This window comes from Adiantum capillus-veneris, chromosome 19 (genome assembly GCF_014529385.1).
Source record: "Adiantum capillus-veneris isolate H3 chromosome 19, ASM1452938v2, whole genome shotgun sequence".
Lineage (NCBI taxonomy): Eukaryota > Viridiplantae > Streptophyta > Polypodiopsida > Polypodiales > Pteridaceae > Adiantum > Adiantum capillus-veneris.
Window position 1 is genome coordinate 116634578 of NC_140949.1, and position 72089 is coordinate 116706666.

Sequence of the window (72089 nt, forward strand, 5' to 3'; positions counted from 1 at the left end):
GACACACCCCACAGGACTAAAGAACACGAGGTCTTCATTAGACCTCGTCATGGGATCGACTGCAAAGGTGACACGCGTGCATCTCGAAGGCGATCGACGACGAACAAAAATGTGGGATCAACACCCGACCGGCAACTCGAACCCAAGCGTCTTTTCACTCTGTATCATGACCATATCTAGTGAATAAGTTTGCCAAAGTGTCTCATTAAGGGGAATCTACAGAGATCCTTTGGCCTTAGCATAAAAGGGCACACTTTGCATTTTTAACATTTAATCTTTCGAGAGTAAACAAGTTTTTAATCAGTTGAGATGTTTACGCTGGTGTTTTGGGATTTTTGGAAAATTTGAAGGGCATTTTGGGAATTTTTTACAAAATATGAGAGATATTTTGGGAATTTTTGAAATGTGAGGGTATTTTGGGAATTTCCAATCTTTATTCCTTTTTTGACAATTGAGATCCGTTTTTGCATGCTTAGCATGTAATTTGTTGCAAATTAGATCCGTTTTTGCGCGCTTAGCATGTAATTTGTTGCAAATTACCTCGCAAAAAAGGCTAAGCCTAGATTTAGCATCTTGTATTGATAGACAATCAGTCTTCTTACGAAAAGCTATTTTTTTGTGGAGAAATTTAATCTCATAACAAAGGGTATTTTGGGAATTTTGGAAAATTTGTGTCTGAAATCTGAGCATGGGAAGGGAGAGAGATATTTTGTAGAGGGGGCACCTGGAGGAGACAGACAGAGAGAGAGAAGGGAGAGAGAGAGAGAGATGCCGGATGTATTAGTGAAGGCACTGAAAGTAGATGCGGAGAGAGAGAGAGAGAGAGAGAGAGAGAGAGAGAGAGAGAGAGCAAGCATCGTGACATCTATCATGAGTTGGGTCAGTGAGGGCGATCGAGGTATTGGCAAACATTGTTCAAGAGAGGAAAAGGGAAGGATGGCTGCCAGCTATGTTTGTGAAGGCAGACGCTAGCAGAGAGAGAGAGAGATCTCGTGAGCAGAAGCAAGAAGAATGGGGTTTTAGATCATGCTGCCAGAAGGAACTAGGGTGGCTCTCTCTCTCTCTCTATCTCTCACTCTCTCTCTCTCTCTCTCTCTCTCTCTCTCTCTCTCTCACACACACACACACACACACACACACACACACACACACACACACACGTTCTCTCGTTTGCTTGTCTGCATGGATCAAATCCGTCCGAGATGTGGTCTCTCTCCCTCTCTCTTTGCGTCTCTCTCTCTCTATCTCTCATTCGTTTGTCTGCAGGTTAGGTAGGAGGATCTGTTTGAGATTTGAGGGTGGTGGAAGAATGTGGCGATGAGCTATGAAGGTTAGGAGTTGAACCAAGGAAGCCTGGAGAGGGCAAAGTCCTCCTGAAAAGAAACAGTTGTACCCGCACACTGGGCAGTGGCAAAAGGGGTGTGTGCGCAAGAACAAGCGTCTCAGGAGAGTGCGTGGGAATGCAATGTACGAGAAAGAGTAGAGAGCGCATCTTCTAAGATTCGCCTTTATAAGTGTGGGTAGAGCCAATAGGTCATTGATAATTTTGCATATTATCACTTATTATTTACTGTCCTAAATGTTCACAAATGCTATTTAGCACCCATATTAATTAATTAATTAACGGTAAAGATTCCCTCCCTCCTCCCAAAGTCAAATGGAAAGTGCCCCATCACCGTTGTTCCCACCTAAGGCCTTCCCCCCTTTTCGCCCTGCATCCGCCCACCACCATCCCCTCGCAGCACCTAGTCGACCACACCTCCGCCCTTTCCCCCTTTTCCCCCTGCCTGCGATCCACCAAATTGAAACAGCCCTCAGCTCTGAGATGCGCTCTACCTCCCACCACCATCCCCTCGCAGCACCCAGTCGACCACCCCTCCGCCCTTTCCCCCTTTTCCCCCTGCCTGCGATCCACAAAATTGAAACGGTCCGGCTCTTTCCTGCATGGCCCAACTCTCGGCTCTCTGCACTCCTTCAAACTCGCTCCTGCACATCCGCGGTTGCGAATTGACTGAGAGAGAGAGAGAGAGAGAGAGAGAGAGAGAGAGAGAGAGAGAGAGAGAGAGAGAGAGAGAGAGAGAGACACTGCCCCGTCAATGTCCCACGCACCATCCCCTGGCCTCTTGCCTTCATAAAATTATATCTCTCTCTCTCTCTCTCTCTCTCTCTCTCTCTCTCCTTCTCTCTGACACGTACCATGTCAATCCCTTTTGCCCTCAAAAGATTCAGAGCACCTTCCAAGATACGCCAAAATTTGACCTGCTTCGAGGATCGTAGCAACATGCTGTCTACATATACTGCTAGTTAAAAGCCATAATCTTCTAGAGCAGTATTTTCCTTGTAAGGTATATTGTGCTCAATTGTATCTATTATTTCAATTGAACATGGTAAAGAATATGAAACTAACCACCACTTTTTTTCCCTAATTACAACTAGAGGACCTATAACAATAGACTCCAAGCATGAACAAATCACAAAAAACATATAAAGATCTTTAAAAGTAAGCTTAATTGAAAATAAAGCTCTTTACATTAAAGAATGGAAGCCAAAGCATTAAATGCTAGCTCAAAATTTTGATTTATGTTAAAAAATTCTATTCATTTAGAACTCAACTACGTTTTCTTTTTTTTTCTTTGCTTTCAAATGTGATCTATAGCTTGAATACAATGTGTTATACAATTTTCACCACGTGTAGCCAGGAGTAGTTAATTTTTTATTCATGGCCAAGAGTGGCCTTGAGTCTCTCAACCATAAATTACAAGCAAATTTGTAGCTCCAAAAGTCAAAATGTGCATCAAAAGACCTTAAAATTCAAAATTTTAAAAAAACTTTTGAAACATCATTTTTTACTCTTCAAGGTGCCCCCAAAACTATTTCATATCTAAAAAGTGATTTTCTCTTTCTAGGACCCTTTTTTCAAGCCCTCCTTGATTGCAACCATCACAATCACCCTCTACTCCAACATTATTTCTCTACTACCATCTCCATTGTAACATGAAGGAATCTCCTCTCTCCGTCCCTCCCGCCTCCCATTGTCAAGGGTCATCCACCTTCTCCTACCTCCATTGCAGCATCAACCAGACTCCTTCCCGTCCCTACCACTACTATACTACCTCCCATTGGCACACCAAGCAAACTCATTCCCTTCCTCCCACATGCATTGTAGCAACAAGCAAGGTCCTCCTCCTCCTCCTGATTTCCTTTATTCACCCATGGCAAGATCTACTCCGCAAAGGCAGCGAAAGGATGAGGTCATAGAAATTCCATGTTGCAACACAAGAGGTATAGATGGTGAGTGGGTACTAGAAGAGTTCACCAAAGGTGCTTGGGTATACATGCAACCATCTGTCATTGGCCCTCACCGTGTTTGAAACTGTGGATTATCATTGGAAATGAAAGCTCCTTGGATTCAAGAATTGCAAGGACAAGGGGACCGTACCCATTGTGCAACATGTTTTCTCAATGTCAAGCATGAAGTTGCAACAACCAACTCAATTGCCAACACATTGTAAGTACATTTGTTGAGAATACGAGGCTAGGTGTGAAGTCTCAATGGAATGTTTTTATGGCTTCATAATTATGATTTGGCTTGATTTTTGTTGAGGGCATACACCCTCAACAGGGAAAAACACAGAGAACGACTCTCAAAACTGCATGCGTAAAGATTGAGTGAGAGCAAGAAGAGAGAGAGAGAGAGAGAGAGAGAGAGAGAGAGAGAGGACTCGTGAAACTGATTGTGTATAGAGGTGTTCATAAAACTGCTCAACACCATTACAATTTGTAGCTTTAACCTACGGCCTAACAAAATCTAACTAAGCAAGATCTGATTGACCAACATCTGGCTAACCAATATCTGACTCGGCAAAAATCTGGCTCAACAGAAATCCGACTCAGTAAAAATCCGACTCAGTAACATCCGACTCAACATAATTCTGACTAAGCAACATCTAACTGAGCACAAATCTGATCAGTACAACTATGTGACTAAGCATTATTTTGACTATAGATTTAGCACATATCTGACTCAGCAGTATATCCAGTCAACACATGGCACGTCTCGGTGGTGGATTTTGTAAAACTCCGACACGGATTCACATATCCCTTGATCAAAGTCAAATGCCTTATCACATGGCATATGATTACAAAGATTTGAAAATGAAACATGTTGGAAAAAACAAATGATTTCATGTGGCATTGGCTCACCAAAAGAGTATTCATTAGATTGTCCAAGTTTGTGCTTCTTGTAGGCTCCGTGTCTCTAGGTAGTACATCCGATCTTCTCTTTGCCGGTATGCCCCCTTTGGATCACTTTGTCCTTGCCAAGAGTCATCATCTTGAAACCGCTTCAAAAATACACTATCTAATGTCCATGCTTTTTGTCTACATGTTGATGTAATTTTCCTTCTTGATGTCAACTGTAGTGTGCTTGAAATACCAATTTAAATTTCAATTTTCCCAGCAAATGAGATCAGAGATTGCATCAAGGTTGATGTTGTTCGCTTGCACCATGTCTTCCAAATTATTTTCCTTCATGAAAATCTGCAGGTACAAAGTTGGGCTTCTTGGCTGAAAGCTTGTTCTTCAGATTAGGCTAATTGATGTAGAGAAAACTATGGAGAACGAGATCAGAGATAGCACTACACTAATGGAAATTAGAGAACAGAAATGGAAATCAGAAATCAAAAATCAAAAATTGGGAATCTGCAAGAGAGAATGAAGAAAAATTTGCTTGCGAGATGATTGCTGTAAAGAACATGCGTAGGAAGAATCAAATGATGCAGGTGCAATTGATTTATCAAAATACCACCAAAGATTTTTGTTTGTTTGTGTGTGTGTGTGCGCGCGCGCCACTAAACCACATCTCAACAGTATAGGAAATGGTGAGTCTTCATCACTAAAACACCGTGATTGCCAAAGTGTTGAGGGCATACACCCTCAACAAGGAAAAACACAGAGAACGACTCTCAAAATTGCATGCATAAAGATTGAGTGAGAGCAAGGGGAGAGAGAGAGAGAGAGAGAGAGAGAGAGAGAGAGAGAGAGAGAGAGAGAGAGAGAGAGAGAACTCGTAAAACTGATTTGTGTATAGAGTCGTTCATAAAACTTCTCAACAACATTACAATTTATAGCTTTAACCTACGGCCTAACAAAATATGACTAAGCAAGATCTAATTGACCAACATCCGACTAACCAACATCCAACCTAGCAGAAATCCGACTCGGCAAAAATCTGGCTCAACAAAAATCCGACTCAACAGAAATCCAACTCAGTAACATCCGACTTAACATAATTCTTACTAAGCAACATCTGACTGAGCACAAATCTGATCAGTGCAACTATCTAACTAAGCATAATTTTGACTATAGGTTTAACACATATCTACTCAGCAGTATATCCAGTCAACAATTTTGCAGTCATATTTCCTTCTATGTTGGTGGAGGAGCAGCCACTTCATAGCCTCTCTCGCAAGTTCAATGCTATACATGCGGATATTGGAGTAACAATTTTTGCACACCAATTTGGCCATCCAAATTGGTTCAAATAAGAATTTTCTTCTATTATCACTCCTATATTGTATCGACTTCACACAATGTTATGGGAAGCTTGAACACATCAAATTATCATCCTTATTAAGTATGGAGTGGCCATAGCCAGATTTAGATCGGTAGAATCTTTCAAGCAAAAGACAGTGACCTCAAGCACCTTAGTCAGAAAGCATGACAAGCACCTTAGTCAACAAGCACGACAAGCACCTCAAGCTTGGGCCCGGTTCCCACCTCAAGCACAACCCTAACTTGCCTAAGGTCAAAGGACTTTTAGCACTAACCTTTGGAGGTATTTAATTAAGCTAACCCTAAGGTCTGTAAGCTCCATTAACTAGCCTTGCTCTTTGACATACCATGTTTCATTTGGACCCCTTGACCATTGGCCCCGTGTTGAGATAGATTTGTAAGCACATGTCTATATTCTAACACTTGTTCCCATTTATTCTCCCACGTTAAATGATCAGTTTAATATGAGAAAATCATTTGATTTGGTTAGATATTAGATTTTACGACACCCCCACATGTAGGGATCTGGGTGCCGTGCAATCTTCTCCACTATATCCACAAACGAGATTTCCCATTCTCTAAAAAGTTGAGACGATTCCAAGAAATTGGCATCGATGTAGGCCATTTCTTGGACGAGCAGGCCCCAAGGGTGCTAGCACTAAAGAAACGCAAATTGGGGGTGGAATACCTATCTCACTTGGTGACTTTCATCTTCCTTGTCAGCGAGAAACCCGATTTGGAGGAGGTGTAACTGCCACAGTTCCTTCAGGTTGGCTCCTTTGTCAAAGATTCCAAGGAGCAGTAGGGTGTCCCCATGAACCCTTTGGCCGAAGGCCAGGTAATTCAGCTTGAGTAGCCTAGGGGGCTTGAGGAAGTGGTTGAAAAGCCCATCATTGTGGCTATCACTAGTGTCACTCTAGGGGATGCTCCATCAACAAAGGAGGCAATCCAAGAAGTAGAGATCAACCGCTTATCATTGGTGATGGATGGGGAGAAGGGATTTCATTAATGTGATCACAAATATGTGAACACGTTAATAACGTTGAGTGATCACATTTCAAAATATGTGATCATGTTAAATATTCAGGTGACTGCCCCTTAACGTATAAAAATCGTCCAATTTGGTAAGCTTGCTTGGAGTTTTTCATTTCTTGGTAGGCCCAGTTTAGGGTTCACATAGTTCCCCAGTAAGCCCGTCAAGGAAAACACATACCCTGGCGAGGTTTTGGTGGATTTCCAAGTCGACACTTATTCACTTTTTTGTATCATGTTAATTGTGATTATGTTAATGTGACAATAAACATTGTGATCACAAGAAATTTCACGTGATCACGTGAATATTAAATCCCGGACGTGGAGTTCCTTTTTTTGAATGACTTGGAGAAAGAATTCGGCCTACGCATGGACGACTTCCTGAGTGTGCTATGCACCAGTGCTCAGTTCCCCCTAGACTCCATGCTAGATGCCCTTGAAAGAAAACTACTACCACTTGGTGACTCTGCCACTGACACTATCATACTTGTGTGTGCGGAGGTTCTGACAACAGAGTAGTTGGATGTGGCAGAGGAATATTTCCTTGCCATGGAAGCCAAGGTTGTTGCTACAAGGATGCATATTCCAGTGCAAAATCCCTCCTCTGATGAGCCAAAGTAAGTGGATGCGGCTAAGTCGTGCATTGACTTGGATGCCAAGGGCAATAGAGAGAACGAGGACAAGGAGCAAGAGCAAAATTCTATCTTACTTTCAAAGTTGTTTATTCTCACCTTAATTTTCTTTTTCTGACTCTTGATTGGTTTATGGCAGGATGTCTTGCAGTTTGATGAGTTTGCAGCACGGACATGCAGCAGACGGATGGCCTTCGGACCACAGTCCTCCCTTGCTTATTACATAGGAAAACTTTCCCCTGGTGATGTTTCCATTGTACACAACAAGTACACTCCCCAATGGCATTTCATGACGTGGTCTTTGAAAGCCTTGAACAAAGTGTTGTGCTTGAGCACCATTGCCTAAATTGCTCATCTTCTCTTCCTAGTGCAAAGATCCCTAGCATGCAATGCATTTTGCTTTGGCTTTCGTGTGGCAATGTGTTTGCCCAGATTGGGATACAAGCCTCTATTGGCTCAACTGACCCTGAGGCAATAGCACGTTCCCTAGGCGATGCCAAGAAATAGCCAAGAAAATTATAGGCTAAAAGAATTTATGTAACATCCTTCTTTCAAAGTTATAATGAAACATATGCTGCTGTCTCTCTAAAGTTACAACATTCTTTTCATTTACGTTTCAAAGTTTTTTTTAAAATCCGAACTTGTGTTGTCAATTGGTAATGGATGTCTTTTTTCCCTGTGTTGCACTCAAGGGAGAGGGGGTGAATGGATGCATGGACACCTAAATTTCACCTGGAAGAGCTAGATTTTTAGTGTCCACTAGACTATGCTTGGAGGCACTTGTTTTACATGGATTCCTCCTATAGACTAGAATCTTAACTCAAACTTTCCCCTTGGTTTTCATCTTAGCTTGTTCATCATAGTAGTACACATAATGCATATAGCTTATGGTAGCTTTTGCTTTGCTGACTTAGTCTCTATGTCTTAGGAGGATTACTTAGAATCACATGCCTACAATAAGTGTTTACAACAACCCCTTGATAAGGCTTTCTCACCATTGAAGTCATTCTTTCTAGTAGTATGAATCTACATTGACCATCCTAGTATTATGTAATATCTATACTTTTCCACCTTCATGACATTCATGAAGTCTTATTCTATCTTAATCACTATTCAAAAATTAAGGTTTCATAACTAATTATTGATGAATAATTATGAGGATTATAGGAGAGTAACATTTTAATAATTTGATCCGACAATATAATTTTTGTAACATTTAATGGCCTAGTAACTTGTGTGTAGTGGAAAATAGCATAAGCATAGTGAGCATTTCATTGGAATAGATTCCTAATGAACATATCAAGAGTGTCTGGATGGAGAGAGAGAAACAAAAAAACATAACACCTAGTTAGATAGGCATGAAAAATACTTCAAAAGAGAGAGAAATTAAGCTATTGTCAACAGTTGAGGACCGGATTTTCATGGAGCCGGTCCCCCCCCAAAAGGCTTTGTATTATAGGTTTCCCCCATCAAGGGAGACATATTACAATACAATACTTTGTGTTCCTTCAATTAGTTGTTGGTGCAATGAAGATGGAAGCTTTAAACACCATGCCGCACACTTATCAACACAACATCAATTCCCTCACAGTCTTAGACCGAAGAGCTCACACAACTTCGAAGATGGTGAGAGCTAGCGGGGTATGAGAGTAGATTGAGACGAAGAAGAAATATTCTTACAAGAAAGAAGTATATATCCTCACATAATCACTCATAAATGCTTAGAATAGCTTAGTAATTAGCATGGGAGAGGAAACGAGCATGCATTGGAGCTTGGCTTTTGGTTGGGTTTGCATCACAAAGTCAAGAGTTGTTAGTGTAGGTCTCCCTTCTCACAAGATTGGAGTAGATGATGAGCCTTCCATTAAAGCTTGAGAAGGAGAGAGAGTCTTCTTCGTTTCACACATGAGATTGTTGTTGAGATGTCGAGCTCTACATCTTGAGCTGGCATCCACTACGGGTCTTGGCCGCTTATGACATTTACTCACTGGCGCATTAGGTGACCGACACGGAGGATCTCTGCCAGTGATTCTACAGTTGGACTACACTTATAGTGCCAGCCTAGTACGCTTCTAGCGAGTTCACACTTAGTGACCGCATGTACATATGTGCTACTTTTCAGTTTTAGCACTTAGTCATTTTGTACTCTCTTTTCCGTGAGTAGAAGAAGAAGCTTTCCATCTCTGTGTGCTTTGTGCTTGTCTTGTGTAGCTCTCTTGCATCCTCTTTCTTTACATGGTATCAGAGCCTGGTGCAGGCAAGAGAGGCTAAGAGAGCAAGAGCATCACAATCCCTTCATTCGTTCGTACAAGTTTCTGAACAGGTCTCCAAAGTGCAGTACACAGAGATTTACTGTACAAGTACAGTGGTTGTATGTACGCTTGATTGTGGACACTCGTTGAGTGTAGAAAGCGTTATAGGTACCACGATAGCAGGTTCAGCAGATTTGTAGGTTTTTGCAGATTGCAACTATTTTGTCTTAGTGCTTCAAGATGTCTGACGGTTTCAGTCAGATTGTTACGAGAAGCTTGAGAAAAATAACTACCTTGCATGGAAGTTCAGAATAAAAAATTTCCTAAAAGGAAAAGGTTATTGGGACTATGTAGAAGGAGACAATGAAAAGGAACCAAAGATTCCCGAGGCAAATGCTACAACAGAACAAAGGAAATCTTTGAGGGACTAGCAACAAGGCCAGAGCAAAGTGATGTATTGGCTTTCTATGAACATCACAGATGGCATGATGGGCTATCTACAGGATGCTGAAACCCCCGCCATTGCATGGAAAAACTTAGGCAGAGTGTTCGAGGTGAACACCAAGGCCAGGAAGCTTCAACTAAAGTCGGAGCTAAATCAGGTTAAGTGGAACAACCTCTCCATCAATGATTATGCTTTAAAGATCAAGAGTATCATTGAGGCTCTTGGATCTATTAAAGTCTCAGTGGAAGACGATGACATTGTCTGTGCATGCTTGGATGTTCTAGGAGATGAGTATGTACGTTTCAGGTCTTCCATGAATACAAGAGACGACATCCCCGTGTTCCAAGATTTGATTTCTATGCTTATTCTTGAGGAGAAGAACCTTGGTCTTGACACATCTACTTCTCGTGGCAGAAATAGGTCTGAGCAGGCCTTCTATTCTAACTCCAACAGAGGTAGAGGTAGAGGCAGTGGTCGAGGCCCAAGTGGTTGCAGGGGCCAATTTCAAGAAGGTCAATCAAATCAAAACAATATAGGTGGCATGGGAAACCAGTCTCGAGGTAGGGGGAGTCAAAGAGGTCGTGGTGCAGGATCAAGTAGGCAGCAACATACTGCAGATAGCAGAGAATGTTGGACTTGTGGTGAAAGAGGTCACATGTCACGTGACTGTCCAAAGGGAAAAGCAAGTGGAAAGAGAGAACATGGCAACTATGCATCTACTAGCAGAGATGCAGATGACAGCAAAACCGAGCGCATGTTTGTTATGCAGCATGTAGTGAATACAGTGACTGCAGAGAATTCCACCCAAGATGATGTTTGGTATGTGGATTCAGGTGCCTCTAATCACATGACGTCTCGTGGAGAGTGGTTTAGAGATATGTGCAAACCAGATGTGTCAGGCTATGTGCAGACAGGAGATGACACAGCTCACCCCATTGCTCATGTAGGGGACATACCTCTAAATACGAAGAGTGGGAAATCAAAGTACTTAGCAGATGTACTTCATGTCCCAAACATTACAAAGAATCTTGTTTCTATTGGACAAATGGTTGAGCAGGGTTTACAGTTTCGCTTCAATCCAAATGGCTGTTATGCCTCTTCATGCAAACCTTTTAGAATGGCTGGAATTTCCTCGATAGTTGGTACTCTTCTGCACACTTGATCCTTCCCTTTTTGATAGAGGGAGCATTCTAGGAAGAGATAGAAACTTGCCTTCTTCATGAGTCTCCTCTTCTGAGCCTTCGTGAAGTCTTGTGGAAACTCACCCTCCAAAATGTAGCCAATAATGGAAGCTAATGACTCCAATCCCTGGTATCTCGGTTGCTTGACAGCTGCTGCCACCATGATGACCTGCACTTCTCTCTCAACACATGTAAGTGCTTGTTGTGCAAGTAAATCAGCATCTTCATTTTGTTTCCTCGGAATATGATATAGTTGCATTTCTTCAAACTGATTAAACATCCTACGAATGGCATGAACTTTTGTCCTTAAGCTTTCATTCTTGCATGCCCAAATGCCTAAAATCTGTTTAACAATGAGAAGTGCATCTCCCTTTACCATGAGACGTTTTATCCCTTGGCCAATGCACATCTTCAAACCATGAAGTAGTGTGTCGTATTCTGCTTCATTGTTGCTAGTTGAACCTAGTAGATTGACCTTCTCTTTCATGACCACCTCTCCACTTGGGTTGAGCAACACTAGCCCTCCCCCTGCTTTCCCTGTGGCTCTTTGAAAAGCTCCATCAAAGAACAAGGTAAAAGCATTGGGAATACTTTTTGGTGGTGGCAATGGTAGGGTCTTTACTTGAGGCACCTTAATTTCCTTCTCATGTACCCTATAAGTGAGAATCCCTGCCAATTGTGCACGCACACTATCTTCTACCTTGAAAGAGTATTGGAACTCTTGCAACTCCATAATCCACTTTGAGATCCTAGTACTAAGATTCATTTGAGATGACACCCAAGGGAACAAATTTTCTGCAGTGAGAATTACAAAAGGTTTTGGTAGCAAGTAGGATCTAAACTTTCTCACCGCAAACATGAGAGAAAGCATCATGAGTTCTGCTTCTGTGTAGTCTCTCTCCAAAGCATTCATGACCCTACTAGCAAAGTAGATGGGTCGCATCCTTGTACTGTGGGGATCTTGTTGTAGCAACACAGCACCAATTGTTTCCCTTCCAACACTAGAGCTAACAAAGAATGTGTACTCCCAACAAGGAGGCATGAGTGTTGGTAACTCTGACAAAATGACTTTAATGTTACAAAAATACTCTTCAAGCTCATCAGACCATGCAAATTCTACTTGTTGTGTCAACTTTTGCAAAGGATGAAGCAACTCCAAGGCTAAGTGAATGAAGCGTGACATATACTTCACCTTCTGAATGAAAGAGATGACCTCCTTAAGACTCTTCGGTGATGGGAGCTCAATAAGAGCCTTTGCCTTTGAAGGATCCACCTCAATGCCTTTATAGGAAACCTTGTGACCGAGCAAGATCACTTCATCCTCACCTATGTGGCACTTGTCGGGGTTGAGTTGACCTCCCATGTCGTAGAGCTTCTTTAAACCTTCTTCTACCCTTTGTAGATGCAATGATTTTGAGCTATAAATGCAGAAATCATCAATGAACACCCTAATTGACTTTCCAAAGAATGCTTGAAACACCATGTTCATGAAACGTTGGAATGTTGCAGGAGCATTTGTCAGACCAAATGGCATGACTCTAAAAGCATAACAACCCCAAGGAGTGATAGAGGTTGTTTTCAATTGATCTTCCAATGTGATACCTATTTGAAAGTAGCCTGAGTAGCCATCACACACAATTTACTTCTCATGACCAGCTACCTCATTTAGTATCTCATCCTGAAATGGGAGGGGAAAGTGATCTCTTTTTGTTGCCTCATTGAGTGGACGGTAATCCACACACACCCTCCACTTTCCGTTTTTCTTAGGAGTGACAACAACGGGGGAGACCCACTCTGAATTCTCCACTGGATAAATGAAACCTGCTGCTAGAAGCTTTCTTACCTCCTTGAGTAAAGCCTGCTCCTTGATGACTCCTAGCCTTCGTAGCTTCTGAGCCTTAGGTGTGGCCTCTGGCTTCAACTCAATTTTGTGTTGAACAGCATCTACTCCACGCACATCGGTGTAGTCTTTAGCAAAAAGCCTAGGAAATTTCCTTAGCACACATTTGAACTCCTCTCTTTCATCCTTTGTAAGTGTTGTAGATAGCATACATTCTAGCATTCTTTCATCTTCCACTTTTTGGTTCTCTTGGGAACCTACCTCCTCCAAACCTTGACAAGAGGTCTCTTGGTTGGTTGGCTTAAACCTTACCCCCATGACTTCGATGGAAGACTCCTCTTCAGTAATGATGCCGCTACTTTCTTCTTCTGAAGTGTTATCGGTCCAACTTTCTTCCGTCTCACTTTGAGATGATTCTTCATGGAGCTCCTCTTGGCGTTGCTCCTTCATGTCAAAGACAACCTTCTTATGATTGTCGTTCCTGCAAATTAGCTTTCCACTCTCCCAATCCTGCAAAGCTCGCATTTTCATTAGCCATGGTCTCCCTAGGATAAATGGGTAACCATTTCCTTTGGTAGACATGACGTAGAAATCCACTGCCTTCTTAATGCCAAAGGCCTCCAAAAAAACATGTTTACAAATGCCTACGCACCTAGCCTTGCTATTGTTTGCCATCTTGACCTTAATTTCAGGTGTCTCATGGATGTGCATGCCTAGTTTTTGCATGAGTCCCTCTGTCATGATGCAAATTTGTGCACCCCCATCCACTAGACCTTTCCTAACCAATCTCCCTTTTATGTAACAATCTATCACAGGTGTAATGTCCTCATTCATTTCAGCTTGTGCAACAGGCACACTCTCTTTTACCTTTCTCCTAGTGCTAACTGCCCTTGTTAAATCCCTCCTAACTTGTGGACATAATGCAAGAAATTGAGGCCATGAGATATCAGGACCCTTACGTCTCATGTCTTCCAACAGGTTGTATGGAGCCATTCCATGTCCAAGAGGAAAGTCTTGGAGGTTGATACGACGTCGAGTCCTCTTAGCTTCCTTGGTCTCCTTTGCCTTCTTTTCTCGTCCATGGTCACTTTGTGATGTAACTCCTTCTTTCTCCTTACCTTTCCCTCGGCCACGCTTAATGCCATTTGCTTCCATGTCAACCTCTCTTGAATTTGTCACCTCTACCACATGCACGTTTGGGTCTGGCAAAGGTGGAACTCCTTCCACTCCTTGTGGAGGTGGTCTTGCTCCATTTGGCCTTTGTATAAGCCGTGGTTGCTGACTAGTTCCTTCACCTGCATTCATCACTGGGTAATTCAAGTTAGGTCTCCCTGGCTCCCCACGGGGCCAAGGACAATTATACATCCCATGTCTAGACTCACCGCAATTCCAACATTGCAAGACTCTCCTAGGTCGTGGGTCTCGCTCTTCAGACTTCTTTGCTTGTCCCTTTGGACCTACAACTTGTGCAAGGTGAATTGACAAGCTGCTTAAAGATTCATTTAACTTCTCAATCACTTCCGCCGTTACCTCAGGAAGCTCCTTACATGTTGATGCTTGTGACTTACCTTTGGGTCTAAGACCTTCTATTGGAACCTCCCCCCTTAAGCACTTGAGTTTCCTATATTTCTTAGTAGCCCTAGTTTCAGCTGCATCAAAGGTAGCAGGTGTACCCGCCTCAACTTTTACCTTAAGGTCAGGAAAGAGTCCGGCTATGAACCTCTCCTTCTTTAGAAATTCTGCACCGTCACCAGGGTTAACAACATTTTGTATCCATAGAGCCCAAAGACATAGGAACTCTTGCTTGTACAAGTAGTAGTCATCTAAGTCTTTTTGCTTATGAGAAACAATGTCTTGCCATAATTTCTGAGTGTTTTGGGGATCAAAGAAGTATTTCTTGAAACGATTCAAAACTTCCGTGTAATTCCCTTTAACTTCCTCAGGCAAAGAGTCAAACCAAGTGCTAGCATCTTTCCTAAGGACCACCTCAAACATTTCTACACGTTCTTGATCAGTTACTATCCTCTTGATACGGCAAGACATCTTGAAATTTGCTAGAAATAATTCTGCATCCTCTCCAGGTTCTCCAAAGAAAAGAGGATATCCAGACATTTGGCGTTGGCTCTCCATTGAATTGATTTCAAAGTGACGCGTTTTTGTTTTTTCTTTCTTTAAAAGATTTACGCAATAATATTTTCTAAATTGCAATCTATTCTACAACAAAATAAAAATATTCACATCAAATGACCTATGATAATCAATAAGAGGTAGAATGACAGGGTTTGGTGACGCGAGAATTTCTCCTACTCTTTGGGCACCAAACATGAATACCATACGTTGTTGAAAATGGAATTTTCTACTAATTGCAATGTTTACTCTAATGTGTGGAGTGAAATGAAAGGGAAAAACCTGTATTCCTGGGCCATTATCCATGGTCTATGCATGACCTAATTCTTAAAACAAAACAAAAATATAGACGTCCAAACTAAGGTCGTACCTAATGAGAGGCAAAATAAAAGGATTTACTGATGCGTTTATCTCTACCAACCTAAGAGGACCTAAAATTCTACGAATTACTCGCTGAAATTGCAACTTAGTACTAACAATTATGTGTACCTTTTGCCTTGCAATGGGAATGAAGGGATCATACAAATTCTTGTGATTCATGCAAGCTACTTGATTATGCTAAAGGTTGAGCATTCACAAAACATACACAAGCCTGTTCCTCCGTGGGGACACCAAAATTGAGGCGGTCCGGGGTGGGCAACAAGAAGAGCAACCTCTAGACACCCTTCAAGGCTCCCGTGCTGCTCAATGGGGCTGGGGCAAAACACAACACAAACCAAAACAACAAACCCACAACTAAGTCCCAACTACACAAGGGGCACCACCTAGTTTAAGAGCAAACTAGGACGCAAAAGAGGAGAATCGTTAGAGCAACCCACAAACAAGCAAGGAATTTACACTAACCCTAACACCAATGGAACACTCTCACACACTAAAACACGAGAGAGAGAGAGAGAGAGAGAGAGAGAGAGAGAGAGAGAGAGAGAGAGAGAGAGAGAGAGAGAGAGATGGTGTATAACTTAGCTTCAACTTTATATTTTGCACAAAAAGAAACTTAGAGCTTGCGGAATCAAGTGACAAGATTTGGTTATAGCATCACTAGCACATTGTCTTAGGGTTATGGGAGACCTCTCACCATCCACCCTCTTACAATGGTAGCCAAACAATAGCCAATGAATCACAAGCAACAAAACAACAACCTTCAATGAAACAAGTCACCTTATGAAGCTGAATGAGTTTGCCAAGCCAAATTGGAGGAGAAGCATGAGCCTTTGGACATGAATTGCACGCAAAACTACCAATTCATTGATGTTGGGGTAGATACAACAATGGTAGGAAGAATATCTTCTACTCGCACTCACTCAAACTAGCTCAAGCTTTTCTATGCACCAAAGTGAAGGTGTATAGAAAGCTTACTCTCTCTTTACAACCAAGATAGAACTGGCGTGTGCTACGCTCAATCTAGTGAGAAATGGTATAGTGATGTCTTTTACAAGGAGGAATGGGTTCTATTTATAGGTTTTAGAAGCCTTGATTAGGATTAAGCCTAATCAATTTTATTAGGAAAGATCAAGGATTATGAATTTTTATGAATTTCAAATGAGAATGGGGTCTCTCTTTTCTCTTGAGTCACATGGATGTGGGCTCAAGTAAGAGAATTATTGATGTGGTGAAAGGAGAGAAACTTCATGGGAGTGAGTGAATTTGTTTTACTTGTGCGGTTGCCTACTCCATATGTTGATAGTGTGGGTGCATTTTTACAAGAGAAGTTAGTTGTTAGTGGTAATAATCACTAGAATTGTTAGTGATACATTTACAATGGGTAGGATGAGTTGATTTGATGAAGGAAGAGGGGTGAATTAACACAGAATCATTGAGATGGTGAAGCTTTGAAGAAGCTTGAACTCACCCTTGTGTAGATTGTGGAAAAAATGACCGCTGGTCTTCTTCTTCTTCTTCGCTTCTTTACGCCGCCGCCACGGTTGACCACCACGATGAAAAGAGGATTTGTTGATGAAAAATTCTCAATTTGCAGAAGTTATCATGGTTAAGATGCTGAATTTTAGATATTTTTAGGAGAGGTAAATGAAATTGCAACATAGAAGCAATAGAGAGAGACATAGAGAGGGTGTATGTATGTAGAGGTTCATAAAAGAACTATAGGGATGAGAGAGAAGGGTAATGGTGAAGAGGGTGGGAGAAGCCATGGAAATTGCAGGTTTGAGTGAGGGAAGGAGAGGGAGGGATGTGTAAGAGTGAGTAGGTGTGTGGAAGGGTGAGAGAAGACTAAGGGCTACTTGTGGGAAAAGTGGGCAGACTGGGGTCCACTCAAAAAATCATATCTCACCGATGGTAGCTCCAAAAATCATGAAAAAATTTGAGGTGATTATTCAGAGCGTGGGCTACATTTTCTCTTATGACCACCGCTCCAATTGTTGAATTTGTACAATGCATCCAAGAGTGAGCCCCTCCTTTGTCATATTATAATACAAAGCATCCAAGTTGCCCTTGACCCATGCATGGAGGAGGATTATTGGTGAATAAAGAAATATATACATGGTGGGACTAGTATATGGACTATTCATGGACTTTAGCTCAATGAGCACATGGTGTTAGAATAATGAGTAAAAATAATAATAAAAATATGGAGGAGTTATGGATATGGAAAGATATTGGAATCATATGATATGGTCCCTCCTTGAATTATTTTGGGTGAAAGAGGAAAAGGTATGCAAGTAAATAATATAATAAACGTAACCAATGAGTAGAAATCAATTTTTTGTTTTCACGAGGGTGAGGGTGAAAATGTGGGAGTGATTTGTATAAAGGAAAAATATGAGGTTAGAGTATGTACATATTGAAAAAACATATAATTATGGTGTAAGAGGATGAAAGAAGGTGTACATAGGTTTAATAAAACACACACCTAAGTAGAAATATTTAAATAAAATACCAAAATAATTATAAAAAATCCTATATTTAGGCCATATATACAATGAAATATTTACACACAAAGAGGCCATAATATACTTTTATTTTTTTATTATTTTTTATTTTTTTGGCTCAACTAGTTCAGTGACTAGCTAGCTGAGGGTTTTTAAGAAGATATGGGAAAAGCCCCCTAACTCACACACGCCTATTTTTTTTATTATTATTATTTTTTTGGCTCAACTAGCCCAGTGACTAGCTAGCTGAGGGTTTTTAAGAAGATATGGGAAAAGCCCCCTAACTCACACACGCCTATGTACAGTGAAATGGTAGGGATAGCCATAGCGTTTGGGTGAATTTGGTAGGGTGGAGTAACTTACTATGGCAATTATGGAGAGCTGAAAAACGGCTATCAGTATATTCTTCCCTCAAGCATTGTGTAATTTTGTGCTTGTCTAACGTCTTCCACCGTGTTTTTGTCGTTAAGATTCATTCCATATGTCAGCAACGGAATAATTTTCTCTGACCTTTTCGGTACCATCACTATATTAAATAGGTATGCGTCTGGGAGATCATCATCTACCCTAGTAGCTTTTTCGCCATGTAGGAATTAAGAAAGGTGGTCTGCTCTTTGATGAGTTTTTCCTTTCTTAACTACTACCGTAAAATCAAACTCCAGCAACACAATGAACCATCTTACAATTCGTCCCGTGTTACAAGGTTTGTTTACTAAGTACAAGAGTGCCTGATGATCCACAAAGAATGTGAATTTGTTCACGAGTAAGTAATGCCGAAATTTCTTTACCGCATATATCATACCCAATCCTTCTCTTTCAGTGGTAGTATAATTCTTTTCTGCACTGTTGAGTTGTCTACTAGCATAACTAACTGGAAAGTCCGTATTAACCTCCCCTGGTTGTGCTAATATACAGCCTATTGCAAATGCCGAAGCATCTACATGTACATGGAAGATTTTTGACCAATCTAGTGCTTTTAGAATTAGTGCAGATACCAATGCATCTTTTAGTTTCTGGAATGACTCCTCACATTCATTGGTCCAAATGAAGAGCGTGATTAGACTATACAAGGGTTTTGCTATTACAGCGTACATGTAGATAAAACGTCGGTAGTATCCACAATGTCCCATAAATGATTGTACCTCTCGTACAGTGTTTGGTCTTGGCAGTTCTATGATCACCTTTACCTTGTCTTCATCAGTGGTAATTTCATTAGCCGATACTATGTGGCCTAAGATTTTACCTTGTCGTACCATGAATACACACTTTTCTGGGTTGAGGCAAATCCTATACGTTCTGCATTTTTCGAATACCTTTCTAAGATGATCTATATGGTCTTGTCTCAATAGAGAATAGACACACAAGTCATCCATGTAAATATCCAAGAATATTCGCAAGTATTCTTTAAAAGCATGTGTCATTAATCTCTGAAATGTGGTTGGAGCATTGGTCAAGCCAAATGGCATTATCCTAAACGCATATATGCCCCATTCTGTTGCAAACGCTGTTTTGTATTGATCTTCTAGTTTGACCCCCAATTGGTTATAACCATAGAATCCATCCATAAAGCTATAGGCTTGCTTGCCTGCTACTCGTTCCAAGACGTGTTCAGTGATAGGAAGAGGGTAGTTGTCCCTTATTGTTGCTACGTTTACCTTCTTGAGATTCACACACACTCGTAATTTCCCATTTTTCTTGGGTACCACCACTATCGGGGACACCCAGTCCGTGTGCTCTATCTCATAAACAAATTTAGCCTCTATAAGTTTGTCTATCTCTTCTTTTATCCTTTTGGCGAATGTCTCATTATACGTGTATGGACGTTGTTTTCTTGGCTTTGCATCAGACTTCAGAGGGATTGAATGTTCACAAATGTTAGGATCCACCCCCTTCAAATCTTTGTACGACCATGCAAATATATCTCAAAATTCCTTAAGTGTTTTGATCAGTAAGTCCTCTTCTTCCCGACCTAGATCTATGGCAATGTAAGCAGGTCGAGGACTTTCTTCTGGCTTTGCTAAGTCTATTTTCTTGGCGTTCTCTGGCCCATCGTAGGACTCGTTTGATTTAGGCTCCCTCATTGGTTGTTGAACCACCAATCTTCTTTCTTGAATGGTGTACTTACAATAGTGAGGAGGTACATCTATTTTTTTACTCCCATCACTAGCATTCGTTCCATCGCTACTTTCCATTTCAGTCTGCCCACACATTTGCCCTCTGTGATCAGCTTACAGCCATTCTGGAAATCTTCTACATAACAGCCATTTGGATTGAAGCGAACCTGCAAACCCTGCTCAACCATTTGTCCTTTGTAATGTTTGGGACATGAAGTACATCTGCTAAGTACTTTGATTTCCCACTCTTCGTATTTAGAGGTATGTCCCCTACATGAGCAATGGGGTGAGCTGTGTCATCTCCTCTTTGCACATAGCCTGACACATCTGGTTTGCGCATATCTCTAAACCACTCTCCACGAGACGTCATGTGATTAGAGGCACCTGAATCCACATACCAAACATCATCTTGGGTGGAATTCTCTGCAGTCATTGTATTCATTACATGCTGCATAACAAACATGCGCTCGTTTTTGCTGTCATCTACATCTCTGCTAGTAGATGCATAGTTGCCCTGTTCTCTCTTTCCACTTGCTTTTCCCTTTGGACAGTCACGTGACATGTGACCTCTTTCACCACAAGTCCAACATTCTCTGCTATCTGGAGTATGTTGCTACCTGCTTGATCCTGCACCACGACCTCTTTGACTCCCCCTGCCTTGAGACTAGTTTCCCCTGCCACCTGTATTGTTTTGATTTGATTGACCTTCCAGAAATTGGCCCCTGCAACCTCTTGGGCCTCGACCACGACCTCTACCTCTACCTCTGTTCGAGTTAGAATAGAAGGCCTGTTCAGAATTATTTCTGCCATGAGAAGAAGATGTGTCAAGGTTCTTCTCCTCAAGAATAAGCATAGAAATCAAATCTTGGAACACGGGGATGTCGTCTCTTGTATTCATGGAAGACCTAAAATGTACATACTCATCTCCTAGACCATCCAAGCATGCATGGACAATGTCATCATCTTCCACTGAGACTTTAATAGATCCAAGAGCCTCAATGATACTCTTGATCTTCAAGGCATAATCATTGATTGAGAGGTTGTTCCTCTTAACCTAATTTAGCTCCGACTTTAGTTGAAGCTTCCTGGCCTTGGTGTTCACCTCGAACACTCTGCCTAAGTTTCTCCATGCAATGGTGGGGGTTTCAGCATCCTGTAGATAGCCCATCATGTCATCTATGATGCTCATAGAAAGCCAATTCATCACTTTGCTCTGGCCTTGTTGCCAGTCCCTCAAAGCTTTCCTTTGTTCTGTTGTAGCATTTGCCTCGGGAATCTCTGGTTCCTTTTCATTGTCTCCTTCTACATAGTCCCAATAACCTTTTCCTTTTAGGAAATTTGTTATTCTGAACTTCCATGCAGGGTAGTTATTTTTCTCAAGCTTCTCAGTAACAATCTGACTGAAACCGCCAGACATCTTGAAGCACTAAGACAAAATAGCTGCAATCTGTAAAAACCTGCAAATCTGCTGAACCTGCTATCGTGGTACCTGTAACGCTTTCTACACTCAACGAGTGTCCACAATCAAGCGTACATACATCCACTGTACTTGTACAGTAAATCTCTGTATACTGCACTTTGGAGACCTGTTTAGAAACTTGTGCGAACGAAGGGATTGTGATGCTCTTGCTCTCTTAGCCTCTCTTGCCTGCACCAGGCTCTGATACCATGTAAAGAATGAGGATGCAAGAGAGCTACACAAGACAAGCACAAAGCACACAGAGATGGAAAGCTTCTTCTTCTTCTTTACAGAAAAGAGAGTACAAAATGACTAAGTGCTAAAGCCGAAAAGTAGCACATATGTACATGCGGTCACTAAGTGTGAACTCGCTAGAAGCGTACTAGGCTGGCACTATAAGTGTAGTCCAGCTGTAGAATCACTGGCAGAGATCCTCCGTGTCGGTCACCTAACGCGTCAGTGAGTAAATGCCGTAAGCGGCCAAGACCCGTAGTGGATGCCAGCTCAAGGTGTAGAGCTCGACATCTCAACATTCTCGTCATAATTGGACCACCAGAGACATTCAGTTTTTCTGTTGCAACTCTTTTTTTTGCTTTGCTGGTTTTCTTAGGTTTCAACAGTCTGGACTTAAATCCTGAGTCTTCAACAACCTTAAGAAATCTTCCTGACACTTTATCCTTAGCACAATCAACAGCATGAATGTTCATAAGGAAATGTGTCTTACCCCTAAACTCCGGCATGGGTCTCAGCCTGGTTGGTAGACTGATATGGTGTCGTTTACTCTTGTATCTTTTTTGGTGTCTCTCACTTTGGTTTGGGAAATTGTAGAAGACGTCATTGTTTTGATCTTGATTGTCATCTCCCTTCGTATTTTCCGACTTCTCGTCATCCACATTATCCTTGTTTTCACTTTGATCAGAAGAATCATAAAATTCTTCTCCCTCCCACTTGATTTCTTTAGTGGGGATGTCCACATAGCCCACTATCTTAATCTCAAGTTTTGTTTCTGTTTTATTGATCCTCATATTCTCAGTATCTCCATCGTTCTCGTCCTCCTCCACAATTTTGTTCAACATGTAGTATGGTATGATATCGTAGCCATTCTCATCACAACATTTGGTGGGAGTGACTTCATTGACGCATACATCCAATGTAGCCAAAATTTGAGACCATTCTAGGGGTTCGAGCTTCTCTTCAGGAAAAGGTTCTCGTATATATGCATCGTCTTCCAAGACCCTCTCTAGTGTCCTTTCATTGTGGTCAAATTCACTACATTGAGATGCCCCGCACATCCATATCTCCTTTTTCTTACAGAGTCATGCTAGGACTTCTGATCCACTAATAGTGGCTGAGTCAAATTCTTCCACAGGGGTTCTCGTGACATCATGGTGGCTATGATTTTTCATGTTTACTCGTGTAGTAGTTTCAACATGTCTTAGATACAAATAATCATACCCCCAGTCCTGCACCATTTTGAGTTGCCTCATGAACGGCCTACCAAGGATAATTTCATAGTTGTTCTTCTTGCCGAAATCTACTATGGCAAAGGTATGTTCGTACTCTATGACACAGGAAGATACCACAATTGCCTCAAGCAATCCTATAGGCCTTTCTATGTGCCCATCCACCACTTGCAATTTCATTCTAGTTGTTCGTATTGCTGGTTTTCCCCATTTTTCCCATAGCATTTTGGTCGCAATGGCAATTCCAGCTCCGCTATCAAGTATTGCCTTAGTCTCTATGCTGTTATACTCAACTGGTAGGGTTGTGTTGCCGTCTTCACCCTCACAATACTCAATTCCAGCTCCGCTATCAAGTATTGCCTTAGTCTCTATGCCGTTATACTCAACTGGTAGGGTTGTGTTGCCGTCTTCACCCTCACAATACTCTCCTACCTTGTTGAGTGGCACTGGTCTAGTGCTGACTTTCTTCGGTTCTGTGTCATTAAGCTCGGTTTCGAAGAACTTAAGAGGCGTCCTTATACCAAATTTTTCAAGACATTTGCCCACTTCCGTCCACATGATTGGCCTAATTTTTAACAATTCTGCCAATGTGATTGTACACTTGACCGGAGTGGTCAACAAGTCTGTCAGGATTTTAGTGTCCAATTGATTTGACCCTCCTATTCTTTGAGAAGGTACTCTTCGAATTTTTGACCTTGCCTTATAGTCCCCTATACATGATGGCAAAGTTCTGAGTGATGCTGGTCTGCTATCTTCAGATGCAACTGAACCATTATCCCCTTGAAATGATTTAACGTCTAAATCCCATGGAGGCTTATTCAAGTTCAACTCCGAGAAAGGCGCCGACTCGACTGTTTTTGTCTCATATTTTTCTTGAGCTTTTCTCACCGTTTCCCATAGCTCTTCAAGCCAATTTTCTTCCACAATAGGGGTATATGGTGGAAAATCTTTCAGTGATTCATCAGTGCTACTAGGCACGTCTCTTGCATCCTCTACATTCGGCAAGGATTTAACGTTTTCTATCTTGTCAGGTATCCTTTGTTCGGTTTTGTGAGGTGTTTCATTGTTTGGTGGTTTGATTACTCTATCTCCCACTTCCATAGGTGGAGGCTCCAGTAAAGCTTGGGCAGTTTCAATCAGCTATTTGCACATCTCTAGTCGCTGTTTCTCTATCTCTGGATATGGATATGTCATCCACCTTTGCTCTAGAGTCTGTCTGTTCTTCAATTTTGCTTCATATGCTTGCAAGATTGCATCTAAGCGTTCATTGATCTTAACTACCAATACCGACCCTCCTGAGCTTGCACTTCTTGGTCCCTCCGTTGATTTTAGAGAGTCGGACTCTCTTTGTTGTTTAAGTTGCTCTTGAGCTATCGTTAGCTCAGCTTCTACATCTTTTTGTTTTCGCTCACATCTAGCTTTCATTTTCGCTCTTCGTTCTTTCCAAGGATTATCACGACTGACGCTAGACTTGTCAGTCTTGATTTCTTCTTGATTTTCATCGTTACTCTTGGGCTGATTGTCATTTTTCCTTGCTTGGGCTCTCGTCAAGACCTTAACAAGAATCGGAGTTTCGTTTTCTGACCCTCCACTGGAAGGCCGTGCTCCTAGCATATTGAAGGTAGTTTTTGCTCCTTTGCTTGGGTTTTTAGAGCAATTAGGGATCAAGTGAGTAATTCCACACTCGGTGCAATATGCGTTGATCCTAATGATTTCGTCATGAGGTCAGTCCCTCAGCCAATGGTCTCCACCACACTTCTAGCATGGTCCTTTAGGCTGTTGAGGTTCTCCTGGAGCTCCTCTTTGTTGGTGTGCAATTCTTTGCCCGCTCATGCCTCCGTTGGCTATGAACAACAATGTTCTTTCATCCAAGATATATCTTCCTTCCTCCGCTGCCTGTGCAGCAGTTGGTGGTCCTGTATTTCCTATCATGCTCCATGGTTCTGGTGTAGAGGGTTCTTCCGGTGGATAATAGAAAGAGTTCGCCGCATATCCATTGGGCTCGTCGTAGTATGCATGCATAGGTACCAAAGCCTTCTCATCCGACTCAGTTACTGTGGGTGTGTATCTTATGTCGACTGGTCGTAATCCTGGTAGGGGTGGTTGTTGTCCCAACACTGGTTGTGGTCTTTCTACACCTACAGGTCCTGGTAGGTTGCCTGTCTGATATCTAGGCATCGGTGGGACTTGAGGGGATGTCGCCTGAGCTTGCGGAGCATATGGTCATTCTCTCACATATCCCTTGTTATAATAACACTCCTCCATCCCATGATTTGTCCAGTTTTGTTCAATCGCACACCATTTTGGTTGTTTAGCTTGTGGTTTGGAATACAAGTTAATCTTTTTAAGCACTTCCTCTACAAGCTGCTCTTGGCTTACGGCTACTTCTCCTTTCGGTGTTGTCGTAGCAGACTTGCTTCCACTTTGTTGCGAGGAAGAATCATCGTCAAGATCCTTGAACTCACCCTCTTTGTAGACCGCATAATTGTCCACAAGGTATAGAGCCTCCTTGGTTAAATCATTCAACGTCGTGCTCATTTTCATATGTAAGTCCTTCTGGAGATCTGCATTCCTTAGTCCTTGGATAAATATAAGCATAAGTCTGGACTGAGTTGGCAGTTCTTCCACGGGGCAGAACTTAACATAACTTTTTAATCGGAGGACTGCCTTTCGCACAGACTCTCCATCTTTCTATTTGAATTTATGGATTTGTGAGACTGTATTATGAGCTATTCCCCTTTGTGAGAATTCTTCGATAAACTCGTCAAACACTTCATCCATAGACTCAAAGTCTCTTCGCTCCACTGAGTCAAACCATGTAGCAGTATCATCCTCTAAGGTTAAACCAAATCCTTCAAATTGGGTAGGAAAGTCTAAGACCTCTTCAGTTCTAATTACACGCACAAAGGCTGCTACATGATCTCTCGGATCTCTGCTTCTCGTATATTTCTTGTTTACCCATTTTTGCACTTGAGAAGGTCTAATTCTACGATGGTCTACAAATCTCATCATGGGATCTCCCCGTCCTAGTCGATATACCTCCTCTGGTCTTCTGTAGTGGCCAGGTTCCTCTCCCAATGGTGCTCCTAAGCCATAATTTCTAACAGTTCTGGCGAGAGATGGTTCATCTCTCCGAACTCGTTCTAGGGGTGGTCTTCCAGGCTCAGTTGACCCCTGAGTCTTTGGATTACTCTCTCCTTGATGCTGTGCATAGAGTGGTGGTTCTTGTAAATCCCTTAGCCCTCGTGCGGTTTGATAACCCTCTTGGTTCGGTCTTGTTCTAATGTAGCACTCTGTCGAAGCCATGCCTGCAATGATGGCTGAGTAGTTGGTTGGTCCTGGTAGTTGGACGTCGGTTGTCGGGTAGAATGTGAGGTAGCATCATACTCTTCTGAAAAGGGATTTGTCGACTTGCTAGGGGTGTAGTTGGCTCTTGGTACTTCGTCGGGGCCATAGGTTGAGGCTCCCGGAACTGTTGCCATTTCAACCTCCTCTGGGAGAATACGTTTGTATTGTTGCCCGTACCTGTCAACAAAAACAATGTCCTTCCGCATGGCAGTTTCATAAGAGAATAAGTAAAGAACCTTGTCTTTGCTTAATTCATTTGGGTAGGGTTCCTTGCATCGAAAGTAAGAGATTATTCCCTCGCTTTCATGCTCATAAATCCCCGCATTCTCATTATAGGCTGGGACCCTGGTTGTTTTCTTATCATACATAAAGAGCGCTCCAGGTCGATCAATGTTAGGAGGTGGTTCTTGGGTTTCTGAAACCATTTTCCCTTTTGCCACGTTATCTCCATATCTATTGTAATCCTCAGGGTTACTAACTATCAGATAGTGGTTCCCCTTTTCGTCTCGGAATCTGTCTCCATCATCATAGAGTCGAATTATCTCTAGTCTCTGAGCCGGTCTCTCTTCAATACAAATACACTTGCGTCCTCGATAGTCAGAATAAACTAAGGCTCCCCTCAAGTTAGTTCCTTCCAAGAAGATTATAGTGAACTTGGTTTCGTTTAAAGGATGTAGGGAGGTGCTCCCCCCTGGCATTGGTCCTTCACCGTTGAACCCTCCTAGTTGTTGACTCCCTATCATGAAGGACTTTTCCGACGAAGTGTCAGTATCACTACCCTCTTCAATGATCGGTAATAATGGGTCTAGTCTCGTCTGAGTTACACTCTCTTCGGTGGACGTGGTGCTTGCTTGACTTTTGACACTTTTAGCTCCCGACTTAACAAAGGCTCCTGACCTTAAATACATAAGAATGAAAGTTGGGTTGCAAACTTAAATCTTACCTGGACTCCTTCTTGTGCAGCTTTGTGATGATCTCCTTTTGGGATCTACACAAATATGGTTAGTCTGTTCACAAGGGTTTTCCTTGAATCACCAAAAAATCTTTCAAGTATGTACAACAACCACTTAGTCAGCCTTCTGGTGGTCCAATTTCAAATATGAAATGATGGCTAGGATCTATATGGAGAGTATGTCCTAGCAGTATAGTCACAAATTGCAAAATATGTCTGAATCACTACTTTCTTAGTCTATCGCGATAGACTGACAATTTGCTCAGCACAAGTCAATTCAAAATTGTGACTTCACCCTTGAGTTCCAGTTACCCTCTATAGCCTATCCCTCAAGTTTTATGAAGTTTGGACACTTAGGTTGGGTTTTGGTCCCATTTTAGTATTTTAGTCAGAGCTTGATTCTCTATCTGAACCTCAGATTGACCTCTAGTGATCTAAATGCCTTGAATTTTGGTGTGTATGCTATATAGGCTCTGATAAAGCTCTCCCTCTGGAAAATTTGAAAGAAAAGGTCCCCAATAGCAGTTTCCCTGGTCTATCGCGATAGACTTGGCATTTTCTCCATTGTTAGCATTTTTCTCAAGTTTTCTCCACAGCTGGTTCAGCCTCCCCTTGTGTAGTGCATTGACAAATTTTGGCACTGTTTGGACATTTGGTCAAAGCCTTCTTGCCCTTGTCTCTGAATTCAATCTCTAAAACACTAGTTTTGAAGTTTTGTGATCAAGATGGTGTTCAGTTTCACTTTTTTTTTTTTTTGAGTACCCTTGTGTTGATGTGTTAAACTTATGGTATAAAGGTTTTTTTTTTTCTGTTGTTAGTCAATCACCAACTTCATCAGTCTATCGCGATAGACTAGGCAGAGAGCAATGGGGATTTCATTTTTGTCTGTTTTTGGATAGTCGTGTTCCCTGTGCCCATATAAGTCTATCCCCCAAGTTTCATGAAGTTTGGACTTATTTTGACCTTAGCTCAAGCACTTCACAAATTTCACTTTTCTCTGGCAATTCACAACTCAATTGCACTTGAAGTGATGCAAATTTAACGACACTTCATCTTAAACTTGTGAACATCAGTCGTACCTCATGACACAGTTAGTTTACCCTAGGCTAATGGTTATATCTCTTCTTGGCCTTGTTAGGGTCACTTAGTGTTTTCTTATGAGAATCATCTGTTTCTTTTTGTTGGTTTTGGTAGCAATTTTTATGTTTTCTCGAGTGTTGGATAAATTTCAATGTCTACTCTTTTCACACCCTTCAAGGGTATATGGTGTGGGTTTTGCTTTCAAGGCAAGCAAACAGCCTTATTGTTTCTTCTTTTTGTTTGTTTTTGCGTTTTTACGACGTTTTTCTACTCTATTTCTACACAAGTATAACAAGCACTCAAAAACAAAAACCATTACTCCACATTATCCTACTTAACTAAATCTAACTAGTCATAGACCCTCCACAAGACACAGGCTTCCTAGCTATCCACTAGACCTCGGGATACTCTATCCTGGATCTTGTTCTAAAAGTTTAAGCTCTCTCTAGTCGAAACTAAAGTAAGCTAACCATCACACGAGTGACATAGATCTCCCTACTTAAGGTCTTGTGTCCCCGACAACGGCGCCAATGTTTTAGGGCATAACTACTCCCCTGTTCATGCTCACAAGCACAACACAGACAACATACTTATCATCCGATGACACGACTAACCCGTAGGTGCATGTAGGCAATCTCGTTAGCTTGTCAGGCTGAGACCAATCTACACATACGCACTTTCATGATGCATCAATCACTAACCCTGGTGGAATGCAACCCACTCTATCCCTAAACTCTCACAACACCGTTTACACTTCCAATGAACTCAGAATCACATCAAACTTACTAGGCACCATCCTCTCCATAGGATATACTTACCTATAAGTCTAATCTCACCAGATTTGAACCCGAGTTATCTCCATTACAGTCACGATAGACTCACAGGTCATAATCCAAAAGTGGGGGAAACCTAAGTCTATGAATATCTATGTGTAGCTAATCTCTTTCTCTTTCCATAGAGCACTTGATTGTTGAAAACAGACACTGTTTGTGTTACTTACAAGCAAAACAAGCAAAACAACTATAGTCAGAGCTAAATACGGTTAGGAGGAACAACCTCTCCATCAATGATTATGCTTTGAAGATCAAGAGTATCATTGAGGCTCTTGGATCTATTAAAGTCTCAGTGGAAGACGATGACATTGTCCGTGCATGCTTGGATGGTTTAGGAGATGAGTATGTACATATTACGTCTTCCATGAATACAAGAGACGACATCCCCGTGTTCCAAGATTTGATTTGTATGCTTATTCTTGAGGAGAAGAACCTTGGTCTTGACATATCTACTTCTCGTGGCAGAAATAGGTCTGAATAGGCCTTCTATTCTAACTCCAACAGAGGTAGAGGTAGAGGTCGTGGTCGAGGCCCAAGAGGTTGTAGGGGCCAATTTCTAGAAGGTCAATCAAATCAAAACAATATAGGTGGCAGGGGAAACCAGTCTCAAGGCAGGGGGAGTCAAAGAGGTCGTGGTGCAGGATCAAGCAGGTAGCAACATACTCCAGATAGCAGAGAATGTTGGACTTGTGGTGAAAGAGGTCACATGTCACGTGACTGTCCAAATGGAAAAGCAAGTGGAAAGAGAGAACAGGGCAACTATGCATCTACTAGCAGAGATGCAGATGACAGCAAAAACGAGCGCATGTTTGTTATGCAGCATGTAATGAATACAATGACTGCAGAGAATTCCACCCAAGATGATGTTTGGTTTGTGGATTCAGGTGCCTCTAATCACATGACGTCTCGTGGAGAGTGGTTTAGAGATATGCGCAAACCAGATGTGTCAGGCTATGTGCAGAGAGGAGATGACACAACTCACCCCATTGCTCATGTAGGGGACATACCTCTAAATACGAAGAGTGGGAAATCAAAGTACTTAGCAGATGTACTTCATGTCCCAAACATTACAAAGAATCTTGTTTCTGTTGGACAAATGGTTGAGTAGGGTTTGCAGGTTCGCTTCAATCCAAATGGCTGTTATGTAGAAGATTTCCAGAATGGCTGTAAGCTGATCACAGAGGGCAAATGTGTGGACAGAATGTTTACGCTTAATGTAGACATGCCTGGTATAAAAGTTGCATTATTTGCACAGGGCACAGGTGTTGTGGCTGATGTTGACATTTGGCACAAACACATTGGCCATGTCAATGAGTAGAGATTGCGTAGCATGCAACCAAAATAGGTTGTAAAAGGTTTGCCCAAATTCAAGGTGGATGGTATGCATAAAGTGTGTGCAGCATGCCAGTTTGGAAAATAGTCAAAGGGCTCATTTCCACATGAGTGCAATGTATGTAAAAAGCCACTTGAGGTGGTGCACACAGATGTTTGGGGTCCAACCGATACTGCAAGTATACATGGTTGTAGGTATTATGTCTCTTTCATTGATGAACATACAAGGAAAGTACTGGTCTACTTGATGCGTAACAAAAGTGAAGTCTTTGGTTACTTTCAGGACTTCAAAGTCATGATTGAGAAGGAGACAGATATGCAAATCAAGACATTGAGGTCAGATGGAGGGGGAGAGTACTTCTCCAAAGATTTTTCAGATTTTCTACGAATGCATGGTATACGCAGGCAGTTTACATGCAGATATACTCCACAGCAGAATGGAGTCGCAGAAAGGAAAAACAGGCACATTGTAGAGGTTGCACGTGCATTGATGAATGAGAAGAACATGCCTCATCATTTCTGGGCTGAAGCTGTAAATACAGCTGTGTACATTATGAACAGGACACCTACAGCTGCGGTGCATGATGTAACGCCTGAGGAAAAGTTTACAGGTACAAAGCCTGATTTGTCACACTTGAAAGTGTTTGGCTGCATAGCTTACGTGCATGTACCAGATGAGTTGCATAGGAAATTGGATCCTAAAGCAGAGAAATGTATTCTTGTGGGATATTCCCTTGAACAAAAGGGGTACAGGTGCTACAATCCTACTACACGAGAATTACGAGTGAGCAGAGATGTAGTCTTTGATGAGATGAGTAGCTGGTACAGTAATGCACATGGCACTATTGGGATGATGTAAAAGATGATGTGGTTGTACAAAATGTGAGGCCACAGTCACAGGTTTTGAGTGGACCACAAGAGTCGTCTTCTCGTGGCTCTGTTGAGAAGCCATGGAATGGTAGACTACGTACGCAGGTTACTCCACCAGCAGGTACAGGGAATGTATCACGAAAAGGGAAGGAAAAGGTTGATGAACCTCCCTTTATGGCTGATGTATCATCAGGGTTTTCACATGTAGACATGGATTCAGATGGTTCTGAACAAGGTCTTGATGAGGAATTTGGAATTCCGGCTGTCAGGACACCTGGTGTAAGGAAAGTACAAGAAGATGCTAGAGGGCAAAGGAGTGACCTAGGACCGCGCAGATCTAACAGAGTCAGAAATCCACTTCAAAAACTGACTTATGATGGGTATCTAGCGCATCACCAAGCCTCCATGGCTAAGGTGATACAGGATGTGGTGCCCACATGTTTTGAGGATGCAGTTGGACTGTGAGAGCTGTCATAGCAGTGGCTGCATCTAGAGGATGGATTATGCATCAAATGGATGTAAAGAATGCCTTCTTGAATGGTGAGTTGCAAGAGGAAGTGTATATGGATCAGCCACCTGGTTATGTCGATCCAGGTTACCCAGATTATGTATGCAGACTTCTCAAAGCTTTGTATGGTTTGAAGCAGGGCTCTAGAGCATGGTATGACAGGATTGCCAAGTATCTTGTCAGTATTGGGTTTAGGAGAGCTCATGGTGATCATTCACTCTATGTACGTGAGAGTGATGTGGGGATTGTGGTCATTACCATATATATAGATGACCTTATTATTGTGGGTGACAATGCTATGGAGATTGACCATGTGAAGGGTCTTCTCAAACAGGAGTTTGAAATGAAAGATTTGGGCGAGTTGTGCTACTTTCTTGGCATTGAGGTGATCAGGACTCCAGAGGGTGTATGGCTGTCATAGAGACAGTATGCTTTGGACATGTTGTCAAAGTATGGTATGGCTGATTGTAAGCCAATTTCTATTCCCTTGGATGTGAATGCAAAGCTGAGTGCAGAGAAGGGTGACGTTGTTGAGGATGTCAAGATGTACAGGAAGATTGTGGGTAGTCTAATCTACTTGAATATCACGAGGCCAGACTTGAGCTACACAGTAGGCTTGGAGAGTCATTTCATGAAGCTTCCGAGGAATCCACATTTGGATGGAGTACAACGCACACTTCGGTATGTGCAAGGGACTCTTGACTACGCATTGTTCTATGCAGCAGATGTGCCATTAGCATTGTATGGGTATACAGATGCAGATTGGGCAGGTAGCATTGTTGATAGGAGATCTACGAGTGGATTCATGTTCTCTTTTGGGAGTGCTACTGTTACTTGTAGCAGCAAAAAGGATCCTACGGTTGCTTTATCAAGCACAGAGGCCGAGTATAGAGGTGCAGCAGTTGCAACGTGCGAGGTAGCTTGGCTACGCACATTACTTGAGAACTTGGGAGTGCAGGTGGACTAGCAGATTGTCATCCATTGTGACAGCCTCAGCAACATGCAGTTGGCTATGGAACCCAGTGTTCCATGCCAGGACCAATCACATAGAGGTCCATTACCACTACGTTCGAGAGCAAGTGTTGGCGGGCGACATCGACTTGGTCTACGGCAGCACAGAGGAGAAGATAGCGGATATCTTTACCAAGGCCCTCGAAGCTGAGAAGCTTCGACGTTTTTGGACTATGCTTGGACTCTAAGACATGCAGAGCTCGAGGGGGAGTGTTGAGATGTCGAGCTCTACATCTTGAGCTAGCATCCACTACGGGTCTTGGCCACTTACGGCATTTACTCACTGGCGCGTTAGGTGACCGACACGAAGGATCTCTGCCAGTGATTCTACAGCTGGACTACACTTATAGTGCCAGCCTAGTATGCTTCTAGCGAGTTCACACTTAGTGACCACATGTACATATGTGCTACTTTTCAGTTTTAGAACTTAGTCATTTTGTACTCTCTTTCCCGTGAGTAGAAGAAGAAGCTTTCCATCTCTATGTGCTTTGTGCTTGTCTTGTGTAGCTCTCTTGCATCCTCTTTCTTTACAATTGTGTGAGTGTGTGTGTTAATGCCTTGCCAAAATCAGCCTTGTCTCTCTCTTGGTCGACCCCTCTTGCATTTTAGTCATGCTGGCACCCCATTGGCTCATGCCAGGCTTAGCCAATAAGAATTTAGAAGCATAATGGCTAGCCTTCTGACATGTGTCCCCTTTTCCCTCTTCATGAGATATTTAGGTAATTAAATAAATCAGTTAATCTCTCATTGGACCCCTTAGTCTTCTGGCCAATAGGAATCAGGCAAGTCATTGGGCTGCTGAATGGTCATTAGACCCCTTGGAAGACTGTCGAATAGTCTTCTAGAGAGGTTAATTTCTATTGAATATTTTATCAAGTGTTTTTTAATGAATTAAACTAAAAGTACTCTAGCCTAATTCACATTGGTCCACCTCTATGGCCATCCAATAGGATTTGAATACATCTTGGGGGCAACTGGGCTAGGGAGCTGACATGTGTGCACTATGCCCTTTCTGTAAAGGGAGCCTTTAGTGTGTGTGAGTGTTATCTCACCTCTTCTCTCTCTTCCCATACCTTTAGGGATCGCCCCCTCCCAGCTAGGGATTTGCAAAGACTTTTTGGTCTTCCAAAGGCATCCAATTTCCCTAAGGTTTGACCATTGGACTTTTCATTGAATTTTGGAACCTTAGCATTTTGGAAGTCTTAATGGGCTGAATCTTAGGGTCTTTGAAGCCCATTGATGCACATTACTCTTTTGTAGATGGACCCCCCTTTTGGATCCCTATTCTCCCTCCTTCGAATCCCTATTGCGGCCGGTCTTCCAGCTTAACCAATATTCTAGCTTTTTCTCCCCTGGTACTTCCCCATATTAAATGATCAGTTTAACATGAGAAAATCATTTAGGAGAATTATATATTAGTTATGATGACATTAACTCTCTCTTGAAATCATAGTCGTCCTCGACTATGGGGTAGAGAAGATAAAGTGTATTCATTAGTCCTTTTTCTAGCGGGTAGAGGATCCCTATCTTACCCTATGACATCGTTCCAGAATGGATGAGTAATCCACTTGGCGCTTGAGAGCCTGCCGCAAGCATGTTTGTGCATTAGTCCTATCAATCTTCCATAGTAGGGTGACAAGCTCTACTTAGTGTTTGGAAGACGTCGTCTCCGCAAACTTGATTCTAAGCATGCATACTACTTAAAATTTTTACACAATAAAGAAAAAGAGTCTTATAAGACAAAAAGAACTTTGTTCATTTTAAACATTTGCTTACTCTAGGGAAGTATTGTAAGCATTGAGAAAGTTTAGGTTATCCTTTAATTGTATGCCTTGCATCCATCTAGCATCTTCGAAGGGATAGCTCTTAAACTTAATAAGATACCATCAGATAATCTTACCACCTTGAAATACCTTGTCTTCATGTCGGAGAATGGACTTGGGCTGCATCACCTCTTTTGGTCCTCGATCTCCGATGGGTCTTCAGTAGTTGGTTCTTGAGGTGGCTCTCCTTTGTAAGGCTTTAGTAGGCTCACATGGAAAGCATTGTGTATGAGCCAATGACTGGGCAACTTGAGTCGATAGGCCATTTCATTGATTGGTCTAAGAATATGGAAGGGACCATAGTACCTTTTTGCTAACTTAGCATAGTACTTTTAGTGTCCTGTAGGATTCTTGACCGCCATGTACCTTAATCGAGCCTTGGGAAATTTAAGCAATCCACAATCGGTCCTGTACCTACATTTCTAATTGTCACCTTGTTCACTGGTTGCATATCTTGGATGAACAATATAGCACCATTCTTCTTCAAAACTGTGAACCACCTGTTTGAGTATGGAGCATAAGAAGGCTCCAAAATCCCCCTTTTGATCCTTTCATTCAATAGCTCTACTAACTTGGACACATGAGCCTTTGGAACCGAATAGGCTGCAGATTCCAAGGCACATGAGGCATTGTAAAAATTACCATATGAGCTATAATAGAAGGATTAACACCTTCTATCTCATGTGGCTCAAATGCAAAAGCCTCACCATGCTTTGAATACATTTCTTTAAAGCACTTTGTCTCCTCCTGTGTTAGAAACTCCTCACAATCAATCTGCAACTCTTGAAAGACTCCCTTATGAAGGTGTGACCAATCATTTTAGGATTCCTAAAACTTGGTTTTGCAAAGAAGCATGATCAGTCTTTTCCCTGTTGTTGGCTGGTAAGGGTGAAGCTACTGGTTTCACCTTCTTTGCTACACTCTTGTATTTAATTTCAACATGGACTTCTAGGCCAGCTGTTTGCTTAAAACATTGGTTTTATTTAAAGGCTTCTATGACTTGATAAATTTCCATGGAACATACTTCCACAGCTTCATTTTCAAGATGAAAACTAGACTCCATTATAGCATCAAGCTCACCCATAGTATCTAACAAAGAAACTTGCTCACACAAGCCCAAAACATTTTAAGTTGACTCTAGCAACCCACTCTCTTTCATGCCTATTTGTACTATATGTACATATTGCCTCTCACATATCTTAAAATCTTCAATTTTTGTAAAACATATTGATCCATTACTTGTTACCAAGGAGACCGTCGAGAAAGTTTCACTTATTTTTGGATTAGGCGGCGAGACCCTTTTTTCCGCTTTACAATGGTACTTGACCAAAACCCATCATCTCCCTATGGTCATGAATCTCTTTGTGACCTTTGGTAGAGGATGATCTCTAAGGTTGTCATACAATTTCTTTCATGGTTTACACAAACTATGAGAAACTGAAAAACACGTTTACCCTCTTTGCCTTAAATCGTGGCATAAGCTGAACCATCATCCATTACCTTTGTTTCCATTCGAACTCCCACAATTTAGGGTTGTCCATGGATAAGATGATATGAAGATGTGTCCTGTATAAAGAATTTCTGCTCAACCTTTGCATCACCTATTGTCACCTTTACACTTGGACATGTTGCATACAATTCACCTGATGAATTGTTTGCCACTCTGACCATCCAACCATGTTCTGTGTCCATTGGACATTTTCATTTTTTGTAAAGACTTTTTGACATCATATTTATTTCAGAACCATGGTCAATTAAGACAACAAATGATTCTTCAAGATCACCTACCTTGATCAATGTCTTTGTAGTAGCCTGTGCCCAATGGCTTTTCTAGAATAGTGGCTCTTAGGAATACTTTGAGATTCTTCTATATCATCAGCAAATCTCACTTGCCTTACATTCCAAGAAGACTGGTAGCATCCCACCATAGCTCCATGACCTTCTTTAGCATGCACATGTACTCCTTGTGTCTTCACCATATCGTCTTCAGCTTGTAGGCAAATAGGATCTCCAAGTGTTTGCTTCTTTCTCTTGATAATGCCGATAATTTCTTCATGGAATTCATGCTTGGCTATGCCAAGCACCTCTATCATAAAATATAATATCTAACTTTATCAAATGATTTTCTCATATTAAACTGATCATTTAATATGGGAAGATAACAGGGGAACAAGAGTTAGCATATAGATATGTGCTTCTAGACCTATCTCAACAGGGGACCAAAAGGAGGAATGGTTGCATCTCAATAGGGGTCCAAAAGGAGACGGTCTACCAAAGAGCAATGTGCATTAAGTGCTTCTAGATTTACCTCAGCAAGGGACCAAGAGGAGAGATGGTTACATCTCAATAGGGATCCATAAGGAGGTAGTATATCAAAGAGCAACGTGCATCTAATAAAGCTAAAAAGGGTTAGCTTCATTAAAGACCTCCAAAAGCACTGGCAGTTGGCACTGATATATAGTGGGCAAGACCACCAACCAACATTCACTGTTGAAAATCTTTGTGAACATGCGAGCGATACATTATCTCGCTTTTATTTTTGCAAAACCAAGATGATCATCTTTGGGAGAAGGCCTTTCAAGTATCTTTTCTCCAAGAGCCACATTGGCCTCATTGTGATGGTGGTTTACAAGTCCCATAGATCTTACACTTCATTCCCATTAGGTGAAATTTGGACTCACAAAGGGGCCTTTTAAGGAGTTTGACTTACCTCTCTCTCTACCAAAACGGGCGCATGGATAAATTTATGCAAACAAACTCCAAAGTTGACGGAGGTTTGATAGTTATAATGTCCTCTTCAAGCTCTATCTACTGATATATAGCACGGCATGAGATTCTTCATATTTTAGAAGATTCTTTTTTTGATTCACTTAGATTTTGACAGAGTTCTCACATCCTAGGTGAATAAAAAAAAGAATCTTCTAAAATATGAGGAATCTTATTGCGTGCTATATATCAGTAGATAAAGCTTGAAGAGGAAAATCTAACTGTCAAACCTCCGCCAACTTTGGAGTTTGTTTGCAAAAAATTATCCATGCACCCATTTTGGTAGAGAGAGGTAAAGTCAAACTCCTTAAAGGGCCCCTTAGTGAGTCCAAATTTCACCTAATGTTTGTATCTAAGCTTAGATGATGAGTGCAAGGTACGTGCTATGATGGTCCTTAAAGACATCTTGGCTAACTCTAATTTCCTTGGCAATTTAGCATGTGTGAAGGCCGTCATCAAGGGCACATTTCTCTTTCTAATAGCATGTAGTGAAGGGATTTCTAGTTAACCTGCAACAAATGTCAAATCAGGGTCTCATTGGTCCTTAAAGACATCTTGGCTAACTCTAGTTTCCCTAGAAATTTAGCATGTGTGAAGGCCATCATCAAGGGCACTACTCTCTTTCTAGTAGTATGTAGTGAAGGGCCTGTTGATTACCCTGCAACAAATATCAAATCAAGGCCTTATTGTTCTTTTGAGGATGTTTGTTTTGCATATGTCCTTCTTGATGGCACTGTTTGGGAATTATGAGCACCTTTGGTATGTTACTCCCATACTATGACATAGTTGCTCTCTCCTTTTGGATAGTGATGCAAGGGTACTATTTTGGGGAGGATACTCTTAGACTAGCAGAGTTATTAGGTTAATGAAAATTGGAGGAGGAAAAAGGTACACAGGTGAATGGTAGTGCCATCTAGGTGTCCCTGGACCATGATGAAAAACGGCCCTGAATGCCAGAGTCGCAGGAAACCCTCTCTGCACTCCTACATGCGGTCGGATCTACCTTGTAGTCTCTCGAGCCCCTAAGAGTGTGAATCAGCTCCAACCAAAAAATCCCAAACAGTCTCTGCCCGGTTGACATGATGAGCCTTGAAGATACAAAAGCAGCACGCCTGCCAAATGAGCCAGAGTGTCAGGCCGCAGATGAGCTCCAAACACACCTCTCTCTTAGTGCACCACTCCTAAGGGTAAGCTCTGCGGCTAGCTGGAGTGTAGGTCGTCCCCCCTGGATCACTATCATCCCTCTAGTGTAAGCCAACTCAATCTGGAGTGCAGGGCCCGTGAGTGTGAGCCAAGCTGCAACACCCCAAGTCTACTGCCAGGTTGTGGAGAGAGTTGGTAGCCGAAGATCCTGAAGCCAAACCTAATGTGCCATAAAAGGGGGGGGGGGGGGGGGGGGGGACCTGGGCAACGTGTAGGTAGCCAGGGTGTGCAGCAAGAGGCAGGAGGGGGAGGAGTGAGCGATGGCACGGGGGGATGCAAGTGCGTGCACAGGGAGGAAGCGCGAGTAGCAGCGAGCTTTACTATTGGTGTAATTCATTTCAAAATTGCCAAGGTTTTTTTTATAGTCTTTGCCTAATACGGTAGTGGCAATTTCAAAATTGAGCATTTCAAGGTTATGCATAGTCATGTGTCTTACTTGCTTTTTTATTTTTGTTTTGCAAAACTCACAAAAGTGAATGGTATAGTATTAAAAATAACCAAAAACTTTACAAGACCTACCCTGCTCCCACAAGCCAAGTCAGGGCATGTGTCTTACTTATTTTTGTCAGGTGCATCGTATTTTGCCACTTTCATCAATGACTTCTTGAAAAATTAGGGTATATTCTCTTAAGAAAAATTAGGGTATATTCTCTTAAGAAAAAAGAGTGACGTCCTTAAGAAAAAAAAAATCTCTAGTGGAGTATGACCAAAAGTTAAATGCTTGCACAATGACAATGAGCAAGCATGCGTCAATATTTTCGTCCTGAAGAAACTTCCCACAACATATTGATGCCGGTGAATAATGTCACTATTGTCCTCGAATAAAGGCAAATCTAGCAAATGGTAGCATTGGGCGCCGACGGGGGGGGGGGGGGGGGGGGGGGGGGGGAGAGAGAGAGAGAGAGAGAGAGAGAGAGAGAGAGAGAGAGAGATATTTTAGTTGTTAGCCAAGAAAGGCCTTAGTGTTCTATTTCTTATTTGATACAAGTATTTAATGTGTTTTGTTTTGCAAAACTCACAATTGTGAGTGGATAGTATTAAGAACATCAGAATATACACCAATCCTCGAGCTTAGATTGAGCCTTGAGGGTCAAAGGATTACAAATTATGTGCTTGGCAGAGAAACCACTCCTACTCCTCGGCTTTACTTATTATAAGATGTTATGTATTATTCTAGACCAGTCCTCTGAGGCTTGTTTGCCTCCGATCATGTGGATCATCACTCTGCTCTCTTGTATGATTTCACAAAAGCTTGCCACAGCAAGATCCCCCTCAAACACATGGCGATTCCTTGCTTGTCAAATATGGTGCAAGAAGTAGTACCTGATTATTTGAGTGCAGACGAGAAAAGAAGGATTTCCCAGCCTGTTACTACCGAAGAACAAAACATTCTTGAAGAAATTAATTTTCCATGTCCTTTGAATCCACTTGTATATTTTCCCAGCCATGCCCGTGATTGCCTGACATCCCATGAAAAGGTGGGCTAGGTCTTCACTAGCTATTCCGTACCCCGAGCAACGATCGAACCCGATGCCTGTTTCTTGTATCTTTAGCCCGTGGCAGAGCACCCCACATCACTTTCCACAGAAATATCTTCATATACTTAGGCCACCTTGGCTTCTAGATGTTCTCGATACAAGTATTTAATGTTATCATAACTTTTTGAAAAGTGGTCCTTTGGTTAGTCCTATATTTTATTAGATCTTTCAAAGATTGTTTTTTGTCTCTTTTTTTTTTTCAAAACTCACAATTGTGAGTGGATTGTATAGATCAACCCAAAAAAAATTACAAATGCTTATCATGCTCACGTCCAGCCATGACATCACAAGGAGACCATAGATACATCGGTTCACAAGGGAGCCACCCCAGAAGGATCCTTCTTTAACCTTGCAAGCCGGTTACCATGATGTTCTTCAACTTGATCCACTTGTCCGAGTTCTTCCATTTCCCTACGGCTATAATCATCATCGTGCTTTCTTGAACTATTTCCATAAACTTGGGTATTCCACGGTGTTATTGAACACTCGATTGTTCTTGGTCTTCCAGATCTGTTTGAGGTACCAGTATCTAACAATTTGCATTGCAATTAGCATCTCCTAATTCTTAAGAGCCTTTCCTCCGAGAAAGAGATCATTTTCATAGAAACATATCTTCCAAGTCCTTTGGACCCATTTGCAGATCCTTCCTGCCATAGTAGATTGCTGAGAATTTCATGTAGAGATGGGAGAGATCCTCACTCCTATCAAGAACCTTCACCTCAGTTGGCAAGGCTCCCCACAATACCCTCTAGAGGGAGACCTTTATATCCTAAGGCAATTGTGGGCCCTAGATATTCTTGGTAACTATCACCCATCTTCTTTCTGATCAGTTCACTCCCCAGATGTTTGTTCAGGGGAAGAAACCAATATGTTGATGCCATAAGTGTGATATAGACTTCTTTAGTTTGATGTTTAAAGAAATGCCTGTCCTTAGGCCAGCACTAGGCTTTTCAGTCAAACTCAGACTCGTAGCTAGAGAGATCCCAATTATCTAGTCTTTCTAGGACTCTATTAATCAGCACTCTTTAATTCCCATTGAGATTGTAATGGAGAACCGTTTGGTATGTTTTTTTCCACCGGTTAATGCTATAGTCCCGAAGGTGGCCCACATGTTTTACACCTTTGTTGTTGATCTTTCTAGCAACTTCCCTCAAGAATGGTTTTAAGTGGATTCTTCCTGTCTTAGACAGCCATGGAAACCAATGAATACTAGATTTGTGATGTACCTAGCAAGTTTGAAGGAACTGTATAGGAGAGAAGAGGAAGGAGAAGAGCACACGACATAGATATGGGTGGGGAGACTCAAAGAGTGAACATCCCCCTATACACTTATGCTATGTATAAGGTATACAAGTCAGTGGGCGCCCAGACTCTGAGCGGTCGGGCAAGGCACAGGCGCCTATACCCCAACAACCTCCCACTTAAAGGCAACTGTGCCTTTAAGCAAGGGAACCTAGTCTACAGACTACAAAAGGCGAGAGAAAATCGCTCTCAATCGATGTCCACTTGCTGGCTGTGATCGTGTGCATCCGGCTGTCCTGGTCCCGTGTAAGTGCATACACTACCAGACGTACTGCACAGGTACTACAAGTATGTACGCAATACCTGTATATCTCCCTCATGCACTATGCCATCATCAGTCAAAAAATGACTAACAAACCCAACTGCAAATGCGCCCACTGCAGCTGCGATATCTGGTCTCAAGATCAGCATCTCATACATGAGACCACCGAATGCCGATGCAATGCTAGCCAGCCCTGCTAGCTCTATGGAGCATGCATCAACATATATATCCCTAGTAATAGGCATCTCTGACTGACAAGGCGTGTTAGCCACATTCATCTCCTGACTATTCGCAAAAGACGCATCAACCTGTCGTGCAACCTCGGAGCAAACCAGCTGCTCTAGGTGTCTGCTGGAAGACATATCCTGCACAACTATATCCCCATGCTCACTGTTGAGCATATAAAGGAATGATTGCATAATCGCTGATGTCTCAGCCTCCTCTGCAATCATCCACTGCAAACATGAACACTCAATCTGTTGTGACTCACTAGAGCTCTCATGCTCTAACTCCTTATGCATAGACCCTTGCACAACTTCCTCCTGTCGTGACTCACTAGAGCAAGACCACTCTACCTGTCTATCCTGCATAGAAGTATCTCGCGCAACTGACTCTCTGCTTTGCTCAGTCACTAGCAAAGCATGCATGTTTGACTGTGCCACCTCTCTATGCGACTGCTCAAGTCGTGCCCCAACTATGTGCCCAACAAGCTCACTACTCTGCACTCCATGCAAAGCACCTTGCAACCCATGAGCAAAAGAGACTATCTGGGTCTCTCGCTCTCTGCATGGCTGTAACAAGATTGAGACTCGACCATCTCGCACTAGTACTACGTGCAATGGGTACAATGTGCCAACTCTAGCACCTCTCACAATCACTAGTGCACCCAAATGCAACGCAAAAGATCACTCAAGCAGCGATACCCAACATCCACTATCCCTGAGCTGACCGGCGGAGATCAAACTCATCGTCAAATTTGGCACATGACGCACATCTCTGAGCACCTACGATGTAACGCTCGGTAATGACAGTCTCACATCTCCTGAACCAGCAATCTCATGTAGTGATCCATCTACCAATCGCACACTACCATGCACTCTGCTAGAGTATCTACTGAACCAGTGACGATATGAAGTGACATGAAAAGTAGCGTCCCTGTCTAGCGCCCACTGCAAAAGAAGTGCACTATCCTCAGACGTCAAAAAATCAGGAGTAATACAGGAAGCAAATGTGACCTCATTGTCACTAGGGTACTCAGACACTATATCTGATCCTACAAACTGTCAAGTCAACGGAGCCTATAGAATCTACTGCATCCTTGAGACTAGCCTGTCTCCTATGCTGTCTCATACGACAAAAGCATCGCCGTCTAATGTGCCTTGAACGACCACAATACCAACACGTAACCCGTCGGCGCATATGTGAATGCCGTTGTCTCACAAGAGTCTCAGATGACTCAGATCTGTCATACATCTCATGCAATCTCTGCCAACATGCTCTCGTAGTCGTCTCAGACATAACAAGAGCAAATATAGACTCTGCAAGGTGCAAAAATATCGTAGATAATGCCATCTCATCTAGCTCCTTCCACTGATTGTCAGACAAGCATGAAGGTCTACCTGCATCACCACTCAATGGTCCATGCAACCCTCGCTATGTCAATGCATCAAGCATACACTCTCTCCATTCTGCAAAGTCTGACCCATCAAACATGCGCATTTCGGAGAGATCATAATCTGAGCGATCACCTGTCTCTACCATGAGCACAATGTAGCAAATAGAGAGAAAAATCAATGTCTCAGCACCTGCCAACTGTCCAAGAATATGGCAAAGCCACGATGCAAACTCTGTGAGACAATCTGTGAGCATAAATCTCCCACAAATGGCAATGATGCAAATCCCAAATGCCAAGTGTACGAGGCTCCTGTAGAGTAAACCAAGCTCCTATATGGCTGTAAAATATGGCTGCAAATCAGCCCAAAAACAGCCCCAAAATTCATCTCTTAAACAACTGCATAAACAAGTCACAAACGTGTCCCAGATCAGCCTACAACTGAGCCATACATGGACACCTGCAAAGAGGAAACAATGGCTGAAAAATCAGCGCCCAAATAAGCCCTCAAACCTGCCTGCAATTGTAATCCTGTAGTTGAAACCTGCTGAAAAACCTCAAGCCATTAGTGCTCGAATCCGGCTACCTAGCTCGTAGCCACACAAGCATACATCACAATATTCACTCCTGTGAGTGTGCCAAGATAACTGTACGCTTGTCAAACCGTGAGCTAATCACCAAGCCCACACTGTACGGTATCGCTGCATACATGCACTAAGCTCCCACCTGTAGAAAACACCACACGTAATCACTGAGTGCAATCGCAATCACAACCTGGATCGCATCAACTTATGCACATAAAACTCCTGGGAAAATTTCGACAGAGTTCCGACGCACAATGGCTATCAACACAAAATAACCATTTTCGTGCAAGCTCAATACAATGAGCAATCAATGCGCATCAAACTACACTCAACATACATGCATAAGCTCTGCAAACCTGTGTCCAACAAATGCTCACAAAGAGTACCACAGATGACCATACATATCATCCACAACCAACCTCTGCACTTGCTCACAAGATCTATTGCTCACCACATAAGCATACATAGAGCATTACCCGCTCAAAGACCATGTATGCAAGCCACAACACTACAGAAGAACCACTCAACTGCAACTGGCAACACCTGTGGGAGTACTAGACTCAACCTGTACCTGGGAGTCAAACCCGATCTTGTAACACCTGCAAATGCTCACAATTGAGAAAATCAAACCAATCCACCTCCTGCTTGCCAATCTACACAAGACGGGTTTCTTTGCGGCTGAAACCTATCTTCTGATGTAGTGCTCAGAACGAAATTCTGAGGGCATAAACAGCTTCGGAAGGGGGGTAAAAGCTCAGGTCACCTACTGGAAATGCTCCCGGAACGCCGAGTGTGAATTTCCAAGCTCCGGATCCAGAATCTGCCTGAAAAGTGCGCGCACCCGATTACGCAAAAAAGCACTGAACTTGGCTCTGATACCAATTGAAGGAACTGTGTAGGAGAGAAGAGGAAGGAGAAGAGCACACGGCACAGATATGGGTGGGGAGACTCAAAGAGTGAGCAGCCCCCTATACACTTATGCAATGTATAAGGTATACAAGTCAGTGGGTGCCCAGACTCTGGGCGGTCAGGCAAGGTACAGGCGCCTATACCCCAACAAAGTTCTCCCCACTCCAACGTCTCTATTACATTTCCAAATTGGCTCGCCTGTTGAGACCCCTAGCTTTAGCCTAGTCCACAAGTAGGCAAGTAGTTTTTCGTGTACTTTGGGCCCTTTCCACTACCTGCCTATTGAGTAGAGCTTGTCATTGTCTATCAAGGCCTTGGCCATAATAGCCCAATACTGCCACAAACTTAGCACACTAGGCCTCCGTATGTGTGCTAGGATTTAGAATCCCAAGACCACCTTGCTACATGGGTCTCGCAATTGTTTCCTAGCTAGCCCACTGCCATGGCATTGAGTCTTTGGTGTTGTTCTTCCACAAGAATCTTTTAACCGGTTTGAGAAATTCCTTACAATTGCATTTTCCTAGCTTGAGCAACGGCCCATTGAAAGCTATGAAAGGGAGTCAATTTTTGCTTCTGGGTTACCTCAACCCTTGGCGAGGCTCCAAGGTGCTGAAATATCTTCCTTTGGAAACAATTTCCCCAGACCACAATGTGGGATCAAATGAGTCACTCTCTGAGAGAAACATCAATCTTGATTTTTTTATATTGCACTTTGAACCCGAGGCAATGGAAAATTTTTGTACAATTTCCAAATCTTTTCCAACAACCTGGGGGAAAGCTTTAAGGAAGAGCAACGAGTCATCTGCAAAAAGTTTAGCAATTGTTGCTAGGTAAAGATAGCCCTTGAATCTCCCCTCTTGCGGCACTATCCTCCAACAATGTTACTAGAGGGTGGGATTCAATGACGAACTTAAGAGGGGCAAGAGGGCATCTCTGTTTGATGGATCTCTTAACCTCAAACCCTCCCACTACTTTCTCATTAAATAGGAGCTCCGAGTGGCTACCTTCACCTAGTGTACTCACCAGCCCACATCCAAGGCCTAAGGCCTAGATATTTCATAACATCTTCCACAAAAGACCATGTGATCATGTCATAGGATTAAATAAAATTCTAGATTAGTAAAGGGGGCGTACTCAATGCCGCCCATTGCTGCCAGGATATTATCATATATTGACCTTGCTTTGATAAATATATGTTGATGAGGAGTTATCACTTTGTGCAGAAGGGGAGACAGACTTAGGGAAATTTCTTTAGCAATAATTTTGTAGGTTGTCGACATCATGGTTATGGGCCATCAATGTTTCAAATGGGAGCAACACACTTGCTTCAAAATAGGTTTGATGAGTCTCCTATTAATGCTAGGGTCTAAAACCCCATCATCCAAGGCTCAGTTAGCCATTGGTGTGATAGGCGACTTCAACTCGCTCCAATATTCCTCGAAGAACTCAACAGGCAAATTATCCCATCCTGGGAATTTCTCTTTGCCTAAGGCTTGTAACGCGATCGAGTACTCTTCCTCAGTGATCTCCCTCTCCAAGAGGGTAGCCTCAAAAATGGATATTGTTTTTTTAATAGTTCTCAAAAGAGTAGCTCTGGCTTTGACCACTTCAGGGGACCGAATCTCCGGTTGGCCAATGGTTTGTCGAAGGTGATCCAACATCATATGGGCCATTTTGTCCGTATCCTTAACATCATTTCCTGCCCCATCTGTGAGCGAATGCACAATTGCACGATTTCTCTTGAGTTTGAGGGCTCTATAAAAATGGGTTTGATTAGTCTCCTCCAGTTAGAGGAACGTTTCTCTGTATAGAATTCTGGCTTTCCTCACCTCCTCCATTCTGTAGTCGATCAGGTAAGCCTTGTGACTTCAGGCCATCTCTTATGTTCCACTTTTGATGAAGACCCTTCTTGTTACTTAAAGTTTAACAGCTCAAACTTGGCAGTGAGTTGCTTTTGGCACACCTCTTGGTGCTTCTTCCTTCTAGGGCCTGCAGTTTTAGTTTCTTTCTGAATATTCTTGGTGAAGATATCGGAGGCCCTAGGGCTAGCCACCCCCACATATTTTCGAAGCATGCATGTAGTTTTCATTGCCAAACTTTTGGAAAGGGGATCTTGGAGCAGATGCTTCCCTATAAATGGTGACCATCTTCTTATAATCTTGTGGACAATGATACTCTCATTTGTTTTTTTCAAAACTAATGTGTATAGGCAAGTGATCTGACAAGCACTGTCAGGATATTACCTTCATCTCAAAAGATGATGGCAACCAATCGGCTTGATGTGAGCAGTAGCAACGACCTAGCCGACAAGTTGTACCATTGTACTATAAACTAGTGTACATGAAGCATGGCGTGCTATTCCAAGGCCCAACATCCCACATATCCTTAAGAGGCCACTTGACACACAAGCTAAACCATTTGGATCTTTTTGATCCAACTAGCATAGTCAATGATCCTGTTATGTCCTTTCTCTTCTCAACCATATTAAATCTCCCGCCATATTATGCCATAAAATCTTATAATTTTTCATATCTATTAAAACATTTTGGCTAATTGTTTTTTCTTTCTGAGTTACCTCCTCTCTCTCTCTCTCTCTCTCTCTCTCTCTCTCTCTCTCTCTCTCTCTCTCTCTCTCTTTGATCCAACTAGCATAGTCAATGATTTATGTCCTTTCTCTTCTCAACCATATTAAATCTCCCACCATATTATGCCATAAAATCTTATAATTTTTCATATCTATTAAAACTTTTTGGCTAACTATTTTTTCTTTCTGAGTTACCTCCTCTCTCTCTCTCTCTCTCTCTCTCTCTCTCTCTCTCTCTCTCTCTCTCTCACACACACACACACACACACACACACACACACACACACACACACACACACACACACACACAAGATTTGACGACTTTCCTAAGGCCTTAATGAGTTATCACCTTATTATAACAAAGTGAGAACTCACTATAGCCATTATAGTTGAGTCAAAGGATGACAAGGAGTGAGGTATTATCGCCATCTATAGACTGCCAAGATGACCTATTGGAAAAACCAACTCAAACTCATATCCGTGTAATGTGAATGAAAAATAAATAAATAAATAAATAAATAAATAAATAAATAAATATATATATATATATATATATATATATATATATATATATATATATAGAGAGAGAGAGAGAGAGAGAGAGCATTATGAGTATACCTTTTGCACTTTCCTTCTCTCGCCATCTAAATTCCAAACATTTAAAGCCACATTAACAGTTAAGTAACCAAATTAATAAATTAGAAACTAGTGTGCCTTTATTGGTTTTAAAATAAGATGGTTTCAATTTATCCACTTAGTTTTGAGATGACAAAAGCAAATCTGAAAGATAGATATTGATGTACCGGTTCTATTGTGACATAGCTTATTTCAAAGGCTTTGCGATATATCTTCTTGAAGTTGTTCCCAAGCCTCCACAACCACTTCATGCATATGTATGTTGGTGAGGTGGCACCATCATTTACCATCTTATATTCCCATAAGGCACTTCATCTTATATATTGAGGGACAATTTTTTAAGATGAAAATTGTTGAAGGAATTCATTACCTTCACAATAGTGCAGATTGTTGATGAACTTGTGCTATAGTTTAGTCTTGTATTCTCAATCTTTTGGAGATGGTCCATGTGTTGTTGCTATTGCCAAATGATTTAATTAGGAGTGCACACCTGGGGCTAGGAATCCTGATGTTGTTGTATCCCACAATGTGGAAATTGTAGGGGAAGGCTTGAGGAACCATGCTGGGAAATGCTCTATGAAGATGTTGGTGCAGACAAAGGCTGTGTTGAGATCAAAGCAAGGCTATGGGTGTCTATAGGTGCATGGCAGAATGCTAAAGCAAGTATGAATTCTTAAGGCAAGCAAGTGATTGCGGAGATGTATTCTTGATGTGATTTGTTAGGCTTAAAAGGCTCCCAAATGGGCTAATCAGAATGGCAAGCTGAAATTCCAAAGTGCTAGAATGTTTCCTTGTAATGTGGTATTTAAGATATTATAGGGGCCAGTCCAAACGGCTCCTCAAGCAGAGCTAAGTGTGAAAGATATCAAAGTTCAAATATGGAAGGCTTTGCAAATCCCCGATAGATAGGGCAAGTGGAGATGGGTGATCAAAGCTGATGTCAGTGGATAAATGGGAAGTTCTTGAGTTGTGGTGCATATGGGTCTTTTTGAATCATCAATCAGAGCTTGGATGGGCATGTTATGGGCAGTGGAAGATTCGTCGGGGGTCAGTTGTGTGGCAGTTTGTGACCGCCTCGATAGACATTGCGTCCGGATTTTCTTGGCCTCACCAGGATTATCGAGATGCCGCTTATGGAATTTGGGTCTCCAATTGTCGGATGAGGGATTCAGTTGGTTTTTCATCATGTTCTGAGCCTCGGTTGGGGGTCTCATGAAAGTTGAAATGCGAAGGAAGCTATGGAGTTTGTAGTCACGAAGGAGGACTTTTGGCATAGCTTTGCAACTTGGACATCTGATCTATGGGTAGAGACTTGCAGGACACAAAAGGTAGGGGGGAAAATGTAAGTTCAATGGATTGTTTAAAGGTTTTCCAACCCCTTGGGGAGCAAGAGTAATGTGGCTGTTTTAGGGCATAACTACTCCCCTGTTCATGCTCGCAAGCACGAAACAGACAACATACTTATCATCCGATGACACGACTAACCCGTAGGTGCACGTAGGCAATCTTGTTACCTTGTCAGGCTGAGACCAGGCTGAGACCAATCTACACATACGAACTTTCATGATGCATCAATCACTAACGCTGGTAGAATGCAACCCACTCTATCCCTAAACGCTCACAACACCGTTTACACTTAATAAAATTACAGATTAGTAAAGGGGGCGTACTCAATGCCGCCCATTGCTGCCAGGATATTATCATATATTGACCTTGCTTTGATAAATCTATGTTGATGAGGAGTTATCACTTTGTCCAGAAGGGGAGACAGACTTAGGGAAATTTCTTTAGCAATAATTTTGTAGGTTGTCGACATCATGGTTATGGGCCATCAATGTTTCAAATGGGAGCAACACACTTGCTTCAAAATAGGTTTGATGAGTCTCCTATTAATGCTAGGATCTAAAACCCCATCATCCAAGGCTCAGTTAGCCATTGGTGTGATAGGCGACTTCAACTCGCTCCAATATTCCTCGAAGAACTCAACAGGCAAATTATCCCATCCTGGGAATTTCTCTTTGCCTAAGGCTTGTAACGCGATCGAGTACTCTTCCTCAGTGATCTCCCTCTCCAAGAGGGTAGCCTCAAAAATGGATATTGTTTTTTTAATAGTTCTCAAAAGGGTAGCTCTGGCTTTGACCACTTCAGGGGACCGAATCTCCGATTGGCCAATGGTTTGACGAAGGTGATCCAACATCATATGGGCCATTTTTTTCGTATCCTTAACATCATTTCCTGCCCCATCAGTGAGCGAATAGACAATTGCACGATTTCTCTTGAGTTTGAGGGCTCTATAAAAATGGGTTTGATTAGTCTCCTCCAGTTAGAGGAACGTTTCTCTGTATAGAATTCTGGCTTTCCTCACCTCCTCCATTTTGTAGTCGATCAGGTAAGCCTTGACTTCAGGCCATCTCTTATGTTCCACTTCTGATGAAGACCCTTCTTGTTACTTAAAGTTTAACAGCTCAAACTTGGCAGTGAGTTGCTTTTGGCACGCCTCTTGGTGCTTCTTCCTTCTAGGGCCTGCAGTTTTAGTTTCTTTCTGAATATTCTTGGTGAAGATATCCTAGGCCCTAGGGCTAGCCACCCCCACATATTTTCGAAGCTTGCATATAGTTTTCATTGCCAAAGTTTTGGAAAGGGGATCTTGGAGCAGATGCTTTCCTATAAATGGTGAGCATCTTCTTATAATCTTGTGGACAATGATACTCTCCTTTGTTTTTTTCAAAACTAATGTGTATAGGAAAGTGATCTGACAAGCACTGTCAGGATATTACCTTCATCTCAAAAGATGATGGCAACCAATCGGCTTGATGTGAGAATATTCTTGGTGAAGATATCCTAGGCCCTAGGGCTAGCCACCCCCACATATTTTCGAATCTTGCATATAGTTTTCATTGCCAAAGTTTTGGAAAGGGAATCTTGGAGCAGATGCTTCCCTATAAATGGTGAGCATCTTCTTATAATCTTGTGGACAATGATACTCTCCTTTGTTTTTTTCAAAACTAATGTGTATAGGAAAGTGATCTGACAAGCACTGTCAGGATATTACCTTCATCTCAAAAGATGATGGCAACCAATCGGCTTGATGTGAGCAGTAGCAACGACCTAGCCGACAAGTTGTACCATTGTACTATAAACTAGTGTACATGAAGCATGGCGTGCTATTCCAAGGCCCAACATCCCACATATCCTTAAGAGGCCACTTGACACACAAGCTAAACCATTTGGATCTTTTTGATCCAACTAGCATAGTCAATGATCCTGTTATGTCCTTTCTCTTCTCAACCATATTAAATCTCCCACCATATTATGCCATAAAATCTTATAATTTTTCATATCTATTAAAACATTTTGGCTAATTGTTTTTTCTTTCTGAGTTACCTCCTCTCTCTCTCTCTCTCTCTCTCTCTCTCTCTCTCTCTCTCTCTCTCTCTCTCTCTCTCTCTCTCTCTCTCTCTCTCTCTCTCTCTCTTTGATCCAACTAGCATAGTCAATGATTTATGTCCTTTCTCTTCTCAACCATATTAAATCTCCCACCATATTATGCCATAAAATCTTATAATTTTGCATATCTATCAAAACTTTTTGGCTAACTGTTTTTTCTTTCTGAGTGATCTCCTCTCTCTCTCTCTCTCTCTCTCACACACACACACACACACACACACACACACACACACACACACACACACACACACACACACACACACACACACACACACACACACACACACACACACACACACACACACACACACACACACACAAGATTTGACGACTTTACTAAGGCCTTAATGAGTTATCACCTTATGATAACAAAGTGAGAACTCACTATAGCCTATATAGTTGAGTCAAAGGATGACAAGGAGTGAGGTATTATCGCCATCTATAGACTACCAAAATGACCTATTGGAAAAACCAACTCAAACTCATATCCGTGTAATGTGAATGAAAATAAATAAATAAATAAATATATATATATATATAAATAAATAAATAAATAAATATATATATATATATATATAGAGAGAGAGAGAGAGCATTATGAGTATACCTTTTGCACTTTCCTTCTCTCGCCATCTAAATTCCTAACATTTAAAGCCACATTAACAGTTAAGGAACCAAATTAATAAATTAGAAACTAGTGTGCCTTTATTGGTTTTAAAATAAGATGGTTTCAATTTATCCACTTAGTTTTGAGATGACAAAAGCAAATCTGAAAGATAGATATTGATGTACCGGTTCTATTGTGACATAGCTTATTTCAAAGGCTTTGCGATATATCTTCTTGAAGTTGTTCCCAAGCCTCCACAACCACTTCATGCATATGTATGTTGGTGAGGTGGCACCATCATTTACCATCTTATATTCCCATAAGGCACTTCATCTTAGATAATGAGGGACAATTTTTTAAGAGGAACTTGTGCTATAGTTTAGTCTTGTATTCTCAATCTTTTGGAGATGGTCCATGTGTTGTTGCTATTGCCAAATGATTTAATTAGGAGTGCACACATGGGGCTATGAATCCTGATGTTGTTGTATCCCACAATGTTGAAATTGTAGGGGAAGGCTTGAGGAACCATGTTGGGAAATGCTCTATGAAGATGTTGGTGCAGACAAAGGTGGTCTGTGTTGAGATCAAAGCAAGGCTATGGGTGTCTATAGGTGCATGGTAGAATGCTAAAGCAAGTATGAATTCTTAAGGCAAGCAAGTGATTGCGGAGATGTATTCTTGATGTGATTTGTTAGGCTTAAAAGGCTCCCAAATGGGCTAATCAGGTTGGCAAGCTGAAATTCCAAAGTGCTAGAATGTTTCCTTGTAATGTGGTATTTAAGATGTTATAGGGGCCAATCCAAACGGCTCCTCAAGCAGAGCTAAGTGTGAAAGATATCAAAGTTCAAATATGGAAGGCTTTGCAAATCCCCGATAGATAGGGCAAGTGGAGATGGGTGATCAAAGCTGATGTCAGTGGATAAATGCGAAGTGCTTGAGTTGTGGTGCATATTGGTCTTTTTGAATCATCAATCAGAGCTTGGATGGGCATGTTATGGGCAGTGGAAGATTCGTCGGGGGTCAATTGTGTGGCAGTTTGACCGCCTCGATAGACATTCCGTCCGGATTTTTCTTGGCCTCACCAGGGTTATCGAGATGCCGCTTATGGAATTTGGGTCCCCAATTGTAGGATGAGGGATTCAGTTGGTTTTTCATCATGTTCTGTGCCTTGATTGGGGGTCTCAAGAAAGTTGAAATGCGAAGGAAGCTATGGAGTTTGTAGTCACGAAGGAGGACTTTTGGCACAGCTTTGCAACTTGGACATCTGATCTATGGGTAGAGACTTGCAGGACACAAAAGGTAGGGGGGAAAATGTAAGTTCAATGGATTGTTTAAAGGTTTTCCAACCCCTTGGGGAGGAAGAGTAATGTGGCTGTTTTAGGGCATAACTACTCCCCTGTTCATGCTCGCAAGCACGACACAGACAACATACTTATCATCCGATGACACGACTAACCCGTAGGTGCACGTAGGCAATCTCGTTACCTTGTCAGGCTGAGACCAATCTACACATACGCACTTTCATGATGCATCAATCACTAACCCTAGTAGAATGCAACCCACTCTATCCCTAAACGCTCACAACACCGTTTACACTTCCAATGAACTCGAAATGGCATCAAACATACTAGGCACCATCCTCTCCATAAGATATACTTACCTATAAGTCTAATCTCACCAGATTTGAACCCGAGTTATCTCCATTACAGCTGCGATAGACTCATAGGTCATAATCCAAAAGTGGGCGAAAGCTAAGTCTATGAATATCTATGTGTAGCTAATCTCTTTCTCTTTCCATAGAACACTTGATTGTTGAAAACAGACACTGTTTGTGTTACTTACAAGCAAAACAAGCTCGATGAAGGATCGATCGCGAACAGCTCAAAAATATGAATGGGTGGCGTGGGCGTGTAGCTCTTGGAGAGACTACCGCGATGATGTGGTCACGTCGTGAATCCGATGAGGGAGAAACGCGTAGCAAAGAGGATAAGACATACTCACTCTCTCTCTCTCTCTCAGACTTGTATGACACATGATTAATAATAAAAAAATGTTATCCTCCAAATGGTTCTAAGGTGACCTTTTTACTTGAGTCACCTTAGCTCAAAAATGTACATGGGTTCTCTTCCTCATAATTACAAAGTGGGAACAAATATGGGTCCTAACTGACTGATTAATCTTTACATAACCCGGACAAGTGGATCAAAATGATAAGACGTCTTTGACATAAAAATGGGAATTTGATATGCTTTACAAGATGGGCTCATTACAACAGTTGGACAAATGGGGCTCCAACACTCCCCCCCTCCTTATTCATGTCTACCACGACATGATCGTCTTTGTCTTCAGTGTCGTTGTCGTCCTTCTTGGTTTATTTGATGTAGAAACGTATCATATCGCATAGACTCGCTTGCCATTAATGGGCCAAAAATTTTGGACTTGTACATGAAGAAGCTTGTGTAAAATGCTTCTTCGAAGGTTTGGAGATGGTAGCTTGGCAGAAACATTAGCCGTCTGAAATAGGCATACAATATTGGCTCTGTGTAGGTGGCCCACTTAGATCGTATGACAGCTCTGAGATGCTTCTTTCGGTATTCATATACTCTGAAGTCCAGCTTTCTGAGAAGACTGTGAGACAGACCAAAAAGGTTCGAGCTATTTTACATAGCATCTTGCAGGATAGGTCAGGAGAGCCTCCAAATTCTGCGATGGAGCCCTAAAGGGTTTTCACCATGTAAGAACCGGATATTCTCTCTCCCTCTGCAGGCCCTCGCAATACTGGATAATTTAGCCATGTCGGATTTCTGCTTTGTAGTGCTTTATGCTGGCTGTAGGTGTATGTTCGGGGACTTGGGCAAAAAGTTCTGTCATTCCTCAGCTCAGGCGGTGCGTTGACTAAGTGGATCAGGTTATTAGGGTGATCCAAAAGCCATTGACGCCTCCACTTTGGCTGGATGTCTACTATCCTGTTTTGTTGTTCCCGATCCTGTAATTCTCCTTTAAACACTTGCACTTGTTCTTCTTTTGCGAGCTGCCGTTGATGTGTCAGAGTTTCGTATTTCAGCAGAGCATAGGGTAACATAGGGGCATTCCATTCCTCCCGTAGCTCTGCTGTTGTTTTGCCTGATCTGGAGAGCCCTTGTAGCATCTCCTTTTCTAGTTGCATTGCTTTGTACCATATCATCTCTGATTGTTTTTCCATTTGCTTGGCCAGCCTCTGCTCTTCCAATCTTGTGAGTGAATCTTCGTCTATTTCTTGGTCTTTGGAGCCAGTTTGATCAGTCTGTGTATCTAGGGCCTCCTAATCATCTAATTCTTCCTTGTAGCCATCTTGACCCCCATATACTTCGGCGAGTCCAGCCAAATCCGTGGCTGCTTGCTCCAGGTGCACTCGTACCTGTCCTTGGTGTTGCCTTGCAGTTTGTAGAATTGCGATTTGCGCAACCATTGTTCTACTATTGATTTGGAGAGCTTGAAATTCCATTTCTTTTTGAGCTGCAGACTCCTCTAACTCTTTTACCCTGATGTGCAAATTTTCGTTTTCTTCCCTGAGTGTTTTGGAAACAATGCTTTCTATTTCACTGTCAGGAGCTGGTCCTTGTTGCTGTTCACTTTGTAAGTCCGAAATTTGCCTTTGTAGTTGATCCTCTGCTCTAAGCGCACTTTCGGCTATCATTAAGCGTTGTTTTCTTTCCAACTCCAGCTCCCTCTTCAATGCAACCACTTCTTCTTGCAGGTGGACTACCGGTGTTGTTGGTAGTGACGTTTTTTGTTTCTTAGCTCGTTCTATTTCCCTTGCTTGTATATCTGTTACTGCTCTCAAATCTTTGACTTCAAATTGTAAGTCATCGATGACGACTTGCAAACTTTTGACTGTCTCCAGCGCATCTTGCTTTTCTTTTTCCAACCTATGGATGTGTTCATCTCTGTCACTGACATCTTCAAGGAATACGTTGATTGTATCTTCACAAATGGCATTTAAATCTTCAGACTCCTGTAAATTGTCTTTGAGGAGATTTACCGTGCTTTTGAGCCCCAAGATCTCAGCATCTCTGATGCTGATCAGTTTTAGAGTGTCATCTCTTTGCTCCTGCAGTCTCATAACTTCTTGATGGGTTTTTTCTAACTTCGTTTTGTTGGACCTGTTCTGATCAGCTAATCATTGATTGTGCAATCTTGTTCGGTTTAGTAGTGTCTCCATTGACTGCAAATCTTCATCTATAGTAGCTTCCAACTCAATTTCTTGAGAGGAGGAAGCTTTATCTTTTGTTTGATCCACCTCCTTTTGCTTGCCTTTATCAATTTGTGATATGGTTCCAGTGTTTGGGTGACCATCTGTTCTTTCTTCTTCTTCTTCTTCATTGGGTGGTGTATGAACTCTCTCATCACGATGTGAGCTTTCTAAATGCAAAGGAGAGTCAGCAGGTGGGGTTGATTGCCTCTCACTTGTCTCTGGCCTTGGAGATGGCGGTGGTGTTTCCTGATCTCGTGAAGTTGGCCTCAACTGATCTCTCAAATTTTGGAGATCCTCCTCTTCTAGTAGCAATTCTGGTTCGTCCCTAGCATTTCTTTCTTGGATGTACCTCTCGAACCAGTCCAACTCAAAAGCTGGGTTGTTTTTATTCTTCGTTCTCAGTGTGTAAGTGCTACTAGAAGGTTTCCAAGTGGCGCCTACATCGCCTTGTAGAGATCTCTCAAGAACAAATCCTTCTAGCATTCTTTCCATTTTTGCTACCTTCTGCAACCTGGTGTTGTTTTCCATTTCCACTTTCCGCTTCTATAGTCGGACATCTTCCTCTTCAGTTCTTCTTTCTTCTTCCATCTTTTCTTGTGTACTTCTTGTTACTCTTTCCAGCCTGCGTCCTCCAATGGTGTTAATAGAGGCTGGTACTTTCCTTTGTGATCTGTCTTTGATATTCTCTCTTAATACCAGCCAGTCGTTCTGATGAGGAGCTGGTGGCAACTGATCTACCGCGCCTATGGCCTGGTATATTACTCTGGTTAGGACTTCTCCTCTTGCAATGTAATTTGGTCTGTCCTGCCATAGCTTTGTCACTTCTTCAAACAGATATGATGCGTGATCTATATAGAACTCATGTGTCATTCCCATAGCCCATGTCAGTGTGGTTGAGATGCTCCCATGTGGTGTAGTGTATCTTGGCGGTCTTTTGTTGTAGCTCAACAAACACTGAGTGTAGATCTGTGTCAATTCTCTTACTTCCGGGTTTGCTATGAGTTCAAAAGAAGGTAGTTTGGACTTTTGCAAGTAGACTGTGAGGTTTTTCCTTCTTTCTCTCATGTTGGCTCCTCGGTCAGATAATTTCAATGGCTCCTTGATGATCTCTTTGGTGATCTGGATCTCCATCACTTCATTATCCATGCCTACCACTCTGCAAGTTCCATCTTCTTGGATAGTCTCAATTAGGTGTTGTACCCTCTTGAAATCTATCCCTACTGGTGGTAGTGATACAAAGTTCCACAAGCCAACTTTTTTGAGCCATGACCTTTGCGGGGATCTTTTCAAGTAATTTTCTGCCTCCTTGGGGATCATCACTGTATCTACTAAATTTCTTTTGTCATCCACATATGAACCTTGATAGATCTGAAAGGCTGCTGCCTGTTGCACGTCTGCAGGTATCCAGGTGGCCGCTGGCTTTAGTGAATTGGGTAGAAGTGCATAGGGTATTGCACCTTCCGTTGCCAGGTTCTTGCCTTTTCTTTTTCCCAGAGAAGCATCCATGGATCCTGTATTCACAATTAACAGTTAATGTACAAACATAGTACTTCTCTTCTAAATTGATTACCACTTAATCATGCATCTAGATGAGCCTTTTTAATCCCAAGATGAGTTAAGGTAAAATGTTAGCAGATAGACAAGCTCTTCCATTGTGCGACTCTGACGGCTTCAAATTAATGTTGTTGGTGAAGGAGAACAAGTCCAAATGCCTTGAAATTTTGTGTGGTGTATATTCACAGGGTATGTAAGGTCACTCTATAATCCCAAACTGAAAATCAGTTCATTTGCAACTTTTGCCCGGTCTATCACGATAGACTGACCATCTTTTGACAAGGGTCCTATTTTGCAGTTGTGCCTCCACCATTTGGTTTCTCATACCTTGCACATGATCTGATCCCAATTCCACCTCAAATGAATGTCAAGTGACCCCTTTTTGGATCAACTCCCATTTCTCCCGATTCCTTCCAAGAGATGTTGGTCTATCTCCTTCATTTTGTGTTGTTTTGGGCTCAAACTTAGTGGGTAGTCTTGTTGCATCATGCTGAAGCCAACTGTTAATTCAAATTTTTGGTTAGATGGCCTAGTATCACTCTGCTTAGTCTATCACGATAGACTGTAACTTAGTGTCATTTTGTCATATTTTGGATCTGTGATCCTCTGTCTACCTTCTCCTAGTTGATGTAAGGTTGCCTGACCTCTCACATGTGAATTTTAACTGTCTGCCCTTGAGATGTCCTGTTCTGACTCTGAGTTGTTGTCATGTCTTTCTCGGCTTGCCATATGAGTCCATCCTGTCACCAAATTTGGTGTACTGCCTTCATGTGCTTCCCCAAGTCAATCTTGTGAAAATTTTGAAAAGTCTTTCCCCCAAATATTGTAGTAGCAAGTCTATCGCGATAGACTAGGTTATTTGGCCAAAAGAGATCCCTTTTGCACTTTGATTTGATAATGGTGGTCAATATTCCTTGTTAGCACCCCTCATGAAGCCAAAATCTAAATTTTACTTGTCTAATTGTAATAGCTAGTCTATCGCGATAGACTGAGTACTTAGTTATTTTTACAGGTTTTTTTTTATGTTAGTTGACCACAATGGTGTTAATAGGCTCTCCTAGATACACACATCAAGTTTTAATCAATTTAAAAGAGTGTACTCCCTGTTTGCAGCACTAAGGTGGTCCTGGAGTCGAAGTAGACCACTTAGGTGATGGTCGCCGTTCCTTTTGGTCATTGTATGACTCCGGCTGTCTTTTATTTCCTTTTGACCTTCCATCAAAGCAGTCAGTTGTTGTTTTGGTGTTTACATCACCAAGAACGACCATTTGGACATCTTTCTGGCCTGTTGCTGGCATTTGCCCTAGTGGAAGAGCTTTTTCTTGAGTGGCCACATTCCATCTCGTAGTTGACCTCTTTTGGATGTACCTTGTTAAATTTGGTGTCATTTTGTCACTTGGTCGGCCCGTTAGAGTATCGTGACGCTTTGTGCAGTTTTCGTCAGATAGGGACTTTAGGCTCCGTTTTGACGAACTTTTTCATGGTCTAACCCTTCAGTCGGTTTGTCGAGGTTATTGGCTTGCTGTCTATGAGTTTTGGCTCATTTCCGATCACGTTGGTTCAGTTGCCCTTTTGCAGGTCCTGTGAAATTAGGGTTTTCTGGGCGGCTTTCTTCACGCTTTCCGAGGTCATAGCCTTGATCCCTAAGCTATAGGCATTGTGCCTTTCAATTTTGGTTCCATTTGGTGGCCTCTAGGTCTCCCTAACAACCGGTCTACCGTATGTGTGCACAGGTTGTGATTGTGATGCTGGCGAGGTTTTGCGACTAACTGAAGTAAACAACACTTAAGAGTCAGTGTTGATGAGCGTACCTCTCATATCTGATGTCGATCTGGTGATCGTGTGCGATGGATGAGCTTCTGGAAGTCTCAACTGCTGTAGGGAGCTCTCTCTCTCTCTCACAATGGAAAATGACTCAAATGAGAGATTTCTAGCCTAGCCTCTCTAAATGTAATCGAGACTCCGACACAAAATTTTCCCATCTTTTACCTGTGGCCATAACTTTTTGCGAGATGCGGTTTAGGCTCGCAAATTTCCTGATTTGGACCTCGGTTGCTCCAGTTCTACAATTTTTGTAGATTTCTCCTGTTGGAGGTCCATTCATGACGGTGGTCATTTTGCCCTGTCACCTTTGCAGTCCCTATTTTTTCTGTGTCTTCTTTACCTTGCTCCGATCAGGCGTCTCTTGTTTTGTGTTTCCATCTGGATTACGGATTTTTTTCTATAGATTTTTGCTAGAAAATGGCTAAAATAAAGCAAATAAATCCCAAAATAACCCGAAAATAGCAATTCTATCCTATAAAAATACCAATGAAAATCAAAACACTTTGTAGCTCACTTTTCTCTCGTATATGTACATTCTTGCTCATAATCGTCAACCTTGGCCTATTTTTTGCTGTTTTTAGACATTTTTTAGCCATATTTGACTCTCTTTATAGTCTATACACATCCTTAGGGGCTCATGTATGATGATTTGGTCCCCAATTATGATTAATTACGAGGGCATATTCTTTTTCCCAAAATCACACAATAAAACGCAAAAATGGTTGAAAAATTGCTCACAAACATTGCCCTCTAATATATGACATGAGTCCGCATTTGGAATGCCTCCCCCCCTCCTAGTTGGAGTCCTCCTGGACGACAGGGTATCGTCAAGGGTATGTGTTGTGCATGGGTGTGAACTCGTGCTAATGCAGGCTTTGTAATATAGCCCTATATGCATGTGCAGTCAATGCATGTAGAAAGAATTTATGCGGTGTAAGAGGAAGGTATAAGCGATTCGCTTATTGGCATTTGTCGTTGAGGTTTCCTGTGGTAGCTTGAGTTGGCTGGCAGATTTTCTTTGCAAGGAGAAGTTGTAAATCTGCCACTCTTTGTTTGATTGTTTTCCACTAGTTTTGAATTGGCGTATGTGGATCCTTTGAAGTCGATATTGTCGTATATTTTGTTGCATTTTCTAGTGGAACATTCTTTCTTTCCCCTTTGATGACTTGGGTCTTATAGATCCTTGTAGTTTTTGTTGTTGATTCTGCTTGTTTCATCGTGTTGTTTGCATGATGTGGCTTGACATTGACAGTTGTAGATAACTGCTCGATGGTCATCTTTGGCCTCCCTATTTGTGTTGTTGGCCCGTTCTGAATTGGTAATTTTGGCCGCCATACCAATATAGTCCGTTGTGTATTCGACCGATTGACTATGGTTCTTTGAGGTTTTGCTGGCTTTTGGTGTTTTCTCTATTCTTCTGTCCCCTTTTTTATAGGAATTAGGCTGTCTTACCTTATCCAAACTTTGTATTTCCTCTTTTGATGTAATTGTGCCTCGGTCAGATTTGTACGTTGTACCCAAACTTTCCTGGTTCCCTGCATGGTTGTTGATTTTTTATAAGACGTTGCTGGACTTGTAAACTCATTTTGTTGTTGGTCATATCCTTGTGGTTGTATTGACTCCTGTTTCCTCCTTGACATGTATTGGTTATATGATAAGAAGGGTTCTGAAAAGTTTTCATTTCGTAAAAGTGCTTCATTAGTATCCAAATCAATGAATACCCTATTAGCTTTCATCCATGACACTGCTAAGATACACGGCGTTGCTGATCTACTTGGTGGCAGTACATGGAATTTTGTAGTGTACAGGTGTGCCTGCACTGTGATTGGTAATATAATAGACCACAACGTGGTCACCTCCTCACCCGATGCTACTTTCAACCAGTGTGTCTCTGGGATCGTCCTCAATGGTCCAAGTTTCTGAAAGATCTCAAAGCTGATGACGCTCATTTTTGCTCCATTGCCAAGCAATGCATAGATTTCAACTTGTTTTGTGCCTGCATAAGCTTTTATGTAAGGACTACACCACGTATCCTCCAAGTCGTCAATGGTGCTATCGTCCTGAGCCCTAAAGTCTGTTATGGTCTTTTATAATTCTTCGCTTGTATATCTGCTTCGATTGTTCGGAATGTCGAAAGAGGATATTCGTCAGTCATCATTGGGGTGACCATGTTTATTGTCCTGAGAAACTGCTTTCGTTTAGCAATGCGTTCCTTGGCTTCTTGTTGTGCTTGGTCGTGAATTCTTTGTTGTTCCTGTCTATAGGCTTTTCCATAATGCAATTGAAACAACATTTCCGGTGTTAAAGGTAGACGATATTTTTTTAAACGACATCCACTAATCCAGTTTGGCATTTCTTTTCCATCTAGAGTCGACAGTTTTACTGTTCCGCTGGACGATATTTCTTGGACCAAATAGGGCCCCATTCCCCTTTAGCTTTTCTTTAGCTTTTTGGCATGCTGTTTAAGGGTGTATACTAAGACATAGTCGCCCGTTTTAAAGTCCTTGTTCTTGACATGTTTGTCAAAAAACTCTTTCTGTTGTCTTTTTTTTGCATATATGGCTGCTACAGCATTGAGTTGTAACTCATCTAATTTTTCAAGGTCCTCTAACCGTTCTGAAAGCTCATGCCCCGTCCAGTCCAATTGTGTGGCTACCCTTAGTGTGGGAATAAAAAATTCAATAGGCAATATTGCATTTAACCCATATACCATATTAAATGGCGTAGTATTGAGTGTTGTTTTATATGCAACTCGATATGCCCACAATGCTGAATATAGCATTTGATCCCAGTCCGTTCTTGTTTCACTAACCAGTTTTGTAAGAACTGTGCACAATATTTTGTTTGTCGCTTTTGCTTGACCATTGGCTTGTGGATGGTAGGGTGCAGATTTGCGATGAATTACCATAAACTCATTTAAGAGATGTTGGATAACTTCATTTACAAAGTGTGTCCCTCTATCACTCACCAGCTCAATGGGAAGGCCATAACGTGTAAACACATATTCATATAAGAATTGTGTCGTGGTTCTAGAGTCTGCTTTCGTTGTGGCTTTTGCTTCCACCCATTTGGTCATGTAATCCGTGGCCACTATGATATATTGTGCTTGTGAACGATACGTTGGTGGAGTAATAGGACCAACAAAGTCCAATCCCCATTTATCGAATGCTCGAGCACTCATCATTGGTCTTAAAGGCATGTCGTCTCTTTTAACTGGTACCTTAGTGTGTTGACATTCATCACATCTTTTCACAAATTCTATTGCATCTTGAATCATGGTCGGCCACCATATACCTGCAACCATAATGATTTTTACGGTTCTCTCTGCTGAAAAATGACCTCCTGCTATGCCTGCATGAGCTTGTTCTAATAATGGAAAGTAGTCATTTTCATGAGGAACTAACCTTAGCCGGTCATCAGTTCCTCTTTTATACAACTGGTCACTAATGAGGGTATACCTATTCGCTTCGATTTGTAAAGCCTTTTGTCTGGCTTTAGACCAATCTCCTGGCAACTCCTTATTAGTCAAATATTCCACAATAGCATGACTCCATGCGGGTGCTACTGTCACTTGGTATAATGTGGCATAATCCACAGTGGTATTGGATGTGCAAAACTTGCATTTCTTGATGTAATTAGCTACATCGCCTGCCATTCCTGGCCAATACACTCCAAGTCTTCTTAATTGTTCATAGGTCATTTGATTTCCTCGATGGAATCCCCCTATTTGTGTATAGGCGTCCTCTAGATACGTTTCGTACTCCTCTGGGCCTATACACAACCTTAGAATCCCATCGTGTCCATGATGGTACATTCTTCCTGCAAGCATTGTGTAATTTCGTGCTTGTCTAACGTCTTCCACCGTGTGTTTATCGTCAAAATTCATTCCATATGTCAGCAACGGAATAATGTGCTCTGACCATTTCGATACCATCTCTATATTAAACAGGTATGCGTCTGGGAGATCATCATCTACCCAAGTAGCTTTTTTGCCATGTAGTAATCGAGAAAGGTGGTCTGCTCTTTGATGAGTTTTTCCTTTCTTAACTACTACCGTAAAATCAAACTCCAGCAACACAATGAACCATCTTACAATTCGTCCCGTGTTACAAGGTTTGTTTACTAAGTACAAGAGCGCTTGGTGATCCACAAAAAATGTGAATTTGTTCGCAACTAAGTAATGCCAAAATTTCTTTACCTCATATATCATACCCAATCCTTCTCTTTCAGTGGTGGTATAATTCTTATCTGCACTGTTGAGTTGTCTACTAGCATAACTGATCGGAAAATCTGTATTACCCTCCCCTGGTTGTGCTAATATACAGTCTATTGCAAATTCTGAAGCATCTACATGTACATGGAAGATCTTTGACCAATCTGGTGCTTTTAGAATTGGTGCAGATACCAGTGCATCTTTTTGTTTCTGGAATGACTCCTCACATTCATTGGTCCAAATGAAGAGCGTGATTAGACTATACAAAGGTTTTGCTATTACAACGTACATGTAGATAAAACGTCGGTAGTATCCACAATGTCCCATAAATGATTGTACCTCTCGTACAGTGTTTGGTCTTGGCAATTCTATGATCACCTTTATCTTGTCTTCATCAGTGGTAATTCCATTAGCCGATACTATGTGGCCTAAGATTTTACCTTGTCGGACCATGAATACACATTTTTCTGGGTTGAGGCAAATCCTATACGTTCTGCATTTTTCGAATACCTTTCTAAGATGATCTATATGGTCTTCTCTCGATAGAGAATAGACACACAAGTCATCCATGTAATATCCAAGAATATTCGTAAGTATTCTTTAAAAGCATGTGTCATTAATCTCTGAAATGTGGCTGGAGCATTAGTCAAGCCAAATACCATTACCCTAAACGCATATATGCCCCATTCTGTTACAAACGCTGTTTTATATTGATCTTCTAGTTTGACCCCCATTTGGTTATAACCAGAGAATCCGTCCATAAAGCTATAGGCTTGCTTGCCTGCTACTTGTTCCAGGACGTGTTAAGTGATAGGAAGAGGATAGTTGTCCCTTATTGTTGCTGCGTTTACCTTCTTGAGATTCACACACACTCGTAATTTCCCATTTTTCTTGGGTACCACCACTATCGGTGACACCCAGTCCATGTGGTTTATCTCATAAATAAATTCAGCCTCCATAAGTTTGTCTATCTCTTCCTTTATCCTTTTGGTGAATGTCTCATTATACGTGTATGGACGTTGTTTGCTTGGCTTTGCATCAGACTTCAAAGGGATTGAATGTTCACAAATGTTAGGATCCACCCCTTCAAATCTTTGTACACCCATGCAAATACATCACGAAATTCCTTAAGTGTTTTGATCAGTAAGTCCTCTTCTTCCGGGCTTAGATCTATGGCAATGTAAGCAGGTCGAGGACTTTCTCTTGGCTCTACTAAGTCTATATTCTTGGCATTCTCTGGCCCATCGTAGGAATCGTTTGATTTAGGATCCCTCATTGGTTGTTGAACCACCAATCTTCTTTCCTGAATGGTGTACTTACAATAGTGAGGAGGTACATCTATCTTTTTACTCCCATCACTAGCGTTCGTTCCATCGCTACTTTCCATTTCAGTTGTCCATGCATTTTTAATTTTTTGTTTCAACTCATTGTATCTCGTTTTCCGTTCAATTCTCATCATAATTGGACCACCAGAGACATTCAGTTTCTCTGTTGCAACTCTTTTTTTTTCTTTGCTGGTTTTCTTAGGTTTCAACAGTCTGGACTTAAATCCTGAGTCTTCAACAACCTTAAGAAATCTTCCTGACACTTTATCCTTAGCACAATCAACAGCATGAATGCTCATAAGGAAATGTGTCTTACCCCTAAACTCCGGCATGGGTCTCAGCCTGGTTGGTAGACTGATATGGTGTCGTTTACTCTTGTATCTTTTTTGGTGTCTCTCACTTTGGTTTGGGAAATTGTAGAAGACGTCATTGTCTTGATCTTGATTGTCGTCTCCCTCCGTATTTTCCGACTTTTCGTCATCCGCATTATCCATGTTTTCACTTTGATCAGAAGAATCATAAAATTCTTCTCCCTCCTGCTTGATTTCTTTAGTGGGGATGTCCACATAGCCCACTATCTTAATCTCAAGTTTCGTTTCCGTTTTATTGATCCTCATATTCTCAGTATCTCCATCGTTCTCGTCCTCCTCCACAATTTTGCTCAACATGTAGTATGGTATGATATCATAGCCATTCTCATCACAAAATTTGGTGGGAGTGACTTCATTGACGCATACATCCAATGTAGCCAAAATTTGAGACCATTCTAGGGGTTCGAGCTTCTCTTCAGGAAAAGGTTCTCGTACATATGCATCGTCTTCCAAGACCCTCTCTAGTGTCCTTTCATTGTGGTCAAATTCACTACATTGAGATGCCTCGCACATCCATATCTCCTTTTTCTTACAAAGTCACGCTGGGACTTCTGATCCACTAATGGTGGCTGAGTCAAATTCTTCCACAGGGGTTCTCGTGAAATCATGGTGGCTATGATTTTTCATGTTTACTCGTGTAGTAGTTTCAGCATGTCTTAGATACAAATAATCATACCCCCAGTCCTGCACCATTTTGAGTTGCCTCATGAACGGCCTACCAAGGATAATTTCATAGTTGTTCTTCTTGCCGAAATCTACTATGGCAAAGGTATGTTCGTACTCTATGCCACAAGAAGATACCACAATTGCCTCAAGCAATCCTATAGGCCTTTCTATGTGCCCATCCGCCAGTTGCAATTTCATTCTAGTTGTTCGTATTGTTGGTTTTTCCCATTTTTCCCATAGCATTTTGGTCGCAATGGCAATGCCAGCTCCGCTATCAAGTATTGCCTTAGTCTCTATGCCGTTATACTCAACTGGTAGGGTTGTGTTGCCGTCTTCACCCTCACAATACTCTCCTACCTTGTTGAGTGGCACTGGTCTAGTGTTGACTTTCTTCGGTTCTGTGTCATTAAGCTCGGTTTCGAAGAACTTAAGAGGCATCCCTATACCAAATTTTTCAAGACATTTTCCCACTTCCGTCCACATGATTGGCCTAATTTTTAACAATTTTTCCAATGTGATTGTACACTTGACCGGAGTGGTCAACAAGCGTGTCAGGATTTTAGTGTCCAATTGATTTGACCCGCCCATTCTTTGAGAAGGTACTCTTCGAATTTCTGACCTTGCCTTATAGTCCCCCATATATGATGGCAAAGTTCTGAGTGATGCTGGTCTGCTATCTTCGGATGCAACTGAACCATTATCCCCTTGAAATGATTTAACGTCTAAATCCCATGGAGGCTTATTCAAGTTCAACTCCGAGAAAGGCGCCGACTCGACTGTTTTTGTCTCATATTTTTGTTGAGCTTTTCTCACCGTTTCCCATAGCTCTTCAGGCCAATTTTCTTCCACAATAGGGGTATATGGTGGAAAACCTTTTAGTGATTCATCAATGCTATTAGTCACGTCTCTTGCATCCTCTATATCCGGCAAGGATTTAACGTTTTCTATCTTGTCAGGTATCCTTTGTTCGGTTTTGTGAGGTGTTTCATTGTTTGGTGGTTTGATTACTCTATCTCCCACTTCCATAGGTGGAGGCTCCAGTAAAGCTTGTGCAGTTTCAATCAGCTGTTTGCACATCTCTAGTCTCTGTTTCTCTATCTCTGGATATGGATATGTCATCCACCTTTGCTCTAGAGTCTGTCTGTTCTTCAATTTTGCTTCATATGCTTGCAAGATTGCATCTAAGCGTTCATTGATCTTATCTACCAATACCGACCCTCCTGAGCTTGCACTTCTTGGTCCCTCCGTTGATTTTAGAGAGTCGGACTCTCTTTGCTGTTTAAGTTGCTCTTGAGCTATCGTTAGCTCAGCTTCTACATCTTTTTGTTTTTGCTCACGTCTAGCTTTCATTTTCGCTCTTCGTTCTTTCCAAGGATTATCACGACTGACGCTAGACTTGTTAGTCTTGATTTCTTCTTGATTTTTATCGTTACTCTTGGGCTGATTGTCATTTTTCCTTGCTTGGGCTCTCGTCAAGACCTTAACAGGAATCGGAGTTTCGTTTTCTGACCCTCCACTGCAAGGCACCGCTCCCAGCATATTCAAGGTAGTTTTTGCTCCTTTGCTCGGGTTTTTAGAGCAATCAGGGATCAAGTGAGTAATTGCACACTCGGTGCAATATGCGTTGACCCTAATGATTTCATCATGAGGGCAGTCCCTTAGCCAATGGTCTCCACCACACTTCTAGCATGGTCCTTTAGGCTGTTGAGGTGCTCCTAGAGCTCCTCTTTGTTGGTGTGCAATTCTTTGCCCGCTCATGCCTCCGTTGGCTATGAACAACAGTGTTCCTTCATCCAAGCTATATCTTCCTTCCCCCGTTGCCTGTGCAGCAGTTGGTGGTCCTGTATTTTCTATCATGCTCCATGGTTCTGGTGTAGAGGGTTCTTCCGGTGGATAATAGACAGAGTTCGCCGCATATCCATTAGGCTCGTCGTCATATGCATGCATAGGTACCAAAGCATTCTCATCCGACTCAGTTACTGTGGGCGTGTATCTTATGTCGACTGGTCGTAATCCTGGTAGGGGTGGTTGTTGTCCCAACACTGGTTGTGGTCTTTCTACACCTACAGGTCCTGGTAGGTTGCCTGTCTGATATCTAGGCATCGGTGGGACTTGAGGGGATGTCGCCTAAGCTTGCGGAGCATATGGTCGTTCTCTCACATATCCCTTGTTATAATAACACTCCTCCGTCCCATGGTTTGTCCAGTTTTGTTCAATCACACACCATTTTGGTTGTTTAGCTTGTGGTTTGGAATACAAGTTAATCTTTTTAAGCTTCCTCTACAAGCTGCTCTTGGCTTAAGGCTACTTCTCCTTTCGGTGTTGTCATAGCAGAATTTCTTCCGCTTTGTTGCGAGGAAGAATCATCGTCAAGATCCTTGAACTCACCCTCTTTGTAGACCGCACAATTGTCCACAAGGTATAGAGCCTCCTTGGTTAAATCATTCAACGTCGTTCTCCTTTTCATATGTAAGTCCTTCTGGAGATCTGCATTCCTTAGTCCTTGGATAAATATAAGCATAAGTCTGGACTGAGTTGGCAGTTCTTCCACGGGGCAGAACTTAACATAACTTTTTAATTGGAGGACTGCCTTTCGCACAGACTCTCCATCTTTCTGTTTGAATTTATGGATTTGTGAGACTGTATTATGAGCTATTCCCCTTTGTGAGAATTCTTCGATAAACTCGTCAAACACTTCCTCAATAGACTCAAAGTCTCTTCGCTCCACTGAGTCTAACCATGTAGCAGCATCATCCTCTAAGGTTAAACCAAATCCTGCAAATTGGGTAGGAAAGTCTAACACCTCTTCAGTTCTAATTACACGCACAAAGGCTGCTACATGATCTCTCGAATCCCTGCTTCCGGTATATTTCTTGTTTACCCGTTTTTGCACTTGAGAAGGTCTAATTCTACGATGGTCTACAAATCTCATCATGGGATCTCCCCGTCCTAGTCGGTATACCTCCTCTGGTCTTCTGTAGTGGCCAGGTTCCTCTCCCAATGGTGCTCCTAAGCCATAATTTCTAACAGTTCTCGCGAGAGATGGTTCATCTCTCTGAACTCGTTCTAGGGGTGGTCTTCCAGGCTCAGTTGACCCCTGAGTCTTTGGCTTACTCTCTCCTTGATGCTGTGCATAGAGTGGTGGTTCTTGTAAATCCCTTAGCCCTCGTGCGGTTTGATAACCCTCTTGGTTCGGTCTTGTTCTAATGTAGCACTCTGTCGAATCCATGCCTGCAATGATGGCTGAGTAGTTGGTTGGTCCTGGTAGTTGGACGTCGGTTGTCGGGTAGAATGTGAGGTAGCATCATACTCTTCTGAAAAGGGATTTGTCGACTTGCTAGGGGTGTAGTTGGCTCTTGGTACTTTGTCGGGGCCATAGGTTGATGCTCCCGGAACTGTTGCCATTTCAACCTCCTCTGGGAGAATACGTTTGTATTCTTGCCCGTACCTGTCAACAAAAACAATGTCCTTCCGCATGGCAGTTTCATAAGAGAATAAGTAAAGAACCTTGTCTTTGCTTAATTCATTTGGGTAGGGTTCCTTGCATCGAAAGTAAGAGATTATTCCCTCGCTTTCATGCTTATAAATCCCCGCATTCTCATTATAGGTTGGGACCCTGGTTGTTTTCTTATCATACATAAAGAGCGCTCCAAGTCGATCAATGTTAGGAGGCGGTTCTTGGGTTTCTGAAACCATTTTCCCTTTTGCCACGTTATCTCCATATCTATTGTAATCCTCAGGGTTACTAACTATCAGATAGTGGTTCCCCTTTTCGTCTCGGAATCTGTCTCCATCATCATAGACTCGAATTATCTCTAGTCTCTGAGCCGGTCTCTCTTCAATACAAATACACTTGCGTCCTCGATAGTCAGAATAAACTAAGGCTCCCCTCAAGTTAGTTCCTTCCAAGAAGATTATAGTGAACTTGGTTTCGTTTAAAGGATGTAGGGAGGTGCTCCCCCCTGGCATTGGTCCTTCACCGTTGAACCCTCCTAGTTGTTGACTCCCTATCATGAAGGACTTTTCCGACGAAGTGTCAGTATCACTACCCTCTTCAATGATCGGTAATAATGGGTCTAGTCTCGTCTGAGTTACACTCTCTTCGGTGGACGTGGTGCTTACTTGACTTTTGACACTTTTAGCTCCCGACTTAACAAAGGCTCCTGACCTTAAATACATAAGAATGAAAGTTGGGTTGCAAACTTAAATCTTACCTGGACTCCTTCTTGTGCAGCTTTGTGATGATCTCCTTTTGGGATCTACACAAATATGGTTAGTCTGTTCACAAGGGTTTTCCTTGAATCACCAAAAAATCTTTCAAGTATGTACAACAACCACTTAGTCAGCCTTCTGGTGGTCCAATTTCAAATATGAAATGATGGCTAGGATCTATATGGAGAGTATGTCCTAGCAGTATAGTCACAAATTGCAAAATATGTCTGAATCACTACTTTCTTAGTATATCGCGATAGACTGACAATTTGCTCAGCACAAGTCAATTCAAAATTGTGACTTCACCCTTGAGTTCCAGTTACCCTCTATAGCCTATCCCTCAAGTTTTATGAAGTTTGGACACTTGGGTTGGGTTTTGGTCCCATTTTAGTATTTTAGTTAGAGCTTGATTCTCTATCTGAACCTCAGATTGACCTTCAGTGATCTAAATGCCTTGAATTTTGGTGTGTATGCTATATAGGCTCTGATAAAGCTCTCCCTCTGGAAAATTTGAAAGAAAAGGTCCCCAATAGCAGTTTCCTTGGTCTATCGCGATAGACTTGGCATTTTCTCCATTGTTAGCATTTTTCTCAAGTTTTCTCCACAGCTGGTTCAGCCTCCCCTTGTGTAGTGCATTGAATAATTTTGGCACTGTTTGGACATTTGGTCAAAGCCTTCTTGCGCTTGTCTCTGAATTCAAACTCTAAAACACTACTTTTGAAGTTTTGTGATCAAGATGGTGTTCAGTTTCACTCTTTTTTTTTTTTTTGAGTACCCTTGTGTTGATGTGTTAAACTTGTGGTATAAAGGTTTTTTTTTTCTGTTGTTAGTCAATCACCAACTTCATCAGTCTATCGCGATAGACTAGGCAGAGAGCAATGGGGATTTCATTTTTGTCTGTTTTTGGATAGTCGTGTTCTCTGTGCCCATATAAGTCTATCCCCCAAGTTTTATGAAGTTTGGACTTATTTTGACCTTAACTCAACCACTTCAGAAATTTCACTTTTCTCTGGCAATTCACAACTCAATTCCACTTGAAGTGATGCAAATTTAATGAAACTTCATCTTAAACTTGTGAACATCAATCGTACCTCATGACACAGTCAGTTTACCCTAGGCTAATGGTTATATCTCTTCTTGGCCTTGTTAGGGTCACTTAGTGTTTTCTTATGAGAATCATCCGTTTCTTTTTGTTGGTTTTGGTAGCAATTTTTATGTTTTCTCGAGTGTTGGATCATAAATTTCAATGTCTACTCTTTTCACCCCCTTCAAGGGTATATGGTGTGGGTTTTGCTTTCAAGGCAAGCAAACAGCCTTATTGTTTATTCTTTTTGTTTGTTTTTGTGTTTTTACGATGTTTTTCTACTCTATTTCTACACAAGTATAACAAGCACTCAAAACCAAAAGCCATTACTCCACATTATCCTACTTAACTAAATCTAACTAGTCATAGACCCTCAGCAAGACACAGGCTTCCTGGCTATCCACTAGACCTCGGGA